The 72,089-nt window shown below is 41.4% G+C and overlaps 2 protein-coding genes across 3 annotated transcripts; one reads left to right on the top strand and one right to left on the bottom strand.

Annotated features, from left to right (window-relative positions):
* Positions 1 to 28,972: 28,972 nt before the first annotated feature.
* LOC124134373 lies at positions 28,973 to 60,888 on the bottom strand. 2 transcript variants are annotated; one of them, XM_046499146.2, is made up of 4 exons: positions 60,678 to 60,888; positions 34,991 to 35,191; positions 34,366 to 34,491; positions 28,973 to 32,508 (listed from the first exon to the last, which is right to left on the bottom strand). In XM_046499146.2, exons 1-4 carry the CDS (start codon positions 60,847 to 60,849, stop codon positions 32,306 to 32,308), a joined length of 702 nt encoding a protein of 233 aa, XP_046355102.2. In that variant the 5' UTR covers positions 60,850 to 60,888; the 3' UTR covers positions 28,973 to 32,305. The 2 variants fall into 2 exon arrangements, with proteins under 2 accessions (XP_046355102.2, XP_046355103.2); XM_046499147.2 differs by lacking the exon at positions 60,678 to 60,888 and adding an exon at positions 40,732 to 41,204.
* Positions 60,889 to 61,036: 148 nt separating this feature from the next.
* LOC124134372 (ubiquitin-fold modifier 1) lies at positions 61,037 to 68,341 on the top strand. The gene is made up of 5 exons (XM_046499144.2): positions 61,037 to 61,152; positions 61,236 to 61,292; positions 62,453 to 62,510; positions 63,463 to 63,535; positions 66,023 to 68,341. Coding segments are annotated over exons 1-5 (258 nt in total). The 5' UTR covers positions 61,037 to 61,150; the 3' UTR covers positions 66,091 to 68,341.
* Positions 68,342 to 72,089: the final 3,748 nt, after the last annotated feature.

Raw genomic sequence — 72,089 nt, 5'->3', positions numbered from 1 at the left:
ATGTTAAAGCATGGGAGTTACGATCGTCTTAGCGCTACGACTGTCGTAGGTCGATGTTAAAGCATGGGAGTTACGATCGTCTTAGCGCTACGACTGTCGTAGGTCGATGTTAAAGCATGGGAGTTACGATCGTCTTAGCGCTACGACTGTCGTAGGTCGATGTTAAAGCATGGGAGTTACGATCGTCTTAGCGCTACGACTGTCGTAGGTCGATGTTAAAGCATGGGAGTTACGATCGTCTTAGCGCTACGACTGTCGTAGGTCGATGTTAAAGCATGGGAGTTACGATCGTCTTAGCGCTACGACTGTCGTAGGTCGATGTTAAAGCATGGGAGTTACGATCGTCTTAGCGCTACGACTGTCGTAGGTCGATGTTAAAGCATGGGAGTTACGATCGTCTTAGCGCTCGACTGTCGTAGGTCGATGTTAAAGCATGGGAGTTACGATCGTCTTAGCGCTTCGACTGTCGTAGGTCGATGTTAAAGCATGGGAGTTACGATCGTCTTAGCGCTCGACTGTCGTAGGTCGATGTTAAAGCATGGGAGTTACGATCGTCTTAGCGCTCGACTGTCGTAGGTCGATGTTAAAGCATGGGAGTTACGATCGTCTTTGCGCTACGACTGTCGTAGGTCGATGTTAAAGCATGGGAGTTACGATCGTCTTGGTGCTACGACTGTCGTAGGTCGATGTAAAAGCATGGGAGTTACGATCGTCTTAGCCCTAAGATCGCTTTATGGAGCGACCCCAGGTTCTTGTTGTGAAGTTCTTTTAATGCTTTAATATCGGTAAAAGGTACAAGTGTCTCGTCGACATCATTGCCCTAAGATCAAATGTATGTTGCAGTTATATATTGCACGTGTTCATCTCTGATTTGTTATAATCGACTTTTCTGAAACAATTTGCATTGGTTACACATATTTCATGTCACGAGTTGATCGCAGCATCTGATTAAATATCTGGCTAATAATGTCGGTATCTAAGAACACCATTTGCCATTATTTTGTTATAATGGCTCTCATATCTTGTAATCGGAGAGAGTCCTAGAATCGAAACAATGGAATTGAACCAGGAGACCCATGGTGCCCCTAACTGGCCATGTAACATGCCGACCTGTGGAATTTCCTGCCAATGGATATGAAGTGTGCTTCATCAAACGCATATAATTTTGACTAAGGACTGTGCATCAACATCATCATCATCATCATCATCATCATCATCATCATCATCATCATTATTTATTATTATTATTATTATTATTATTATTATTATTATTAATATTATTATTATTATTATTAAATTGAATCAGTTTAATCAAAGGCAAGCATATTGTTCATTTCGAATATATTATATTGACACGGGCGTTAAAGGAAGGAGGCATACATATACTTCTCCAATATGTGTACAAAGTTGCAAACACACGAAGACTCAGCATGCCGCATACAGAACATCGAAAACACTAACGATATCCTTAGAACATCGAAAATAACAAATCACGGCAAAACACGGCTCAGAAACACTAAAGATATCCTTAGAATATCGAAAATCATAGATTACAGAAACAAACTGACACAGAAACACAAAGGGTTATCTTAGGATATCGAAAATCACACATTACGGCAAAAAAAAGGCATAGAAACAATAATGGTATTCGTAGATTATCTATAATCACATATTACAGCAAAAAGACCGGCATAGAAACACAAAGGGTATCTTTTAACGGTAAAATGTAGACACAATTCTCAAAAAGCAGCTCGGAGACATGGTCCCAGGAGTTTCTGGTAGGCGTGTTCCATACATCCATCCATAGCCACTCCCCCTCGCGTCTAGCCCGGGGGAAGAGGCTGAGGGGGATATGATGGGGATGACGGTGAGGACATACCAGCCAAAGTCAACAGATGCCAGGTATGCAACAATTCTCCCATGCTGTCGCTAAATACCTCCCGGTCAGCCCCGGGTTTAGAACTGTTTTGAAAAGTGGTTTGGGTCGCGGTAGTACGGAGTTAATTATTTGAAGGGGCGTTTACCTTAATTCTCCATTGTTTTCTGGGGTCTTCGCTCCAATGTGAAGAAGTGCTATTTTAAGCTGCGCTTGGATTGATTAATACCCACTGCGGTTCCGTATCGCGTTATGTGTAGCTGCATTTTGTCCACATGAGTTTTACGCCCTTTTTGTATTTTTAAGTGTTCGATCATCATGAAATGGTCATCATTTTATTCAATGGTATTATTTTAAAATTTTTAAATTGGTTTCGTGATTTATTATCCCCCAGGAATATAATGGCATCTTCTGATGTGTGAACACGATATCAATACACAGAGCTGAAAAGAAATGTACACGAAAGAAACTGAGTGTGTATGTGTGTGTGTGTGTGTGTGTGTGTGTGTGCGCGTGTGTGTGTGTGTGTGTGTGTGTGTGTGTGTGTGTGTGTGTGTGTGTGTGTGTGTGTGTGTGTGAGTGTTTGTGTGTGAGGCTGCTTGTACTAGTCCACATTTCTACTGGTTTTATTGTGCCAGCCCACTGATATACCATGTCGCACATCAACATGGACAACCTACTCTGACACATACTGACTCCGAGCAGACCAGTCCTGGTTTTATCCCCTTTATGCCAGGCAGGGTAACAACAAGTACTTCCGTTAGTTTCTTCTGGTAAGACGCTGTCTGGGATGGAACCACCGACCTTCCGCTCTCCGGGCAGACTATCCTCTAGACCAGGGGTCTTACAATTTGAGTGAAAAAACATGTTTCAACAACATGAATCAATCTTGTGGGACTGACTATTGGTCCGGGTGTAGAGCCCCTTTAACTCAGTTAACTCAGCCTTAAGTTGTCCGACTCCTGTGGCTATGCTCTGCCTCTGTGGCCACGTATTGATTTCAGCGATGTAACATGAATAATCACTTGTTGGAACTTAATTCCCCAGTTTTCGCCAAGCCATATTATCCACTACCGCTCTTCAAACGAAATATTTATCCTAAATACCCTCTCTCGGCGATGCTTGCTGTGAAACCTTTCTTGCAGAGGAGGAATTCAATCACCGTATCATCCGTTCATATATCAGCCTCATTGATAATTGCTACAGCGCTGGAAGGTCACGTTTCACAAGTCCTATATTCAAGTGTCTATTATCACAATCATAAAAAAACTTTCCAAATGAATGCCAAGACTGACACCGTGAGTATTCTCAGTCAAACTGGTTTGTTGCTGCTACGCGCAGCCATCTTTGCGCTACAGTAGTTTGTAGACGGGTACCCAGTCAAGTTCTCAGCATCCGTCATTTCATTCTGAATCAGTGACATGCCCAGGCGGAGAGTGTTGATGACGGAATCAGATTGAACCGACATCCTATCGAGTAACTGTGTGATTTTAACTTAAGGGATTATACCTCCTTTAAATAGATACGCATTTCCATAAATCTATCACATTTTAATAATCGAATAAGCCTAGAGCCTTTTACGCGAAAGCCTCGTGAGTGTTTCAGATTAGATTGTCTGGCAGGTTTATCGTTCAGTATTCACATTTGTGTCTTAATCTTTCACAAATTATCTACCCCAGACATTAACGCGTCACCGGCCATTTAAATATGAAATATTGCTGTCAAAGGTGTCTTTATCTACGACTATTGATCAAAGACTCGTTTAGGAATGATTTATTTACTCAAGAGTGACATGTATTTCACTCTGTGGCGTTCCGCCCGTCACCATCACGAGGCAGTTTCCACTATAAAAACGTGTACATTTCAATATTGCTGAAATTGACAACCCTCAGTAGACAAATTTGAACAAAACGTGAAGTTTGACGCGTTGTTATCTTTGACCAGATGGATCCTGGTCCACGTGCGCCAAATTATGAGTTGGTGGTTGTTGATATCATCACACTAGCCTCGTTCTGGATCCTGAATCAGCTGTTTTCAAGCCCTGGTCTGACTTTGACGCTTTTTGTGAGACATCCATGGTCTGATATTGTTTGTGTGTTTCAATGATAAACCATTCTCTCATTTCACTAATCAGCACAGTACGGAAATCTGTGTTGATAAGGACTCTATACTGCGCATGTACAATTTAAGCAGATGCCATGTTTTGTGCAGATTAGATCACGCCCCTATTGATAGTTTACCTCCAAATCACAGCCTTTCAATTGCTGGTTTATGTCCACATCACTGTTAAAGTAATACTTTTTAAAGTATCACGATGTGAACCGTTATTTGCTTTGTAGCGTAAGCTGTCATTTTTGTATTATCAGTTTAACAGATTTATAATGTTAGCAAAAATAATCACGTCAGAGCAAGTAATCACAGCGTTACATTAGCAAGAGAGAAACTTTCACACATGACCTTCACCTTAATACTTATAATCAAATATGAATTTTGATTAAACGTATCTAACTTCCAGAATCTGAACGATAGCGTATCTCTTTTCTTCAAACGTTCATTAATGACAATCTCGCTGGTGTTGAGTTGACTCTCCATAACCTCATTTGGAGTGCTAACAGAAACTTTCATTTCAAAAGATACTTTAAGACAGCACGTATTTCTTAATGAAAGTGTAGAGAACTTGACCTTCGCCTCGAGCGATAACCCAGGCGCAGATAACTCCACGTACCCCAGTGAGGGTGTGAGTGAGTGAGTGAGTTGGGTTTAGCACAGTACATCACTATTCCTGTTAGTTATATGAGTGCGTGTAAATGGATCAGTTTGTGGACATCTACCCCGGGCCTTTAGTGTTTCCTGCTTGGTGTGGACAGACCGAGGACCATGAAGAATAACAATAAACGTATTCGTGTACGTTAGCTCAAACGAACATACTCAAACTGGTATCCTCCCCAGGGAGCTGAGAATTGAATTCGAGAGATCACTGATCCTTTGACCAGGGTAATAATAGTGTAGCGCTTTGAGCATCCACTTGGTGAATGGAATCTGGCGCATTATAATTGCACTTATTATTATTTACAAATTAAAATAAAAAATGCAGCAAAGAGGGTTTTGGTGTTCCTGGCACAGTCAGGCTGGTTAGGCTTATCATCAGCTCAGGGCCCTTGCCCCCTCTACACGCAGCCCCGACAGCGAATGGTACTTCTCCCAGGAAGCGCTGCCTAGTCAAACCTACCCAGAACTTTTCGGAGAATGTGAAGACTCCCCATCACTGCAGCCTTCTGCATTACCCAGATTGTCAGAAGGGCTGTATTCCTGGTAGCAAACCCGGGTACTCTCCAAATATCAGTCAACAAATTGGGAGGTATCAAACCTAAAGCACCGTGAACAATGGGGAGTCGGACAACTAGGTACTTGCAAGCGTATTCACATTTTGATGCAAAATCACACATTGACGGTTTCGAGTGGGAAGTGACTGGTCCTGAGCAGCAAACAGAAACCCTTCATTTTCACTTTTCAGGCCAGGCGACTTCATCGAAGCGCAGGACTCTGCAGGATTGCTGATCTTCTCAACCCACTGCACAACTCGATGCAGCGGTCGTTCAGAAACGCCTCTCCTTGAGTCTGGGCCGATTTGATATGGCACTTCGCTTGGTTGACATTCATTTCTATACCGACCAGCAGTATAGAACCATCAACAAAACCAACACCGACATTGAGATTATGTCCCACATCCTTGTTCGTTTTAGAAAACTGTGGAATGCCTTGTTTTCATCATGAGTCTTGACATGCTTCACAAGAGGATCATCAGACAAATAAATGTGTGCAAAAGTGCACAAAACTATTCTATCATGAAGAGGCTCCACGTTAATCAAACCACGTCCTCCCATCATAATTGGTAAATATAAGCGATAGAGGGAAGAGCGAGGGTGGTGGGATCTGTTGTCTGACATGATTCTTCGTGTGAGGGTGTCAATACTCTGAATTTCTTGTTTCGTCCAATCAACAACACCAAAAGAATACGAAAGGACGGGTACAGCATAAGTATTTGTGGCTTTAACTTTATTGCGAGCTTTCAGCTCTGAACTCCAGATTTTCTTTAGTCTACATTATTATTATTGTTGTTGTTGTTGTTGTTGTTGTTGTTGTTGTTGTTGTTATTGTTGTTGTTGTGTCAACGTTCCGCGACGGCGTGGATCGTTCATCATAATATCCATCACTGGATTATCTGGTCCAGACTCTTTAACTTTCCGTTGTCGTATAGCTAGAATATTACTAAGTTCGGCGTTAAGTGCAAAGGTAGGTTTAATTGAGGGCCCCGGAGAGAAGATATGAAGTCACCATACAATACAACAGTAACGATACGAAGCTAAGAATGTGCGAGTATTGTTTAACATGAGAATATTCCAAGTGTTATATACGAAAGTGAGATTAGAAAGGACAAATGCATGAGACAAAATATGACAAAATATTTTTTCCATCTATTAAAACGATTTGATTTTATATTACTATTTTAAGGGGCCGAAAGGTCGAACATGAATGGTTGTATTAATAATAATTATGATAAAATAATTTGCATTTTCCAGTGTAAAGAGTAACATGATATTAAGAATTTATTATGACTGAAAATAGTCAATGTGATGATATGAAGGGGCAATGGAGTAACCAAGTGGTTAAAGCGTTAGCAGGACCCGTCGAAGACCCGTGTTCGTTTCCCTTGTTTACAATGTGAGAAAGCGTCCCTCCCTGATATTGCTGTAATGTGAAAAGGACGTAAAACAATATAACTCACGTGAGAATCTCAACATTCCGGATAATCTTTATTATACAACTTATAATAATTATTATCACATCGCACAGAGTCTCTGGTATTGTGAGCCTATCCGCAAAATACCTAGAAAATAGCTGCGTTTTTTTTCTGTTTGTATAAGCGACCCAACATAAAACAACAAATATCGGCTTGGCGCCTAAATCTAACATTTCTGCAACGGCGGCATGTATCTCACAATTGTGTTTTATTTGTAAAAGAAATGCTGCATCCCAACAGAGACAAGCGGTGTCTAATGAGATGTCAGGGGTCATCAGAGGTCGCGACAAGACAATTGACTCAACATCCCATTCAACAGAGCTGCACGATGTTTAATGCATGAAGCAGTTTCTTCAAAGCTTTGAGGCGACGACCTTTGAATAAGAATGGGAGGTTTGCTTATGTGGGATCCAGTGGCTCGTCATATGGCATTAACAGGACGCTAATTCGCGGAGAACAAACGTTCGGAGCCGGAAACCAATACGATATCTCCAACTGCAAACCATTTCCGGAATTCCGTCGTCATTCACACTTCACGCGCATCTGTCTCGCGCATCGTCTGCTTGCTGTCCGCCATATTTGCTGCACATGCTTAGACTCTCATTTTGATTGAAACATGTCAAATTGTTTGTTCTCTTTTGTTAGCGATGACCATTCAGTTTGGAAACAGCTGTGCATGGACAGTGGTCAGTGTTTGGCCAGGCTCGATTGGTCATCTGTATTGTTCCCGCCTCGCTTACCCGTAACCCCTGACCTTTGAGTCACTGGCGCCGAAGTAAATGCACTTGTATCAAGTGTTTACCCTCTAAGTGTTCATGCCCCTGTCTGTCTGCATCTCACTAACAGCTAAGTGCATCTCTTGGCTTTTTCCCCGACATGCAACTTGTTCAGCTAATCTGTATTGATACATTCAAATCACAGACATGTCTATTTTTTTGTTAATTAAGATAAATAAGTCAGCGAGAAACGACGTTTTAAACAATTAAAATAAATCCGAACTTTATGACATCCGGTGAAAAGTGGACCGCAGATTATGACCGGCACGTGTCAAACGTAGTCCGATACATCCGCTAAAACAAATAGTTCCATGGTCAGTTAATATGCTTGGCCATCAGACACGCATTCTTAAAGTGCCGGACAATATTCCGCACAAACCGATGCCTGAGATAATGGGGACTGGTGGCTGATTTATGAGTCAGGCGATGAGCAACATAAACATTAATGATTCCTGTTTCCCTAGAGGACCGGACACATGCCTCAAACAAAAGGGAAACGTATCGTCTCAAAAAGCCTACAGCTATGTAATATACAGAACCGCTTGTGTGGAGGACAGGAGGCCTGACTATAAGTAGATTCAGAGTCCGAATCAGAGTCATATGGGAGACCCCAAGACGAACACCTAGTCTCTGAATATATATATATTCTTTAGAAACAAATAACCCCATTCAATTTGGAAAGGGGCCCCTGGAAATGGGAGATTCAGAACCTGAGAAAACATACATTTGCTTCATTTAGGGCTTTTGCATTACAGAAAGGGCTTGGTGGAGAGGAAAATAATATGGTTCAGGGACTGTGAGACAGACGAGGAGACTCCCCATTAGACTGAAACCCCTTGTCCTACACAATGACTACATCTGCGTTTAATTTAATAAAGGCAAGTCCCAATTAAAAGCAAATAGGCAAATCCAGCTAAATATGAAATCAGCATTTAAAAAAATGTTTTTTAAAATAGACATTTTTTGTGTAATAAAATATTTCAGACGAATGTAAGTTTATGAAACCCCTGGTCTTTGTTACCCCTAGGTATGACATAAATATAATTGCCTTTGTTTCTGAGATGCGTACGTCGTATGTGACATTGGTGTCTGTTTATTTAATGTAATGCTATCGGCTATGTTGGCACGGCGTCCTCTGCAGTAGCATCTACGGGCAGAGCTGATCTGTTTTCTCCACGCTCGCCGCGAGATGACCCATGATAAAACATTACTGTGTGTCAGTTCTCCTCTGAAAAAAATTCAGAGAGCAACACTATTATTATTACAGCAATGCTATTACGTTGGCCATTCTGTCAAATGTGTCATGAAGACTTATCGTTTGATTCTCAAGAGATCAGAGATCAAATGTTACAGTCAGCTTGTAGTGTATACACAGAGGAACGGCTATGTCGTTACAGACGCCACAATTCCTTGTCCTGAGTCCATTTCATGCGTAAGATCTGCTGACCTGGGATCGAATTCCAGATTTCGTCGATTATGACATTTGGTCTGTCTGCACCAAACCGGTTATCGTGAGTAACACCCAAGTTTGTTTGTTTGTTGTTTAACGCCGCACTCAGAAATATTCCAGCTATGTGACGGCGGTCTGTAAATACTCTAGTTTGGAACAGACAATCCAGTGATTGACATACGCAGTTGGGATACGATGACATGCATCAACCAAGTCAACAAGCCTGACCACCCTGTCCCGTTAGTCGCCTCTTACGACAAGCATAGTCACCTTTAACGTCAAGCATGGGTTGCTGAAGATCAATTCTAACCCTGATCTTCACGGGTCTCATTTCAGTGAGTATGCATCGTACCGTGACGAAATACTGATCGATGCAGCATGACATCTAACTCACTCACTCACCGTCGATGAGTGTGTATATATACCAGTACAAACTATGCTATTTCTTTAACAATGTTATATGCATGAGAAAGAACATACACTCACATTGGATTTTAATATTGGTTAATATCTGTAATATTGCTAAAAACGTCGTAAAAGCCGATTTCACTCACTCACTCACTGAAGTTCCTAACAGAGGACTCGGGCGTTAATCTTAAAACGAGAACACGGTTGTACAAAATATATCATCTTCATCTTATAGTGTATACACCATGAAACGATGGCTCTGTCGTTACAGACGCTGCAATTCAGAACCATATATCCGTTCTCGTGGTTGCATCAAAATGGTCCACGACTAGGTACTATTCAATGCAGCATAAAGTGTAACTCACTCACTCACTCACTCACCTACTCACTCACTCACTCACTCACTCACTCACTAACTCACTCACTCAACGCCTACGGTAATGTGAGTTAGTGGCTCATGCTGTGTCCTGTATGTTTCTTGTAATAATCCAATCAATGTATGTTTGTCGGTCGGGTAGCCTAGTGGTTAAAGCGTTCGCTCGTCTCGCCGAAGGCCGATTCGATTCCCCGCATGAGTACGCTGTGCGAAGTCCATTTTGGCAGTCTCCCCCTTCGTGATATTGCTGGAATATTGCTAAAGCGGCGTATGTCTGCCACAGATGAAATAATACCTTTTCATTCTGAATCCACATGTACTGAGATTAAATATCACTGTGATGAAGATGTGAGCAATTGTTTTTTCCACCAAAACGGAGCTTCAGTAAACGCTTACTAAAATATCATACATTTGTTCAAATACACACTTAAGTCACGGGTGCGTTCGGGTAGCCTAGTGGTTAAAGCGTTCGCTCGTCACGCCGAAGATTCCCAACATGGGTACAATGTGTGAAGCCCATTCTGGTGTCCCCCGCCGTGATATTGCTGGAATATTGCTAACAACGGCGTAAAACCATACTCACTCACTCACTCACTCACTCACTCACTCACTTAAGGCACAATTTACAACGCAGTCCCCCTTTCCATGTACAAACATGAACTCTGTAAGGCGCCATTTGCTCCGAAGAATGAAGTCCCTTGGTTAAATCCTAGTGTCGCCACCAGTATAAAGCTTAGTTTGTCGGCGCCCGTGTCTGTGTGGCCTTATGCGGTGATGCCGGCATCAATTTTGACTTTCTTCCCGAATCAAACCAACACAAACAAATGCACAAAAGTAATCTTAGCGCTACAATTATGGTAAAATCATAGAGATTGCAGAATAAGATCATTGTGAGCTAAGAAGTCCGGGTAGCCTAGTGGTTAAAGTGTTCGCTCTTCACATCGAAGACGCGGGTTCGATTCAAATATAGGTGCATATTTTTTGTGTCCCCAACCTCGCACTCATCATATGCTGAAACTCGTGTGAAACAACATACATTCGGCTTAGTCTGCGGGTATGTTAGTATAGAATATTAGTTATATACGATGGTTTTTTTGTAGACACCGTAGAGGGCACGGGTGGCCCAGTCGTCTCTGCGATTCGCTGTGCAGAGTTGCGTCCCTTGGGCACGCCAGAAACCTATGATTGTGGGTTCGAATCCCGGTTCGCCCCGATTATGTTTCTAGGTTTGTCAGCACCATACCCGTGCTCGTGGGTTTCACCGAAGTGGTAAACGTCTGAGACCTGCATCACTTCGGGCTTTCCTCCTACATTAAGCTGACACGCCGCGATATAACTGGAATACTGTTAAAAGCGGCGTTAAACCCAACTCACTCACTCACTCACTCACTGTAGACACCATACATGTGCGTTTTTTATCATCCAAAACTGGCTCCAATAGGAGATATGGCTCGGGTGAGATCAAACAATATCTACATTGTAGATATCGCTGCAATGAAATTGCACCACAATGCTTTGGAGACCACACTCGTTGATATATTTGATATCAAAAGGCACACAGGTGAGATTCTCTATATCCTAAAGTAAGTTATTTATTCTAGTTATGTTACTCATGAATATGCAGTAGCCTATGTGTGAATGCCTGTGCAAGTAACGGTAAATAACCGTGTTCCCTCACTTGTAATGGTAACGGGGGCACGGGCAGAGTTGCGTCCCTTGGGCACGCCAGAAACTATGATTGTGGGTTCGAATCCCAATTATGTTTCTAGGTTTGTCAGCACCATACCCGTCAGCATATCACCCAAGTGGTAAACGTCTGAGACCCGCATCACTTCGGGCTTTCCTCCCACATTAAGCACGCCGCGATACAACTGGAATACTGTTAAAAGCGGCGTTAAACCCAACTCACTCACTGTAATGGTAAACTACAACAGTACACCTTTAATTGTGACAGAATTATGAAAATGATATTGAGTACGCATACATTGCACTAACGCCATGATGTGTGCCTGTGGGAGACTTTGACTTAACGATCCTCACAAAACTATCTACCTGAGCAATAAATGATTAGAGACAGATTTGTGAGTTCCGGTAAGGGTTATCTCCCTTGTCTACATGTAAACGGCCTTTAAAATGACATGCTTTCCGAGATCTGCGTACAAACGCAAGCTCTTGTAACTCGCTGACAGGTTAAGATAATTACGATAGGAAAGCTTCCCCCAAGTCAGCGAAATTGATTACTACATATTTAGCGATTGCAGTACAGTTGCAAATTGCACATCCGTCATCTTTAACATTCAAACTGTTTTCACAGTATTTTTAACCAGATCTGCGATAAGTTACTCGACAAGTGAAACTATTATCCAGAAAACATATAATTAGTTTACACAACGGGTAAACAGTCTGTTGTCGAACATATAGGAACCTCCTAGTCAGAGATGTACATTTCATCACGTGATAGTTGTATATATCTACATGACTTGAAATCGACACGCCGTAAAGCATGTGAGAGCTGCTGACGGGATTGTTACGCATGTGGCTGTGAGTGTTAGACATGACTGTCAATTGCGTTTTGATTACATACGTGGGAAAGACATGTTGTTTATGTTGTCTTCATGTCAAAAAGTTATTTCAAGTACGCTGCGTCTCTGGTGTACAAGATTTAAGTTAATTAAACAGTTAATTCTTTCTCCGACGCTGCTGGTGATTAATGACATACACCTTGCATTTAAACAACTGGTGAAAATACACACGGGAAAGACATTATCTGATGTAAGAAGATAGATATAAAAATATATCAAAACATTTTAAGTATTTACATTTGAGCAAAACACTTCGCTTAATGACAATTAGGCAGTGGAAACTTCAAAATGTCATTGCACAAGTCAACAACGAGAGGCGCGCCCAGCTTTTTGAAGCATACTTAACATTGAGACATTTGGAAATTTTATAGGTGAACGGGTATGCGAAGTGTAAACTTGTTACAGCAGTGTAACGAACTCATATCGTGATGAAGAAATCACGACTACCGAACGCGATGCGTTTCGCGGATTATTCACGTTCGTACAGCATTCATCTTGTGACATTAAAACGCACCCCTTCCATCTGTTACAGTGTACTGTATTAGCGCTCAACGTGAACATTCCTAGAACTTTTTACCCCAACTAAACTCGACCAATCTTTAAAGTAACAGTCCTTACCTTTTCGATATGTCGAACGACTATGTAACCTTGTGTGTGTGTGGCCGTGCGTGCGCATGTGTGTGTTTGCGTGTGAGTGATTGTGAGGGTTGATTTTGGGAGGTTTGTTTGTGTGATACAGAATATGCTCATGTAACTGCTGTTAGACACGCTACAGGATGTCTTCACTTGAAATGTGTTTTTCTAAATCTAAGCCAAATTATTTTTCAAATGTTGCCTTATTTATAAAAAGAAATTACCCCAACTGCCATGTTGATGGATCAGCAAAAATCAGTGGATCGTCAGATACAAAACGGAAATTGCTGTAAAAAAAACAGTTTCAAATTTAAACGTAGTAAATCGAGCAGTACACGAAGACCTATACAGTAAACTACGTTTGTAACGAACACGCTTATAACGAACTGACGGATATTACGAACTTATTTTTTTGTCAGGCCACTGCTGTATATATGCTATACATACGCTTATAACGAACTACGGTTATAACGAACTAAAATTCGTGGCCCCTTTGAGTTCGTTATAACCGTAGTTGACTGTAATATTGTAATCTGATACCTCTGACTCACTGTTATCTTGTACCATTCAAACTAGAATTATGTACCATTTCTTTTTAAAATTTTATCAGATATCTCAAACTATGCCACGTATTTTACATGCAATGTTCGCCTATACGCATCGTCCCTGACTTTGTATCATATCACAAGATGTTTCTTCCGTAATCGAAACATAAATCCTACCACGTCTCTAATTAAATCGTCAAGTCTGAAAAGAAGGCAGACACTTAAACAGACATATCAGACACCAGACACTGAATACAGACCTGGGGTATTCGCACCGACACGATAAGATGCCTGCCTCTATCTTTAAACATCTTCTGATATACAATCAAGTTTGCGTTAAATTAAAAAAAAGAAATTTTTAAACATGTCCTCTGTTCTAACCCCATCCCGTGAGATTCAGCACGTTCCACGGGCCTGCATCTCTGCATTTCAGGTTTTTCTTGGTCATTGTTTACTCTCCATCTCGCTGTGGCAAACACATGCTGTATATACAGGTATATTCCTGGCAGGTTTGGCTTTATTCACAACTAAACGTTCGGTGCTGAGAAATGCCATATTTTAATGAAAGAGTGGTAGCATGTCGGTCACCGACCTGTCGTCGTAACAACGTTGTTCGTGAGAGAGTCGTCGCTCTAATTGGTTTCTGGTTATAGACGATATGTTTCAAGAACAACTGCAGTTCGGTCAGTGAATTATTTGTTTGTTGTTTAACGCCACACTCAGTAATATTCCAGATATATAACGTCGGTCTGTATTAATCGAGTCCGGACCAGACAAGCCTGTGTTAGATTTTGTGAGCAACGGCCCGCGCGTTGGGGTACAACGACACGCTACCCATGAAGATCTGGGTTAGAATAGGTCTTCAGCAGCCCATGCTTGTCGTAAGAGGCGACTAACGGAATCGGTTGGTCAGGCTCGTTCAGGTTGGTGCATGTCATCGTATCCCAATTGTCTAGATCGATGCTCATGATGTCAATCACTTGATTGTCTGGTCCCAGATTCGATTATTAACAGACCTCCGTCATATAGCTGTAATGTTGCTGCGTTAAACAACAAACAAAAGACACGCTATCAACCAAATCACAGAGCCTGGCTACCCGATCCATTGAGTCGCCTCTTGCGACAAACACGTACTGCTGGGGACCAGTTCTAAGCCTGAATATCTCAGGAGTATCAGCACTGGCACGGGCGGGCACGGACTGTCAAACGTGCGACTATCTAATTGCAAATTACAGACTACGAAACTACTTCGGATTAGGGACAAATGGAGTGCCGATACGTGGAACTAGTCCCGAAGGCGAGGAAATTGGCCTTTTAGGGTCCAGTTGACATCTCCCTTCAATATATTTCAAGCAACGGAGTCAAGACAAGAAACCATTACGTAGCTCCCACAAGTAAGTTCTAAAAAAAAGTCTGTTATTTCGATGTCGTTAGTCTTAATGCATATTTCAAATTTTGGAAGTAAATGGATACAACTTTTTTTGTCAGAATGACATTGCGTCTACAGTAAACTACGGTTCTAACGAACTCTAAGGGAACACTTATTTTAGTTCGTTATAACAGTAGTTTGTTATAACTAAGCATATATAGAGCATATATACAGCAAATGGCCGGAACCAAAAAACAGTTCGTTATATCCGTCAGTTCGTTATAAGCGTGTTCGTTATAAACATATTTTACTGTAATTAGGTGTTGATTGTAATTATTGTAATTACTTTCGCCAACATATTTGACAAGTAAATAATTAATTGCCATTCTCATTAGTACTTATCACTTCACAGTTATCCCATGCTAACCCCGGACCAGCGCAATTGATCCAACTCAGCCCATGCTCCTACCACTGGTGTATGTCTGGTCCAGACTCGATTATTAACAGACCACAGTGATATAGCCGACATGTCACTGACTTACACAACACTCACTCACTCACTCCATAATATGGAATGGAGCAGTATCCACATGTAAGGAGTGTCTCACATAACGCTAAACAAGCAAATAAACAAAATGCAACAACAAAATAAAATAATTGAGACATTGTGAAAACACATTTGTAAGCAGGGGTTCTGTTTGCACTCGAGACACATCAGAGATGAAGAATAAAATTGATGTCAGATTTTTTGTATATTTGAAAAAATATCATTTTGGAAACTGTATCAAGTTTATTCATAATTCAAAATTTAACATCTCCTTCATAATGAAATTTTACATTTACTAAAATGTTTCTTTAGTAATATGTGCAACAGAAAGCCACACGTCTTCATGTCAATATCGTGTCAACGAATGCCCAGACAAATATAACTCTTGAGCTTTACCTCTCCACAAAATTCTACGAGAATGGTAAAAACGTTTTTATCTTTACAAGAAGCATATCAGCCACTCAAAGCAAACATCTCTTCTTGTCCAAATTGCCAGAAGCATTAAGCATTCCATCCTCGAAACCAGTTGGACGGAGTTCTCATGAAATTCAATTCTTAAAATCGTACACGACATCAACTGGATCATTTCAATAGCTGGTAATTAAAATCCGATTAACAGCGGAAATCCGGACGCTGAGAAAACTAAATCGGTTGAGAACTTAAAAAATAATACCCAAATTCCGTGCGCTTGAGCTTCTTCCGAGCAGATTTTGACCGACATATTGCTCCCGCGGAGCAAGCCAAGCAGTACTGCCCATCAACGTGATAGTGAACATGTCGAATATCCTTATCTCCGGTGATGAAATAATTGTCTAAACATTTGCGGTTAAGTTCAAACAATTTTCATATGTAGGCTACGCTGTTATAAAAAAATGTCTGTGATGCTTACACAATAAAAGGAGTCAACATAAATCATAAGTTAATGCTGCGATGACGGAGCGCATCACAGGGGAAAAGTAGCCACACTGAAGGGCATATTTCAAGTACAGGGATCCCTCTTTTTATTTTAAATGTTAAAGAACTGTGTTTCATTTCAACAAGATTGAAGATCTTAGGTTACGGATTTTGAAAACAAGAAGATAACCTTTTCCAAACAAACATTACATAAAAAATATTAATGTCTAAACGAACGTCCCCAAAACGTGGTAAGTGAAGTATGTTTGAAAGATTATTACAGTTTTGACAGAATTGGCTTGGCAAGAATGTGGAGGTGAGTTATGATACATTGGAAGATACATGGATGTCACACGGGATTCACACACCACCGACAATACATACGTCATCCTGACCACACACACCGGTATAGGACAACACTATTCTTGAAATACCACACCCAATAATTTTAGAAATCAGTAAAAAAATAAACTTTCAAAAAATCTAAGTTGAAAGTTTTTGTATGTTTGTGATATGTTTTGTGTTTATACGTATTTCATGCAGGTCCGTTCTTTTTCTAAACTCGCTGTGGACACGTCCTGTTCGTTGTCTTGCGTGGGCACGGGTGGCCCAGTCGTCCACGGCGCCGCGATAAGCTGTGCAGAGTTGCGTCCCTTGGGCACGCCAGAAACCTATGATTGTGGGTTCGAATCCCGGTTCGCCCCGATTATGTTTCTAGGTTTGTCAGCACCATACTCATGGGTTTCACCGAAGTGGTAAACGCCTGATGCCTACATCACCTCGGGCTTTCCTCCCACATCAAGCTGACACGCCGTGATATAACTGGAATAATGTTAAAAGCGGCGTTGAAACCCAACTCACTCACTCTTAGCTTGCGTACTACACCATAATGTGATGCGTACTGCACCATAATGTGTTGCGTCATACATCATAATGTGCTGCGTCCTACACCATAATGTGATGCGTACTGCACCATAATGTGATGCGTCCTACACCATAATGTGCTGCGTCCTACACCATAATGTGCTGCGCCCTACACCATAATGTGCTGCGTACTGCACCATAATGTGCTGCGTCCTACATCATAATGTGCTGCGTACTGCACCATAATCTGCTGCGTAATGTGATGCGGACCAACGGTCTATTTATCTATCATTGGAGATTTAACGTGCGCTTTCCGCGTGTAATAATTACAATATAGCGTATTTCGCACACGGTCCAACGGTCGACCAAGATGGCTCATTTAGATATGCGAGTTTAGCGGAATGTTAAAAGTCCTGACGAAACGAACAAGCAAGTGACGCAACCTGCAGTCGGGGTGATACGCAGCACACCCATCCACTGAACCACGACAGCGTTTCCCAGACGCAGTTACACCGACACTCAACATAAGTACCCATTACGCGAGACGAAGTTGTTTCAATGCACAGAGAGACGTTAATGTTACTTCCCCGCCTTTATCGCCGACAACTAGCAGGTTGTAATACGACGTCCCCCATGTTACTCCGAGCTTTGCTTTCATCTTATCTTTTCCTAAACGTGCGCCAAACTGTACAACGCATATTCCCGCCATTCAGTTGCAACGTTCATGTTACGCGATAGACTTCGCGTCAGACTACACAGATGGGACGATAGCTGGTAGTACACAGGGAAGCCGATATGAAATGTTTAATTACAAACACGGGAACAATTATTGTTAACCTGCTTCTCCCAATTCAGGGGTCAAGGACGAACCGAAACCTCGCCAGGCAGTCGTACTTGAATAAAGAACCTGTTCATCATACAAACTTACTTTTTAACCTTCGAAATGGTAAATGGTTAAGTTAATTTGAAATGAAACATTTGAGTCGGAATCGTGGATGCCGCCTTTATTCGAAGTCGGGGGCGTTTGAAGTCGCCTCATTTTGGAGGCAAAGCGGCGTCAGGATAATACTACAGGGGGTGCTTTATAAAAATTAAATTTGTATTTCCATGTTAATATCACACGTTACATCTGTCTTGGATACTGCATATCGTATAAAGGGAGGGCGTGAGCGAGTATGGTTTTACACCCTTTAAAGCAATATTCCAGGAATATCACGACGTTGGACACAAGAAATGAGCTTCACATATTGTACCCATGTAGGGAATCGAACCCGGGCCTTCGGCGTGACGAGCGAACGCTTTAACCGCTAGGTTACCCGACCGCCCCTTTTGACAATAAAGAGATATTGAGCTCCGTTCCATTAAATCCTAATTTAGCTATGTTTTAACGTTGTAGCCAAGTAGTAAAAATATAATCAACAGAACAGTTTTTACTGGAGGCCGAACAGTGTGTTGGTCAGGACATACATTTCCACAGATGCCAAGCTTTTCAGCCACAACGTCAGCACCGTATTTCAAGACAACCAGAGATTAGTACGTTTTGGAGTACCGACGGGGGCAAAATTATTTTTTTCGGGTATTTTCTTAAAAAGAATATTGTTGTGTTAAATAAAACTGGCGTTCGATTGGTGTTGTAATGTAACACAATAACATAATATTCACATCATGACATATGCAATTAAGCTTTTTAATATTTTGTTTAGATCGACCGGAGTTGAAAACTCGAATCAAATATTAAATAAATATATTATTTTAATTGCTCGGTCGTTTTCTCTTTAGAGGATAAGAAATAAAACAGAAATTGATCAAATGCACAACAAACCAGACAGTCCAGTGATTGACATCAAAAGCATCGATCCACGCAACCCAGAAGTAAATACGTATACAGATGTACACGTGACTGTAAACAAAGATCCTACACTTTAAACATGAACATTTATTTTTTACGTTTATTCTAAACAAAATAAAACAAAATTGAACTGGCAAATGTATCTGTATTATTGTTTGGCCCTACCCTTGCTGATTGGATAACAAAACATCCGACAGCCATTACATGGATCAAATAGGGTTTTGGTGCTACACTAGTCTGTCTTACAGACCCTGATACATTTATATCAACTACAGCCCATGCAAGTCTATAATGTTTGGCAAGTCTAGATTACTGCAGTATCTGAAAATGAAGAGAATCACTGGGCTCCCTTTTTATTAGATTTTTATTAAGATAACTGAACAAATGTTTTTTTCTGTACGATATGTTCATTTCAGAGATTAGATGTTAGTCTAGTGCTACACCAACTGGCCCTCACACATCCCATGTTCTCCCACGAAGCTGCAGGCTGCAGGTCTTCAGAAACTACCAGAAAACACAAGGCAATTTAAGCACCCCTTATGCGGTGCTTAAAATAATCTGACACCCAGAAATTAAGAAAATTCATCAATTCTTGAATAAACGCAGGGTTGTAACGTTGTTTGCGTTGCGGAACGCTGTTAGTTTATTTAAAAGTTGAATCCAGTTTAGAAGTTTTTTTGCATGCCAGATGGAGGAAGTGTTTTTTTCTTTTATTTTTCCCGCGGAAAAGAATGCTGAGCCTTGTGTTTCTGATCACGTAACAAGATCGTCGGAACAATGAATATAAGGATCTCTCGAGGGTCTGTTGAGTGAGGCGTCAGGTTTTAGCACGTACGCCATAGAGTGTTGTAACACACTGAATGTAGACAACGAGTATTGCAAAATATGAAGATACAAGTCTGAATGAATGAATGAAGAAATAAATGAATGAACGAATGAATGTGTTGATACAATCAAAGTCTTAATAATGTATGTGTGTGTACGTTCGTGCGTGCGTGCCTGCGTGTGTGTCTGTGCGTGTATGTATGTAGCTAATTAGGTATTTTGTATGCATACATGTATGCATGTATTTCTGTATCCGAGGTAGGCAGGTGAATGTATGCATGTTGGTTCGTGTGTCTGTGCATGTAGGTGACTATATATGTATTGCTATGACATAGTGGCAGTGCAGATTGTTATAAGCGTATATGTTGTGATTGTCAGTGGCAGTAAATGACTGAAACGTCCGTACAATGCAGCAGTGGCAAGATTGTAAAAAAAGTGTGAGTTAGAGTAACTTCCCTTTGGTGGTTGACAAACACATGGCAGACGTGATCGATCGAGAGGTTTCAGAATGGACAGTTTCTAGAGTGATGGCTGTACCTACATTGTATATAAGTGTGACACAAGACCCTTTTCGTGTATTTTCGTGCATGTGTGGGTAGGAGCCTAGGAGGTAGGAGGGTGTTGGGTGGATAGATAGGTAAGTAGTAGGATGTGGGTAGATAGATAGATAGAAGGGGGTGGGTAGATAGATAGGTAAGTAGTAGGATGTGGGTAGATAGATAGGAGGGTGTGGGTAGATAGATAGGTAGGAGGATGTGTATATAGATAGGTAGGAGGGTGTGGGTAGATAGGTAGGAGGGTGTGGGTAGATAGATAGGTAGGAGGGTGGGTAGATAGATAGGTAGGAGGGTGTGTGGGTAGATAGATAGGTAGGAGGGTGTGGGTAGATAGATAGGTAGGATGGTGGGTAGATAGATAGGTAGGAGGGTGGGTAGATAGATAGGTAGGAGGGTGGGTAGATAGATAGGTAGGAGGGTGTGGGTAGATAGATAGGTAGGAGGGTGTGGGTAGATAGATAGGTAGGAGGGTGTGGGTAGATAGATAGGTAGGAGGGTGGGTAGATAGATAGGTAGGAGGGTGTGTGGGTAGATAGATAGGTAGGAGGGTGTGGGTAGATAGATAGGTAGGATGGTGGGTAGATAGATAGGTAGGAGGATGTGTAGATACATAGGTAGGAGGGTGGGTAGATAGGTAGGTAGGGGGGTGGGTAGATAGCTAGGTAGGAGGGTGGGTAGATAGATAAGTAGGAGGGTGTGGGTAGATAGATAGATAGATAGGAGGGTGTGGGTACATAGATAGGTAGGATGGTGGGTAGATAGATATGTAGGAGGGTGTAGGGTAGATAGATAGGTAGGAGGGTGTGTGGATAGATAGATAGGTATGGGGTATGGGGTAGATAGATAGGTAGGAGGATGTGAGGTAGATAGAAAGGTACGAGGGTGTGGATAGATAGATAGGTAGGAGGGTGGGTAGATGGATAGGTAGGAGCGTGTTGGTAGATAGATAGGTAGGATGGTGTGTGGGTAGATAGAAAGGGAGGAGGGGGTGGGTAGATAGATAGATAGGAGAGTGTGTGGGTAGATAGATCGGTAGGATGGTGGGTAGATAGATAGGTAGGAGGGTGTAGGGTAGATAGATAGGTAGGAGGGTGTGTGGGTAGATAGAAAGGTAGGAGGGTATGGGTAGATAAATAGGTAGCAGGGTGTGGGTAGATAGATAGGTAGGAGGGTGGGTAGATAGATAGGTAGGAGGGTGGGTAGATAGATAGGTAGGAGAGTGTTTGGGTAGATAGATAGGTAGGAGGATGTGGGTAGATAGAAAGGTAGGATGGTGGGTAGATAGATAGGTAGGAGATGTGGGGTAGATAGATAGGTAGGATGGTGTGTAGATAGATAAGTAGGAGGGTGTGGGGTGGATAGATAGGTAGGAGGGTGTGTTGGTAGATATATAGGTAGGAGCGTGTGGGTAGATAGATAGGTAGGAGCGTGTGTGGGTAGATATATAGGTAGGTGAGTGTGTGGGGTAGATAGATAGGTAGGAGAGTGTGTGGGTAGATAGATAGGTAGGATGGTGTGTGGGTAGATAGATACGTAGGTGAGTGTGTGGGTTGGTAGATAGGTAGGAGGGTGGGTAGATAGATTGGTAGGAGGTTGTGTGGGTAGATAGATAGGTAGGAGGGTGTGGGGTAGATGTGTGCGTGCGTGTGTGCGTGCTTGCATGTATGTGGCTGCTTGTACTAGTCCGGACTGATGCCAGTCCACTCACGTACCATGCCACAGTTTTACATGACTACCCACTCAGACACAGTATAGTGACTCCGAGCGTTATACCAAGTCCTTGTTTTAGCCCCGTAGGAAGGAGTGAGGGTAGATGGTAGGTAGGAGAGAGGGTAGATGGTAGGTAGGAGAGAGGGTAGATGGTAGGTAGGAGAGAGGGTAGATGGTAGGTAGGAAGTGTTCAGTAGGTAGGCCGGTAGGGAGGTTTGTTTGTTTGTTGTTTAACGCGGCACTCAGCAATATTCCAGCTATATGGCGTCGGTCTGTAAGTAATCGAGTCTGGACAAGACAATCCAGTGATTGACAACATGAGCATCGATCCACGCAATTGGGATCGAGACATGCATCAACCAAGTAAGCGAGTCTGACCACCCGATCCCGTTAGTCGCCTCTTACGACAAGCATAGTCGCCTCTTACGGCAAGCATGGGTTGCTGAAGACCTATTCTACCCCGGATCTTCACGGGCCGACAGGGAGGTAGCAGGGTGGGTGGTGATGGGTGGCAGGCAGGTAGATGGGAGGGGGAGGGGAGTGTATAGGTGGTTGAATTGGTAATTGGTTGGAGGAGTATAATTCTTCACTTTAAGATAGATTTCCACATACAAGGGTTGTCTCAAGTGGTCATCAAAAGTTTTGTCAAAGATTAACTTGCACGTGTTTTTATGTAGTGTGAAAATTATGCTCCACTTCGCTACTTATCGCTATAATGAGCCTTCTGTGAGATACGCCCACCGATTCCACACAGCCCATAAATCCATTAGATAAACAAACGTAAACAAAAGCGATTTAGAGCCTGATTATATCCAGAAGTAACAGCCTCGCCAATAACCACAGGCGACGAAGCAGCAGATCTGGCTGTGGTGCACTGTCCAAGTTTAATGGATGTTTAAGTCCCTGGTTACCTCCCCTGGTGAGATACATTCGCTCACTTCCCGTAAGTCTCCGATAAATATCGACGATGTCCGAGCACTGGTAGTTCGGATGTTCGGTAAATGAGTGAATGAGTGAATGAATGGGTGGATGGGTGGATGTGGTGGCGTGTGGTTCTGTATACCTCGCAGAGGTCATTAGTCAGGCAAAGTTGAGCAATGGATTGTTGAATTAAAATGGGTATATGCATGGGTTGTTGATCGAGTGAATAGTGTGGGTGAATGCATTTGTGGGTAAATGAGTACACGATTAGGTGGATGAGAGTGTGAATGGGTTGTTGAGTGTGTGAATGGGGTGGATGTGGGTAAATGGAGAGTGAATGAGTGTATGTGTGTGAGTGTATGTGTGGGTAAATGAGTGAGTGAATGGGATGGGTGTGGGTAAATGAGTGAGTGAATGTATGTGTTTGAGCGTATGCGTTGATAAATGAGTGAGTGAATGTATGTGTTTGAGCGTATGTGTGGGTAAATGAGTGAGTGAATGGGATGGGTGTGGGTAAATGAGTAAGTGAATGTATGTGTTTGAGTGTATGAGTGGGTAAATGAGTGAGTGAATGGGATGGGTGTGGGTAAATGAGTGAGTGAATGTATGTGTTTGAGTGTATGTGTGGGTAAATGAGTGAGTGAATGGGATGGGTGTGGGTAAATAGGTGAGTGAATGGGATGGGTGTGGGTAAATGAGTGAGTGAATGGGATGGGTGTGGGTAAATGAGTGAGTGAATGGGATATGGGTGTGGGTACGTGAGTGAGTGAATGTATGTGTTTGAGCGTATGCGTGGGTAAATGAGTGAGTGTATGTATGTGTTTGAATGTATGTGTGGGTAAATGAGTGAGTGAATGGGATGGGTGTGGGTAAATGAGTGAGTGAATGGGATGGGTGTTGGTAAATGAGTGAGTGAATGTATGTGTTTGAGCGTATGTGTGGGTAATGAGTGAGTGAATGGGATGGGTGTGGGTAAATGAGTGAGTGAATGTATGTGTTTGAATGTATGTGTGGGTAAATGAGTGAGTGAATGGGATGGGTGTGGGTAAATGAGTGAGTGAATGTATGTGTTTGAGTGTATGTGTGGGTAAATTAGTGAGTGTATGGGATGGGTGTGGGTAAATGAGTGAGTGAATGTATGTGTTTGAATGTATGTGTGGGTAAATGAGTGAGTGAATGGGATGGGTGTGGGTAAATGAGTGAGTGAATGTATGTGTTTGAATGTATGTGTGGGTAAATGAGTGAGTGAATGGGATGGGTGTGGGAAAATGAGTGAGTGAATGTATGTGTTTGAGTGTATGTGTGGGTAAATTAGTGAGTGTATGGGATGGGTGTGGGTAAATGAGTGAGTGAATGTATGTGTTTGAATGTATGTGTGGGTAAATGAGTGAGTGAATGGGATGGGTGTTGGTAAATGAGTGAGTGAATGTATGTGTTTGAGCGTATGTGTGGGTAATGAGTGAGTGAATGGGATGGGTGTGGGTAAATGAGTGAGTGAATGTATGTGTTTGAATGTATGTGTGGGTAAATGAGTGAGTGAATGGGATGGGTGTGGGTAAATGAGTGAGTGAATGGGATGGGTGTGGGTAAATGAGTGAGTGAATGTATGTGTTTGAATGTATGTGTGGGTAAATGAGTGAGTGAATGGGATGGGTGTGGGTAAATGACTGAGTGAATGTATGTGTTTGAATGTATGTGTGGGTAAATTAGTGAGTGTATGGGATGGGTGTGGGTAAATGAGTGAGTGAATGTATGTGTTTGAATGTATGTGTGGGTAAATTAGTGAGTGTATGGGATGGGTGTTGGTAAATGAGTGAGTGAATGGGATGGGTGTGGGTAAATGAGTGAGTGAATGGGATGGGTGTGGGTAAATGAGTGAGTGAATGGGATATGGGTGTGGGTAAATGAGTGAGTGAATGTATGTGTTTGAGTGTATGTGTGGGTAAATGAGTGAGTGAATGGGATGGGTGTGGGTAAATAGGTGAGTGAATGGGTAGGGTGTGGGTAAATGAGTGAGTGAATGGGATGGGTGTGGGTAAATGAGTGAGTGAATGTATGTGTTTGAGTGTATATGTGGGTAAATGAGTGAGTGAATGGGATGGGTGTGGGTAAATAGGTGAGTGAATGGGTAGGGTGTGGGTAAATGAGTGAGTGAATGGGATGGGTGTGGGTAAATGAGTGAGTGAATGTATGTGTTTGAGTGTATATGTGGGTAAATGAGTGAGTGAATGGGATGGGTGTGGGTAAATGAGTGAGTGAATGGGATGGGTGTTGGTACATGAGTGAGTGAATAGGATGGTGTTGGTAAATGAGTGGGTGAATGGGATGGGTGTGGGTAAATGAGTGAGTGAATGAGATGGGTGTGGGTAAAGGAGTGAGTGAATAGGATGGGTGTGGGTAAATGAGTGGGTGAATGGGATGGGTGTGAGTAAACGAGTGAGTGAATGGGATGGGTGTTGGTAAATGAGTGAGTGAATGGGATGGGTGTTGGTAAATGAGTGAGTGAATGAGATGGGTGTGGGTAAAGGAGTGAGTGAATAGGATGGGTGTGGGTAAATGAGTGGGTGAATGGGATGGGTGTGAGTAAACGAGTGAGTGAATGGGATGGGTGTTGGTAAATGAGTGAGTGAATGGGATGGGTGTGGGTACATGGGTGAGTGAATGGGATGGGTGTGGGTAAATGAATGAGTGAATTGGGTGGGTATGGGTAAATGAGTGAGTGAATAGGATGGGTGTATGTAAATGAGTGAGTGAATAGGATGGGTGTGCGTAAATGAGTGAGTGAATAGGATGGGTGTGTGTAAATGAGTGAGTGAATGGGATGGGTGTGGGTAAATGAGTGAGTGAATGGGATGGGTGTGGGTAAATGAGTGAGTGAATGGGATGGGTGTGGGTAAATGAGTGAGTGAATGGGTTGTTGAATGTGGGGTTGGATAGTGTATGTATGAGATAGTGTATGTGTGGGTGAGTTTAGGGGTGGGTAAATGAGTGAGTGGGTGGGTGAGTAAGTTGATGAGTAAGGAGTAGCGCATGCGCACTGGGCATGTCTAAGACGGCAGTTAAGTACCATTCTCAGTAATAAAGTTGTTTTCTTTGTTGTTTAACGACCTCTTTCAGGAATGGTTGAAAAATGTAAAAAAGACATACATAATGAGAAGGAAAAGGAGATACAGTCCCTACAAATAATTATCATGGCGTTACTCATTGTTTTACCGTGTATTATTTTTTCCAACGAACAATTCCAGCCTAATGGCTAAAACTCGTACCACTATGAACTAACCCTTGTCACTGCGCATCTCCGAGTTATTCGTTCTCCAGTTGCAGCAAGTTTTATTTCAACACACGTGTAGTTGGTTGTGTTTGTGCGTTGACTCCTCGTCAGCGATCTCAAAAGCTTGTATTTGTAAAAAATTCCGAGCCTTCGTGTTTTTTGTTTGGCGAATATACGATTTCTCGTTTGTTTTTTTATGACGGAATAATGTACCCCGTAGTGTAAATGTACTGACAGTTAGTGGAAGAATTATTGTAGCAAGTATATGACGTCAGCTGATGTGTAAACGTGAGAAGGCTGTTACGCCTACCAACGTTCAATCTGAGCCCCTATGTTCGACCCAGAAAGACCTCGAGCTCCGTGTTAGTTATGAACACCAAACCTCACTCAACATTACAATTGCATCAAAACCTGGGCCGGCGTGTAGGTCCATTTGAAGCGCCAGTAAAATACACTCTGCCAGGGCGTATCTGGCTAGGTTCGGTTTTCAGCGAAGCAAAATGTGCAGTTTGTATACCACACAGACCTGGTATTCTGACGTATGAATAGTATATTGTCTCAAATGGAAAAATGGATCGGAAAAGATAAAATATGTCGCAATTCGGTTACAAACCTATATTTCAAATTTACCGCAATAAGTACATTCAAGGATGAAATTGTTATGGCTAAATTGGATAAAACAAGAAATTATCATTCAAATAGACCGCTAATTCATTGAAATTGATATTGCGTGGTGTATATAAGACACTTATCAACAGTAGTCTACTGGGGTTGTTTTGTATCATCTCTTTCAACAAAAACAATTGGTTTATTACATTATTTGTTTATATCTAAATCGGTCGCAGATAGCTGAAGCTATAAAGGATTCAAAGAGGTCTTTACTCGTGGAGATCCGGGTTAGACATGATCTTCAGCAACCCATGCTTGTTGTAAGAGGCGACTAACGGGATCGGGTGGTCAGGCTCGGTGACTTGGTTGATGCATGTCATTGTATCCCAAATGCGTGGATGTCAATCACTGGATTGTCTGGTCAAGACTCGATATTTACAGACTTCATATAGTTGGAATATTGCTGAGTGCGGCGTTAAACAACAAACAAACAAACAAAGAGGGCTTCGGTACGACTGGTACGACTCATCGGAGCGGCATATTTCTATCGTGAAGAAGGTTATAATCATTTGACATTTGAGGGTGATGCAAGCCTCAGACGTGTACCACTTGGATGAAACCCATGAGCACGGGTATGGCGCTGACAAACCTAGAAACGGGGTGAACCGGGATTCCAACCCACGATCATAGGTTTCTGGCGTGTCCAAGGGAAGCACCTCTGCGCAGCGAATTGCGACACTTTAAATGACTGGATCACTCGTGCTCCCAGTGTAGATAAAAGATGTTCCCAGCTGGAATCGTCCTGAACACGTGGTTCACAGACTAGCATGTCTTCGCTGTATTACTACACGCGTTCGTTCGTTTGTTCGTTTGTTGTTTAACGCCGCACTCAGCAGTATTCCAGCTATATGAGGGCGGTCTGTAAATAATCGAGGCTGGACCAGACAATCCAATGATGGACACCATGAGCATCGATCCACGCAAGTGGGATACGATGACATGCATCAACCAAGTCAGCGCGCCTGACCTCCCGATCCCGTTAGTCGCCTCTTACGACAAGCACAGTCGCCTTTTAAGGCAAGCATGGGTTGCTGAAGACCTATTCTACCCTGGATGTATTACAACACTCAATGTCCTGGTGGAAACCGGACCTCCCGGATCCACGCGATTATATCGCATGTTTAACTGTATTGTCGAATGTGTGTGTTGGGTGACGCCGCAATATTCCATCTATATCACCGCAGCATGTAATAATCGAATCTGGACCAGACAAGCCAATGACTGCAAACACGAGGACAAACTCCGACACGGAGTGTTACACGCCCACCAGATCACATGTAGTCGCCCCCAACGACTAGCAATATAGTTCTAGTGACCTAGACCTTGTGACCTTGACCAATTACAAGTGGTATGTAATAATCCACTCCTTACACATTTCACATGTGAAGTGGAATCGTTTCAATTATATGTTTGCATCAAGCAAGCTTTGGTATGACTACATAACGACAACGTCGAAAATATATTCCAATGTGCTTCAATTATCACTGTCATATACTGTGAATACAGACAGTAAGGAAGTGATCAGTCAGCAATCTCATTCGTCCTTGTAATCGTGTGAGAAGTCCAGCGCAGATTAAATCCACTGTATCTCATTGGGCTAACATTGTGTGTCATTGTGTCCTGACCAAGTAGATAGTTGATCTTGCAACCTGCAACTGATTCCACTATTTAAAAGCTTACACGATAAAGCTGTAATATTGCCGACAACGGTGTAAAACCACATTCATTCACTCACACTCATATTCATGAAAATCATATACAGTGGATGTTTAATATTGTTTTGTTAACTGATATCTCTAGATCTGGAGTTAGATTGAATGAAGCGTCAATGTAAATCACTCGCTGTATTATGACTTACGTTTGTTTTGCTTGTTTGTTGTTTAACGCCGCACTCGGCAATATTCCAGGTATTTGATGGCGGTCTGTAAATAATCGAGTCTGGACCAGACAAGCCAGTGACTGACATCATGAGCATCGATCTACGCAATTGGGACATGCATCAACCAAGTCATGACGTATAAGAGTTAATATATGAGATACACGTTCGAGTAACATTATGACTTTATTTCAATAAAATGAGAAGATGTAATTTTGCAGCGACACATCATATAATTAAATAATATTTTGATATTCATCTGTACATAAACAATGACATATAGACAATGTACACTTACAGGCGATGAATACACAACGTATACACAATGGTCACGAGTAATCAAATATACATCAATGTACATACTTTGGCACCATGGAAATATTGGATAACATTATTGCATTTTGATTTCGGAGATAACACTTATATCTATTTACACGCAGAACTTATAAGATAGCTTATTATAACATTCATATTTCGACATTCGGGGTAAATGCTGAAACCGCATGTCATCTTAAACCTTTCAACAGCAGCAACGCACAGAAACCAGCACAGGAGTGTGAGGCGTTCAACGTGTGAAATGACTATCCATACCATTCTATCATTCTGGGCATAACACAATATCATTTCATATACTAGTATGTAAGAAACATTGTTATCTAAATACCATAATACACGTCCATCACTGAATAGCAGTAATACATATTTACGAAGTGCATAAGGAACTTTATTATTTCAGGTTGAATAATCATTTATCATCCAATACTGGTTTCCACAGGAAATATTCAAAGTCGGGTATGTTTGCATATCTTCACTAGGAGATACATATTTATACCACCGTTATGATACTGTCATTAACAGTTCATTTGTCATAAAAACTGTTTGATGATAATTAGGATCTCCACTCGTGTCATTTGATATCAACCATATCAGCACACGGCAAAACAATTAATAGAATCCTAGCCTTAGCTATGTGGGCTGACTTATTTAATATGAGGCAGTTATAGCTGAACGACCCTCTACAAACTACCCTAACAGGGGTCACCACGAATAGGCGTCACACGGTGTACCCACGGGGAAAATCAAACCCGGGTCTTCGACGTGACGAGCCAACGCCTTAACCTTAAAGCTAACCAACCCCCTCCCTTGAAAGACGTGAAAGACACAGGGGGAGATCCTATATATGATCGTAAAGTTGTTTTCCATGATGGCTTGTAACGTGACAACACGGGGACAAGGGTGGACGTGACGGTAACGGGCCTGATGTTTCACATGTGACCAGTCAGCTCAACACCTTAGAAACTGACGTCATCACTGACAATTACTCCCACCACAACCACTACACGATGTTCTGATACAAAATACAATTTTGCAATGACTACGAATATTTTGCGTTTAGTTCAATATATGGTTGAGAATAGTATGATAAAATGATAGATTACAAGAAATTAAATACATAATAGCTACTTGCTATCTACAATTCAAATACATTTTATGCATATTAAAAGACAACACAGTTATGAGAACAGGTCAGCAGTAAGGTCTTCGTAATACAGAGGCTGAACGAGGATGATCAGATTAATTCAATTACAGTAAACCACGGTTATAACGAACACGCTTATAACGAACTGACGGATATAACGAACTTACTTTTTTGGTCCCGACTATTTGCTCTAGTTATGCTGTATATATGCTTATAACGAACTACGGTTATAACGAACTAAAATAAGTAGTCCCTTTGAGTTCGTTATAACCGTAGTTTACTGTATATGGCAATGGATCGATCAAAATGTTCTTGACATAGAAGTGTATTGGAAATAATATTTATCTGCGTTTCGCCTATGTGATTAATGGACTGGGAACAAACTAATAATAGATGAGAAAAAAAGTTTGTACATTAAATTGGTTCAATATGTTTCCAGAAAAACATTGAGGCCAATAAATCATAGTCTGAAATAAAATTACTTTTAAACATGGACCCACACGATAGATAGCTCGCCTCTAGTCACACGACTGCCCTCTTGAACAACGTCATGGAAAGCAATTCTTTTCTTGACTGCTGGTATACACGCTAGATAAGCCATAACGATAAGCGACTTCCACTCATCTCGACATCTTGTATCTCGAAATATCTGGAATTAACCACTGTGTACCAACTGGATCTTCATAAAATTCCTCTGCCTAGGACTCCGATTATGTCGAAGACTCGTGTGGATCTCAAGATCGCTTCTGTGTAGCTTAATCTGCCTTGTCAACGTTCTCGGTCAGCGACAATTTGACGCTGGTCCAGACATCGCCCTGTTGTGAGCACATCGTGAAGACGAGTCTGCTTAAAGTGACCACACAATACACGTGGCAGTGACGGCCCATCACAACTACTACAGCATCATACGTCAATATTATGGCCTGTGTTACAAACCCGTGTCTTACAAACGGCTCTTATATACATTCACCATTCACACACAAGCTCCATGGCAAACACTATGTGAATACAAAAAGGGTTAAACGTTGAAACCGTCATTTCCCATAGCATTACAAATGCATTTCTCCTATTGCAGTAAGCAAGACCCAGGTGTCGGATTTGAGCAAATATGCCTTTTCCGTCTTGATTTGATTCTGTGATAGATAAACGCTGATAGCGGTTGTTTGCCAACATAAAAGACTTGTGTAACGGTCCTAATTACCAGAAGGATGAATGATCACAATCTTGTTAACATCAGGTCTTCGTGATCACTACCGCTTTCATCCTTTGTTTAGAGGTAGCGAGAACTAAGATTTGATTTTAATGAGATTGGCATAATCACGAATCTACACAGAATGTCCGGAAATGCGTAAGGAATAGAATGCACATGTATAGTATATCTGTTGTAACAATGACGCACAGGTTTGGGGGCTGTCTGAAACGTTTTCATGTGTTTGAGTGAAATATTTGGTAGTTAATAGTTTATGATCTGCGTATATTTGTTTATTGTTCAACGCCGCACTCAGCAATATTTCAGCAATAGGACGTAGACCTGTCAATAATCGAATCTAGGCCAGACAAGCCAGTGATTGGTACTAGGAGCAACTATCCAATCATCAAGCTTGTTTGTTGAACGCCACATTCAGCAATATTCCAGTTATATGACGGCGGGATCCATTAAGATGCCTCTTACGCCAACAACAGTTGCCGGGGCACATAATAACCTAGAATCCTCTGAGGATCTGCTTATGTCGCTGTGAACATATCAGCTTACGGAAAATATGGAAACAGTCTTCAGACAGCCTCCATGTACACAACAAAATGAAAGGACACGTCCATATCCATTCTCACATCACAGAATTTGCATGCACATTTACGTCACAACACGTATGACGTCATCGTACACGTGATGACCATATATCGAAATTGCACGTGTGACTGCACGTGAGTGCATGAATACATTATCACCCGATTCTAAACCATTACTTATTCAAATAATGTCTCTTTGGTATAACTGGTCGTATTATCACCTGTGGAAGTTATAGGCCTATGCGTTATTTACTGAACAATAACGCTGGCATTCTTCGAAAGTTTTGAAATTGTTGCTGTTTCCATCACAGCCGCCATAAATGAACCTGCCACACTCCATCGTCTCCACATTGAAATAATACCTCGGAAATGCAGCTCGGCATGTTCCGACAATCTTCGGTAATGTACACCGCTCGTCTAAACCTTCAGGACCATGTGTAACTGAAAACACAAGGAGCGGTGTGAAAGAATATATCATAACTGTTCAGTCATACGGAACATGATCACGGCCATGTTTGTTTAGAACACTCAACATAGACAGCGTATGCCTTGACATTCAAATCTACTCAACTGACTTCTCTGTTGTGAAGCTAATACGACTGAATAAATGACTTGTTTTGTGGGGGAGGTGGGGTAGCCTAGTGGCTAAAGCGTCTGCTCGTCACGCCATGGCCCTGGTTCGATTCCCCACATAGGTATAGGGTGTCCATTTAGGGTGTCGCCCGTCATGATATTTCTGGAATATTGCTAGAAGCGGCGCAAAACCATACTCATTCACTTGTTGTTTTGTCAGCATTATTCAAGCTTTACTCGGCGTCATGAAAACAATCGAGTGACCGAAATCCTGCGCGACGATCCAAACCGTTGGGGGTCCGATGTCATGCAATCTGCCAAGTCACAGAGCGTGACCCCATGATCCACATTAATTACTTGACTTATGTGACAAGCATAGGGACATTTCTACCTAGCGATCGCAATGGTCATGTCTCTATCACGATATATATGCGAAAAAGCGCAAAGAACAATGAAGTAGTGATAGCTTACTTGTAAATAGTGAGTGTGTTTGGTTTAACGCCGCTTTTAACAGTATTGCAGTTATATCGCGGTATGTCAGGTTAATGTAGGTCTCAGACGTTTACCACTTTCGTGAAACCCAGGAGCACGGGTATGGTGCTGACAAACCTAGACACATATTCGGAGCGAACCGGGATTCGAATCCCCAATCATAGGTTTCCATGTGCCCAAGAGACGCAACTCTGCACAGCGAATCGCGGCGCCTTCGACGACTGGGCCCCCCTTGCCCCTTACTTGTAATGCTACTATTCCACACAGACCACGAAACCCACGAATTGATAAATTTCAGGATTCGTAGTTGAATCGTAATCAGTTCATGAAATTCTTAACTGATTCGCATATATTCGTAGTTAGTTCTTACAATTCTTGAGCTATCGGGAATTCGTGGCAAGAGTTTTGAGCTGTTCAAAGTTTTCGCCACGAACTCCCGATTCAAAAATATCGTAGTTAATTCGTAACAAATTCGTAATGCATTCTTAGGCATCGTAACTGAATAGTAATCGATTCGTAAGCATTCGTAGGTATTCTTAACTCATTCGGGGATTCGTGAATTCGTGGCTTTACGACGAATCGGCTACGAATCTGTCACGAATCCCACGAATACACGCCGAAGCTATCTTGAGGGAAAACCCCCAAAATTGTCAAGAATAGTCACGAATTCATTTTTATTCGTACCTGATTCGTACATGCATTCGGCGTATTCTTAACTGATTCCTAACTTTCGTGCAGTATTCGTAATAGCTTCTTGTAAATCGTAGTAAATTCTTGACAATATTCATGCGAATCCAGCCGAATCCCACGAATATTCATAACTCTATCGTACCTGTATCGTAACTAGATCGTAGAGCGTCACGAATTGAATCAGGATATTTGCTAAATTCCACGAATCCTAAAATTTACAAATCGTGGCGATTCGTGGTCTGTGTGGAATAGTAGCATAAATAAATACCATCGATAAATGTACACATGGGCTACCTATTAGTCTGTCATACAGAACCTCAAACAAATATATCCAATACAGCCCATGCGAGTCTATGATGTTTGGCAAGTCTAGATTACTGCAGTATCATCGGAAAATGAAGAAGGTCTCTCGACTCCTTTTTATTATATTTTGAATTTAATTTAACAACTGTTTTTTTCAGTAAAATATGTTCATTTCAGAGACTAGATGTTAGTCTAGCTGCCTACATGTCAGCAGCGATAGGTCTGTCATGAATGTCTCACCTTTTGTGTCACTATAAGGACCGGATCCGAGCTGACCATATTTTGGTTCATAGTCATCGAGGGCGACAGCTTGCTCGGGAATAAATTTATACTGTAATTCGTTCTCACTCTCCATTCGTTTCCTCGCTGAAACATCACAGTGTAAAATATCCATTGGTGTATATTCCGCCTTCTTAGTCTTATCTCTTCACAACATGACACAAAAAACACACAACAACCCAAATGTACAAATGTCGGATGAAATGTTTACAGGTGGAGAAAATTATTTACATATCAGCAGATATAAATGCGAATCCTAGTTACACATCTTATCTAATTTTTTTCCAGACCAAAGTCTTAATGAATCGCCATAATAATTTAAATATGATAGACGGCTCCTGTCAAAGTAACAGTACCTATTGAAAGAATAACCAACGAGCTATTAAAAAATTATGAATATCCGTCCCACGTGAAAGGTTAGTGTGATCCCTGATTGTATTTCTGAGTTTCCGGTTGGTTATCACATATCTCACATTTTTCATGTCGCTTCAATTGACCAATCAACATTGAGAATATCTAAAATGCACATGTTCAAATAAAGGAAAGTTATTCCATTCCTTTCTTTCCTCAAAGGAAAATTGCTTACGTTGGCATTCCCGTTGTCCTATGGGGTCCCACTGCACTTGTTTATGAAAAGGGTCCGGTACAGCCACACACGTGATCACCGACGCACCAACCAAATAGTAGCCCCCATCACATCGCACGTGCACAGTGGCGCCGAGGCTGAAGTCAGTGCCGTCAATGAAGCCGTGGTCAGGTGGTTTTGGAGCCTCGCACTTCCATGTATCTGAAACAAAATGCGCCCACTTAATGAACACATATCAACTGGAACGGACTTTCCACGAGTTTTACCCAAAACAAATCGTTCACTGGTCATGCTCGGATGTTCTGAAATACATGTATTCTGTCCTTTCAAAGAAACCACAATCTGAGTGATACAACATTCTGCCTCGAACATAATTGCCAGCACCCCGCCCCAAACTATATTACAAGGTCGCCCAATAAGAGGAGACGAGTTAGTCTCGAGATGTAAAAAATGAAGCACAATCCCTTATGAATCTTCAGGAGTATTGCTGGTACAAAAGCTAAAACAACGCTCATTTAATATAGACTAATAACTTTAGCAACCGGTTAAACACACATGCAGGAAATCAAGATAATTATTTTCATCCTTAGTTTTTGGTATCACCCAATAACCGTCCTTGCATCAGCGGTAATACATGTACCGCATCGCCATTGAACATTATTGGTAACTACCGGGGTGCGCCACCACCCCTCTCCGTAATACTGCACTTTAATTGCTGGCGGCAAGCTCCGCCAGGGTGAGAGATGTATGCAGGGTCGAAGGTCATGTCTCCAGCAGGTGTCTGAGTAAATACATAACGACCACACTACGCAAACACGAAATCGCGATGGGAAGAACCAACGACAAGCGCCACGAGTGGAGAAAGTGGCAAAATGTTGTCTGAACTGGCTTGTTAAAATTGACAGCACGTAACTCATTTGGGGGTTTGTTGTTGGAGAGTTTGTAATCCCGTCAGTCACGATGTATTAGCATCAGCGACGAACAGACGGTGTGACGTCACGCCAAGGTAACGTCAAGGTCACGGCGTGACACAAGTCTGTGCTACTAGGACTTGGCAGGGCCGTGTTAAGTGACCTTTGCGGACTTCTCTGCACTGTCTCCGGTTGGCCACAATGGACGGCCAACACAGCTGTGCTGAGTCCCGAAGCAACGACGCATGTTGCAGTCACTCCGGCATCCCTTCCTCAGCGGAAATGCCCTGGACATTTCAATTCCGATAACATACAAAATATTCACACGAAACATTTGTCCCTAACCACCTCGAGACACTATCACGTTAACAGACTGCGCTACTTCCTGAAAAATAACGACCGACGTTTAAAGGGTTAAATAAAGTAAAACGTTTTCCCTGCTTGTCTAAAATGATATAAGATTTTGATGCAGTCACTGCTGAGACGTGCGTTGTTCCTTCCCCTGATTGGCTTAAACAATCTATTATTAACCCATGTTGGGGGCGATATTTCACATGGGTACAATGAGCGAAGCCCATTTCTGGTGTGTCCCCGACGTGATGTTGCTGGGATATTTCTAAAAGCGCTGAAAAACCATACTCAGTCACTTCCAACGGTACATTAATCTGCTGTATCTGTATAATTATATAGAAATACCCTGCCCCATACTGTCACTTCCAACGGTAGATTAATCTGCTGTGTCTGTGTATATAGAAATGCCCTGCCCCTCAGGCTCGAACCCGAATATATAGCGATTCTGTTTCCGGCCTCGAACCCGCAAATATATCATTGCCAGGACTGGAACCCGAATATATAGCCATAGACTTTCCCGCTAATATATCATTGCTCTGTCCCCTGGACTGAAACCCGAATATATAGCAATGCTCTGCCCCAAGGATTCGAACCCACATGCCACAGTGCAATTTGGTACCCACTATAGAATAGCCTACAGTTCGGCCACTATAGATACTTCTACAACGTGTGACATGTTTGGAAAGTCAAGCTTCGGAACGCAACAAAATATAATTAGGATTATAAAAATAATATGTCTTTAACTTTGTTAGAAATTAGTACAATGTGCAATAGCTTTTGAATTTTTCAAACGATACAAATCAGGCGCCGGTCGAGTAAACTCGTATGTGGAACGAACAACATACTTGATATGTGACATGTTTCACAAACAAATATTACTCCCGATATTTCAACCGTCAGAAAGAGAGCTTGTGTACGTATGTGACACGAAAACAAGATGGAACTTTGTTACTGATATAAATATATGTATACCACTAATTGTTAGTTATAAGTTAGGAGTGAAGCAAACATCATCTCTCGGTGCTCTAACGGTGTTTTAACAGTTGCAACAATCTAGAATTGACGCACTTTGATCGGAGGAGCTGCCAGCATGCCCGGAATGTGCTGTGTGTACGGAAGTGTCTACCTCCGTCCCTGTCCCCTCAAAATAGAGCAGCATGTTGCGTTGATGAGACGCTTGTTTGGCCCGTGTCTCTGATTGTGTTCGTGATGTATTTTGTTTTTGTTCTTCAAAGACTTCCTACAAATCCACAAATAACGCTGTAAACACCTAGAAAGAAAAATGTGTCTGCAGGTGACGAGTGTGAAAGAACTTGCACTTTCTCCTGGCACACAAAGCCTTTCAGTATAGTACATGACGAGGCTCGCAAAACTCGGTCGGAGTGATTTGATTTTACAATCAATTCTCATGGGTTTCTCATCAAGATATGTCGAAGTGAGTGTGTGAGTGTGTATGGTTTCACGCCTATTTTAGCAACATTCCAGCAATATCATGGCGGGGATAGCAGAAAACACGCTCAGCGTGACGAACAAACGCTGTAATTACTGGACCTCCCCATCGCACCATATCCCCATTGAAGCATCTTCCCGAGGCAAGGGAGTTAACTGACAGTAAGAGACCAGTTTCCAACCTTGCCGAACTAGGTTGGAATTTCCAGGCTCGATTATTTACAGACCGCCGTTATATAGCTTGAATATTGCTGAGTGCGGCGTTAAACAACAAACCAACCAACCAGGCTCGATTGAAGCGTCACAAGTGGTTATTACCAGTTTTGTCCCTTCTACATCTCGCCTATTGACCAATCAGATTCCACCTCTCGTATCACCTACATCGTAATAAAACGAGTCTTACTTCTCGAAGTGCATCTAATCACGTGAGCACTTTGATTTAAAACATAGATTTGGTAAATAGCTGTTGACGCCGAGTAGGTGGTATACATGTCTTACAAATCCTGCAATCGACCGAAATCTGCACGGACCTGATGTCGATTTCGTTACGTGATTTTTATTGGACTATGCAAAGACTCGTTAGTCCAGCCAAAAAATAACTCCATAATTCCAACTTAGTTCGGCAAGTTAGGAAACTGGACTTTAATAGTCGGAGAACTCCCTTGCCTCGGGAAGATGCATAAACGTGTCTGTTGTTCATCTCATATGTGGTATAGGAAGAGAATAGTTTCTAACCTACGCTGGCTGTGTGAGAGAATAACGACGGCAGAACGTATGTTTACATTATCGTGGTCATCGCTGGAAATTGATAATAATCCTTCCTTACAATATCAATGAATGGAGTTTTATGCTATTGAAATGTTGCATATAAGTCGTGACCGAAAATCACTGGTTAAGAAACTATGGACATGGCACGTTTAGGATGCAACACAACCAGTGAGTCCTTGTACAAACATATACCAAAACTGAGGTACATATAACGTGTGATGGAGTTCTTTGATATATACTTATGTACTAGGGAGTGTCGATGAAAGCACAAACTGAGTTTGTCCAACTCTTGTGAAAGTAGTAAGGTATACAGAGCAGGTGCGTGAGTGTGTGGTCAGATGTAAAAACGCAAGCCGCATTAGAGGCCATTTGTCATCCACTCTAAACGTCAGTAAATTACACACTAAAAAGCATTACATGAAAACCCCAGTACAACAGCAAGTGGTGACGGCGTTCATTATCAATACCCCTGAGTGTGTGACACAGTTGTAATGCGTATCAAATGGCCCTTCACATTCACGTTACCCGTGAACCAATAGGTGACAGGATCCCATTGTTCCCGCAGATCGGGAGATATGCAAAATAATGCATATGTTCCCATAGTGCTTTTTAAAGTATACTTTGTATGAATTCATTTACAATAGAAGGTATTTCATGAACCATCCTTTCTAGTTTAGTCATAGAAAAGGAAGCCAATATGAAGAAAGCATTGATTGCATCATAATAACTATCTATGGTACCCTAATGTTGAATACACCTGACGTAGATAACGGGACAATTAACAAGGAAATACTACCCCATGAAGAAAACCACCTTGCGGTAGATCACATATCCCGGACCATATGGTGAGGGAACGCCAGTATCTGACTTTCTAAATTGTTGTCTATAAGGGCAATTGAGTGCGCTGGGTGTTAATACGACATCGTCAATGTCGGGGTGTACAAGTGAGTAAGTGAGTGAGTGAGTTTGGCTTTACGCTGCCCTTAGCAATATTCCAGCAATATCAAGGCGGGGGACACCACAAATGGGCTTCACACACTGTACCCATGTCGGGAATCGAACCCTGGTCCTCGGCGTGTACAAGTGAGTAAACGAGGGAGTGACTGAAAGAATGATATTTAACGTCGCAGTCAGTAACAATCCCAACTATGTTACTGCGGTCTGTGTCATTCAAAACAGGTTTTTTTTTATGACATGAGCAACGATAATTCACAAGTCAGGTGACTTACATTCGACTTACTCAAATAACCGCCTGTAAATAACGGCGTCTGGACCAGGCAAACCAGTGACTAAAAGGATGTTCCACGCAAGACTGGGATATAAACACTGTACCAAAGTGGAATCGACCCCGGATTGTTAAGAGGCAAAAAAGGCCACTAACCACTAGTTTATGTGTGCACTGCTTTCATCGACCATTTCCAAAAGTTGGGCTGTTCTTGCCACATGTGTGAAATGAAGTACACTTATCTAATAGTCAGCGCCACAAATCCCAACGAACTCTAGGATGACTTCACTTCTGTCAGGGGGACGAAGGGACGGGTTCAATTCCCCAAATGTGTGAGGCCCATTAATGGTGTCCCATTGTGATATTTCTGGTAAATCGATAAAAGTGGTTTCAAACTCACGACTCGCCTCCGTTTCATGTTTGTTCAGAGATTGGACGTACTAAACATGACATAAATACTTTTACTCTGCTTTTAGACCCTGAATTTGAAAAAAAGGCGCACGTTTTCAAAGACAATGTGGCATTTAAAATTGCGTTGTAATGGCAAGTGTGGGTGGAATATTTGAATTTTTCAGATAAAGGGCCCCATGTCAGAAAATGCCTGGAGTGAACCCTGTGTATATATATATATATACATGTATATATAATGACGTCCAAGGACAGTTAAACAATGTGTCTCATATACCCGATGTGTGTCTACTAAAGTGATATATATTGATTAAAAGGACCTAAAACGTGTGCGTGACAAGTAGCTAATGGATTTGCCGACCCCATTTGTCGCGGAATTACGTGAAGTTGTCCAATTTTAGAACGTGTCAAATGGACCAAAATAAGCAGTCTTCATATACAAAATCAAAACAGTAACCCAGCATTGTCGATATCCATACCGTCTATCATTTCAAATATGCCAAGTAGGCAAAATTCACAAAGTAAATACGATGGGTAGGAGGCAGCATAACTAAACAGAGACTACTGGGTGTAATAGCCGTGTCAACACGTTTACCTGAGCGTAATCAGCACAGCCGTGTCAAACTTACGTATTGGCGTCGGCGAAGCCATACACACCATCAACATGGCACACATATAGGTAAGGTCTCGCATGGTTCTTCTCTATCAGATCTCAGTGTGGGTCACGATTTCACAACTCTTCTCCAGATTGCCTGCCAATACTGCGTCCCCTCGTCTTAGTTGAGAATTTTCACCTCTTTATAATTGAATATATCCTAAACGCGCACAGATGAAAGGTGTTTTTTTCTTACACGAATTAAACTTGTAACTATCTGTTGAAATAGTTCCAGTTCTAAATAAACCCGGTGCGGTTTTAGCAGTTGGAATATCCACGCAGAAATTCCGCACTAGTGTATACAAGACTGTCCGATGATGATGCCAAGCTGTCTCTCAATGAGGATGGTTTACAAGGTTCGAACAAGGCGGAGTTTTGTTCGGTGACAACTTGCAGTGGTCCCGCCAGCTGCTACGTTCACTGTTAACTGTAAGGTAGAATGGGTGTGTATAGATAGTGCTGATAATGTCTTATCTGCATTCAGGTGATAGTATGAGAAACCACAGGTTGCTTCAACCACGTGATATCGGCCGACCAGACTATCATAACCCCACATTTAGTCACCTGGGATTTCTCAATAACCGTTGGGGCGGTCGGGTAGCCTAGTGGTTTAAGCGTTCGCGCGTCACGTTGAAGACCCGGGTTCGATTCCCGACATGGGTACAATGTGTGAAGCCCATTTGTGGTTTCCCCCCCGCCGTGATATTGCTGGAATATTGCTAAAAGCGGCGTAAAACCATGCTCACTCACTCACTCACTCATTGACCGTTAACATATGCCATTATCAAGGTATACATCCTGTTCGGCGGTTCGACGACAACACCGTCGATTCTTTCGGACCGATTTCAAGACATCAGTATATCCACCAACAATGTTAATTGTGTTTTTCAAGTTTTCTTTCACAATTTATAATCGTTTTACAAATTCCAGACGCTTGTAACGTATCCAACAGTCGGCCCTTGTTAACGCGGTAGCATCATCTGACCAGCACAGTACCCCGAAGGAGTCCCATCTGGGGAATCCCGTCACCAGCAAACTAAGCTGGTCGTAAGAGGCGATTAAAGGAATCGGGTGGGCCGGCCCGGAGACTTATTTTTTTGCGTGTCAGATCCGGGGAAGAATTGGTCGTCAGCAACCCATGCTTGACGTAGAAGGCGACCAACAGGACCGGGGGTCAGGCTCGCTGACTTGGTTGATGCATATCATCATAACCCAACTGCGTGGATCGATGCTCATGATGTCAATCACCGGACGGCCTGGTCCAGAGTCGATTATTTACAGACCGCTGTTATATAGCTGGAATATTGCTGAGAGCGACGTTACACAACAAACAAACATACACATCACAAATGTATATCGCACTTATTCTGCTGTCCACAGGGCGGCCGGGTAGCCTAGTGGTTAAAGCGTTCGCTCGTCACGCCGAAGACCCGGGTTCGATTCCCGACATGGGTACAAGTGTGAAGCCCATTTCTGGTGTCCCCGCCTTGATATTGCTGGAATATTGCTAAAAGCGGCGTAAAATCCAACTCACTCACTGCTGTCCGTAAGGTGAGGCAAGGGAGGGCAAGGAAAAGTAGGTTGATAACACGGGCGACTCTGGACAAGATCACAGCTACCTTTGGACTGTCGGGCAATATATCACATGTGATATCAGTGCATTACATTCAACAGATCATAACGTGCTTTAGTGTTGTTGCATATTACCTACACGCATCACTGACATGTATGTTCAGTAAAGTACAGATCTATCCTACTTGATACATTTAGCAAGAGTTTGAAAGTCTGTTACATGTAATGGTACATATGGTTATTTATCTATACAATTCGCATGGACTGGATAAGCGACCACTCCTTGCAGTGTGGTATATTCAGGTGGGATTTAATACGTATGGTCAGATGACCCACTACCTGTGAAAACGTGAGGCCTGAATTGAGAACTTTAAGACCAGGGGGCCATATTTTCAGAAGTTGAGTGTCATATTTGTGTTCACGGATCACTGATGAGGACCCGCTTAGCAATGCATTTATCATTAAAACACATCATGTAGAGTGGGTATCGACGGAACTCTTCACTGGGCACAAATATGTGTATCTTTTTGAAATAGGTTGTACGGAACAGACGTATCTGTCATCATAATTAAGTCAAGTGCTTCAGTATTAAATTACAGTTTGAGATCCTTTGTTGTGATAGCAAACACAATCCCGACACACTTTTAAAACCAATGTGCAGGTGCACAAATGATATTGTAGCCTAATATACAGGTGTGTAATTCAACCTTCGTATTTACCTTAAGCACATTATAACTTGCGATTGTTTGCATTGAACATACCGACGTACTTTCTTAAATAGAGTTGGGAAGAGCGCTTCCTTGACTTACGGTCAACTCAGCGACAGATTTGGTGTCGAACATGGTACAGAAAAAAACAGCTTTTACCGTACAGATAACATGTAAGCAATCCATCTTGCCCTTGATAGTCTATTTCAGCTTATAGTTGCTTTTTGACTATTGGTCTAAGGAGCGTGATTAAATCAGAACTTCCTAATTGTTAATCACATTACACCATTTCGGATCAGATTTAGGGTCAATAATCCGGCGAAATTATGAACCCGACACGTCATCGGCATTGTCCTGGCGCGGATTCCGACGACGGTGTACAATATCCCTCCAGTCTGCACAGAGTAAACAGAGAGGTAGCTGATATACCCCTGCGCTGATTAAACCCACATACCCAGCCTTGAAATATTCATAGGATACCTATTGGTACATGGAAACTCGCATTATGAATAGCGATGCGGTATTTAGGGTACTAAGGTGTGGCAAATGGAGCCCTTCGGGCACGGGTTGGGTAATATCCCTTTGCTCTAAGGATAATGCTGGTATGTGGCTTACCGAGATGGCGTTGACACCACCCTCTGCCCATGTCACGTCGAGGGCGTACACCGTGCGATACCTGTATGTAGCGGCGTTAGGCTCACGGTGAGCCATGGGTAAGCTCGGCCGCTGCGACATTGTAGACGTTGGGAATTTACAAATAAAAGTTGGACGAAATAAGTTGGCGAGAAAAGACAAAATTGTTATCTTATCTCGGAGTTCATAAGATCAAATTACATCGTAATCGACATCGTAAGACTTAAGTGGAAAGAGAATCGGTTACGTACAGGATAACATACTCGTTTAATTGTATACTCTGCAACGTGGCGTGGGTCTGTTGCCTAAACAAAATGGTGAACAAAATATTATTATTAAAAAAAAGTCTATAAAAATTGAGAAACAGGTGACGATGAATTTCGAGTCCGGGGAATACTCTGGCTAGTTGTGTGAGCCAGTTCTACTATTAAGCAAGTTTATTAGGAAACAACAAGCTGATGCCCCCAAACTGGTTCAACCGACCTTCCCCGATGCTAAGTCACACCCTTCATCTCGGTTAGAAACTGTAAATGTCCAATTCATATGCACCTGTACATCTTCGATTTTGTTCTGCTAAAGAATAGAATGGAGATATAACACACTGGATTATCGAGGATGATGCACACATAGCACACACTCAAACTGTTCGATGCTTTAATTGGAGTGAGGAATTAAGAGGGATCTGTTTGTCGTACGTTTTACATGTCCACCATGATGTGACATATATACACATTCCAACAATTAAAAAATCATTTGAACTAATAAACCAAAAAAATAAAAGTTTGATTATCAAACAAAAGTAAGTCGGCTATTAACTATACGAACATTCAAATTCAACAGACGTCCTTGGCCAAAGCTGACAATATTTAAACATTTTTATATCTTGAATCATTTACTGATAAGTTTCTTTATACACTGATAATTGGAATGTTTGGTTTGGTTGGTTTGTAGTTTAACGCCGCACTCAGCAATATTCCAGCTATATGACGGCGGTCTGTAAATAATCGAGTCTGGACCAGACAATCCAGTGATTAATATCATGAGCATCGATCCACGCAATTGGGATCGATGACATGCATCAACCAAGTCAGCGAGCCTGACCACTCGATCCCTTTAGTCATCTCTTACGACAAGCATAGTCACCTTTTACAGCGTTCATGGGTTGCTGAAGACCTATTCTACCCCGGAATCTTCACGGGTCTAATTGGAATGTACGGACTTGATATGTAACGATAGCTTGGACATGTTTCTTAATCCACCCCTAACTATTGAATACAGTCATGGGGAGTATACTGATTAAAGGAATGTATAGCGACCCAGTAAGTAACCACAAACTAGTATACAGTCATGGTTATCAGATAATTCAATGTATCAGTCAGTGCGTGGAGGTGTCTCCTACAGCCCGGCGGCCCTGTCTGATATGATTACCGCTACTCTACAGCGGTACACAGTCAGTGCCGGCACCCCCATCACCGCCATGCCGTCCCTCCACGGACCCCAACACACTATCACAATCCTACAGATTACACGGACTGTCTTGTGTTACACATCATATGCATTAATTGGATTCGTTTTTAATCTTTAGCTAAAATTAATTATTATTCTGATGGGACTGACTTATTCAAAATACACACAAACTCCGACACGATCCTAAGTCCGTTTTTTCCGAAACCTGTAAACCTCTTAAAGGATTATAGAAAACACTTGTTGGAAGTGAGCTGTGGACGAATTGGTAAAGTCACGGTGTCTATCCGGAAACAGTGAAAACCCGCCTTCCGAACCAATGGTGTTGGTATCCTTCATATAATGAACACTATTTCATTAACATGATTCGTTAATCTGGAAATTAGTCATTCAATATCGTTTTCAACAATATTCCAGCTTGTTAATAATCAAGTGAGTGAGTATGGTTTTACGCCGCTTTTAGCAATATTCCAGCAATATCACGGCGGGGGACACCAGAAATGGGCTTCACACATTGTACCCATGTCGGGAATCGAACCCGGGTCTTCGGCGTGAGGAACGAACGCTTTAACAACTAGGCTACCCGACCGCCCCGTTAATAATCAAGCCTGGAGCAGACAATCCTGTGATAGATATTATGATAAAAAATAACGATAGCACCACGACATCCCATTTAGGCGCCTCTTACGACAAGTATAATTGTAAGTTGTTGGGTCCCATTCTAACGCCGACTCCCCGTGGGGGTGTTGTCCTCTGTATGTAAGGGGGCAATTAAGTCTGAACATATAAAGGTAATTATAACAGACAATGATATACCTTTAATGTCCTAAACTGTGAGGGTCTTGATCAGTACTAATATCCCGAGACTAGCACGACTTACACCTCCGTTGTAAGTGGCTTACAGAATATAATAATAACAATAACAATAATAATAATAATCAGTCTGACTGTGCCAGGATAACCCAAACCCTCTTTGTGGCACTCATTTATTTTAATCTGAAAATAATAATAATAATAATATATAAAAAAATAATAATAAAAAGGCTTGATTCTCATTCGATTCAGTGCTCGACACTAGACCTACTCAACAGTGAAAGGGACAGACTTGATAATTAAAACTACTGTATGTTCCAGCGGTGTCAAACCATTTACATTTGACACAACTGAAAGGAGAGAATATTATAGAGTAGCCACAGAAAGTACATGACAACAAAGATATAATCTAAAAATATTCAAATAACATAAAATACTTAAAGGAAATTCAGCAAAATACAAGCCTCCATTTGATACATATAAAAAACACGTAGTTCTAAAGGGCATTCATCGCCATTCATTTTAAACGAATTATCCATATTAAATTCCTGTTCCTTTTTTTTAAATAATAATCTTTCACCTGTCGTAATTGTACAGTCATGCACTCCATGCGACCCAGTGGTAGTACTTGGTGCTTGAAAGGATATTCAGAAACTCGTATACAAATTGGATCTCATTTTGACGGCTGAAATTTAATTTAAAAACTGTTCCATAATATGAATAGCATAGCCTCACCTCGCACTGCTCATTCTGTTTTTCACACTATTAAAGTCCTTCTTCTCCCACAAGGCGAATGTTTGTTTAAAAACTTCTCATCAACGCCTTACGTGTTTTTCAACAGTAAAAATAAAACAAAAATATTTGCATAACCTCTTAAAAGCAGGATAGGATTTTTTTCATCCCGTGTTTGTTAGTTAAGTACTCTTGTCAAATCCGGCGATAAACCACTTAAAGGACATATGCTCGAAGACATTCTTCATTCTTAAACAGGGTTATATATTCATTGCCACAGCCAGATAATTCACACCGCCACGGAAGGACGTAGATAACTGATGTGAAACACGCCGACAACAGACGCCGTACATTCAATTGCTTAGTTCCTGAGAGCATACACATATTATACGTGTACCCCCGCTGTTTCTCTTCAAATAAATATAGTGATCACTCTAGACTGACTTGTTCAGTGACATAGAGTATGAGATTTGATCTGCAATACTGTGAGGACGATTTTCATTTGGATCCCCCCTGTTTATGTATGAAATGTGAACCTTATGATAATCAATAATTCGGGTCTCCGGTATACCGTACTTCCTCGATTAAACGCCGTGATGTTTATTTGTTTCAGTCAGTCTTTACGCTTCGCGTTTAATCGCAAAGATAAGAATGGGGAGAATTCCGAGCTTAAAACCTACCCGGCGTTTATTCAAGCCAATACGGTAATACCAATTAGATCCCGTATCACTGCACGGTGTTCTTCTCGGTAAGCTGGTATTCGGTGTCATTCGTGTCGTAAAATTCACCCATGGTTTCTGTAGCAGCCAATCAAAGAGCAATATATGTTTTCCAACATAAGTGTTGTTGTTCTGGGTCTTTCTCTTCCAATCAAAGGGGCGGTCGGGTAGCCCAGTGTTTAAGGCGTTCGCTCGCCAAGGTGAAGACCGGGTGCGATTCCCGACATGGGTACAATGTGTGAAGCCCATATCTGGTGTCCACCGCCGTGATATTGCTAAAGGCGGCGTAAAACCATACTCACTCACTCACTCTTCCAATCAAAACCACAATCTTTATCTCTATTTACCAGGCACATATCATGTTACACGTGGCGACTGGAGTACATCGAAATGCTCAAGGCGTGAAGAGTTCAACTGACAGTCATATTACTTAATAGAACGCCTTTGTTCTTGGCTGAGATTAATGTGGGACTAGTCCTGACCTGCAACACAATAGGCCCGTCCCATGTAATTATTCACCACCATTCCAGATATCAGTGTTCTAGGTTACCGTGTGTTTTTTTTTACCGGCTGTCAATCTTAACAAGGACATTCTGCCCGGCACATGTGACCTATCAGAGCTGTCCTTTTGATACTGGTGCTTTAATCCAGGTATTACGGCAGAGGAACGTCCATGATACGCGGCTGCATGGTCGACAATTACGACGACGTGTTTTCCGTTTCAAAAGACTCCGTGTTTTACATGTTACCTGTACGTATGCCCATTACATTCAGTTCCTGTGTAATTTGGTCATGTATCTCCAAATCTGTCAGTGTATTAATCTACGTACTACGGATATAATGCACGTTCCTGTTGATGCAAGGGAGGGATGTAGAAAGGCAAGGTCGATAAGGATCGGAGCCTGAAGTGGACAGATGTAACACTGCCTGACTCTAAGACCCGTTACTAATCACCGGATCGGATCAATGCCACAGGCCTTCCCCTAAATCTTGCCCAAGGGATCAAACTCTCAAGGGGTTTAGTAACTGGACGCGACTTTGAACGGTCAGCAAATAACCCGTCAATTTGGTAGCCAATACCCAGACGAATGGCTTCGTATCTTTGAGCCACAGTAAACGGACCGTCTTTTCGGCGTGGATTGTATAACTCGATCTCAAGGTCATCTCAGTGAACATTTTATCATATTATAAGAAATCATTGTTGTACTAAATAAATGAAACTAAAGTCGATGGGGTCGAGTGTGTTAAGATTTACTCGTTTGAGCTTGAATATTGAAACATAAAAATTCCCCATAAAATAACTGAACCTGTGATCCTGGTAATATTGTCACGAAAACTGTAATGTAATTGGTAGTTAAGATTGTTTTGTTTTGTCTGTTGTTTAACGCCGCACTCAGCAATATTCAAACTATATGACGGCGGTTTGTAAATAATCGAGTCAGGACCAGAAAATCCAGTGATTGACATCATGAGCTTCGATCCACGCAGTTGGGATACGATGACATGCATCAACCAAGACAGCGAGCCTGACCACCCGATCCCGTTAGTCGCCTCTTACAAGCAGAGTCTCCATTTGAGCAAGCATAGGTTGCTGAAGACCTATTCTACCACGGATATTCATGGGTCTGGTCGTAAAGAAAAGCCCGTGTAACAGTTTATGAAAATAGTTAAATTAGAGACAAATTGCAATTGGTGAGTGAATGTTGTGTGACGCTATTTTTTTTTTATCTGTAGGTTATCATATTATTGAATCCTAACTGCCCCCTGCTTATCATGGCTTATCATCGGATCAAGAAAACAAATCACCGTTGAAGCGACATTAATCAGACTTCCCATTATATCATGAATTAATTTGAAACGTAAACAGTCCGACAAAATACCTTAGCAAAACATCAGCTCGGATGTCACAAGACACGTGAAAGCACCCTCCCCATGGAAGACCCTGCCATTAATGTATGACTCAGAAGCACACTGGTCACTGTCGGTGCCGGGGTGTTGTGAATGGGTGGCGACTCGAGGCTGTTAAATGGAGAGTGGCATGTCAAGGTCTTTTGACCCCGGGGACAGGGGGTCGGTAAACTGATACCCTGGTATACAGACATGGGAGGTGTCACCTGAACGGGTAGACAACTGCTCGTCCCGTGCGTGGGAAATCAGTTCTCAATGAATACCTTATAAACAAGTACTTGAGCGAATAGAAATCATACTTGTGAAACGATTTTGGTGTTCAATTTGAAAATGTTGTTCGTTTAGAATAAGAAACAACTACCATTATTGTCTAGATGTTCAGTCAGTGATACTCAATAACAATACATGTCAATCATAATATGTGGTCCACATCTTTGTGGGAGCGTCTCCGTGGTCTACTGGTAGAGCGTCCTCCCGGGGGGCGGAAGGTCCGGGGCTCGACAGCCGGCCGCGTCCTGCCAAAATACGTTAAAAGATGGTACTTGTTGTTACCAACCCGTGAAGATCCGGGATAGGAATAGGTCTTCAGCAACCCGTGCTTGCCGAAAATGGCGACTATGCTCGTCGTGAGAGTAAGGGGCTACTAACGGGATCGAGTGGTGAGGCTCGCTGACATCGTATCCCAATTGCGTGGATCGATGCGCATGTTGTTAATCACTGGATTATGTGGTCCAGACTCGATTATTTACTTACCGCCGTCATATAGCTGGAATATTGCTGAGTGCGGCGTTAAACAACAAACAAACAAACTTCTTGTTATCCTGTCTGGCTCGGCATTATGGGGCTGAAATAACGACTGGTCGGCTCGGAGTCGGTGTACTGTGCCTGAGTGGAGTGTTCATGTTCAACTGCAGCGGGGGGCACGGGTGGCCCAGTCGTCTAAGGCGGCGCGATTCGCTGTGCAGAGTTGCGTCCCTTGGGCACGCCAGAAACCTATGATTGTGGGTTCGAATCCCGGTTCGCCCCGATTATGTTTCTAGGTTTGTCAGCACCATACCCGTGCTCGTGGGTTTCACGGAAGTGGTAAACGTCTAAGACCTGCATCACTTCGGGCTTTCCTCCCACATTAAGCTGACACGCCGTGATATAACTGGAATACTGTTAAAAGCGGCGTTAAACCCAACTCACTCACTCACTCAACTGCAGCAATGTATCTCAGTGGGCTAGCACTATAAAAATCGGCATTAGCCCGGACTAGTACAAGCAGACACACACGTGCATGCAGGTCGCTACATAAGTGCAATAATCTTAGACGCAATGTTAAAAACCCCATTTCACCTCACCTCACCACATCTTTTTGTGTGATGAATGAACTCCACGTAGATAGGAATAAGGTGTTGTCTTTTGGGATTTGGCTCTGGATGGGTTTCATTCACTGTAAGTACATTGGTTTGTCTGCACCCAAACAGTCTCAAGGATTTCACCAACATGGTAAACCTCTAAGAGCCGTGTTACTAGATTCTCTACGCAAATAGTGGCTGAATTGATATGATTGAAATACTTTGAAAAGCAGCGTAAAATTGATAATTTAAGATTAAGTTATTTCTCACGTACACTAATTGTTTTCAGATGTCACGGTTACGAACTAACATAAATGTACATTTTAGTCACACAAACAGAGGAAAGCAAATGAAACGCCTTTTAAAAATTAATTAGCAAATGTCAGTGTACTTGTGACAACATTACATTATCAGAATACATATTGGACGTGAAAGTATTTAACACCAAACGTGTGGACAAATGCCATTTATTAGATAGTCTGAAGAGGACAACTAATGTAATTGAGAACCTAATCCAAATTTGTATCAATATAATGAATTATCGATAAAGAAATATCGTATTGCCTACTGTTACCTCGTTGAACATCTGTTAAAGTTCTTCCAAAGACTAATGAACTCGATCTGTTTCCATGCATTTCCTTTGAGTTGAACAGCGGACTCTTAATGGAAATAACACACAATTGTGTTTCCCATCATATATGATTCTCCTTGACTTGCTCCTTGTAAAATCCGTTTGCACATTTGGCTTGTGCGTTTCTACATGGAGATCCAATAACGTATACCATCCGAGGTTTGACCATGTCTTCTGTGAACCAAGCAACCTTCATTCAAAATAGACCCAGTAGATCATGGTACATCTGAAGTGTTTGTGAAGTAAGCACTCGACGGTCAGGGTATCCTTCCATCACAGTCTCAATCCGTTATTTCGAGTGCCCATCTCTATGCACCAGTCACACCTGGGTCTATATTCTAACATGCAAAAACATAGTGTGGTGTTATATTTAGAGACAAGTCCACCTAGTACACATGTGTATGTAAATGATCTCTCTATTTAAGAATGCGATAGCAACGCTTGTTGTTGACCATATTGCACTGGGGTTATTGCGTACACACACTCACATTATATATATGGAAACACGCTTATCCTGGATATTCCTGTTCTTAGATGTTCACGAGTAAGTAATAGACAGTGAAGAAGAATGTTTTAACGCTGCTTTCAGCAATATTAAAGCTTTATCACAGCGACCTGTAAATAATCGAGCCTAGTCCATGGAAACCACTGAGTGAAAGCATGAGCATCATCCCACACATTCGGCGAACGATCTGCTAACCGGCCGAGCCAGACCAACCGTCCCACACATTCGGCGAACGATCTGCTAACCGGCCGAGCCAGACCAACCGTCCCACACATTCGGCGAACGATCTGCTAACCGACCGAGCCAGACCAACCGTCCCACACATTCGGCGAACGATCTGCTAACCGACCGAGCCAGACCAACCGTCCCACACATTCGGTGAACGATCTGCTAACCGGCCGAGCCAGACCAACCGTCCCACACATTCGGTGAACGATCTGCTAACCGACCGAGCCAGACCAACCGTCCCACACATTCGGTGAACGATCTGCTAACCGACCGAGCCAGACCAACCGTCCCACACATTCGGCGAACGATCTGCTAACCGACCGAGCCAGACCAACCGTCCCACACATTCGGTGAACGATCTGCTAACCGACCGAGCCAGACCAACCGTCCCACACATTCAGTGAACGATCTGCTAACCGACCGAGCCAGACCAACCGTCCCACACATTCGGCGAACGATCTGCTAACCGGCCGAGCCAGACCAACCGTCCCACACATTCGGTGAACGATCTGCTAACCGACCGAGCCAGACCAACCGTCCCACACATTCGGTGAACGATCTGCTAACCGGCCGAGCCTGATCAACCGCCCCACACATTCAGTAAACGATCTGCTAACTGACCGAGCCAGACCAACCGTCCCACACATTCGGTGAACGATCTGCTAACTGACCGAGCCAGACCAACCGTCCCACACATTCGGTGAACGATCTGCTAACCGGCCGAGCCAGACCAACCGTCCCACACATTCGGTGAACGATCTGCTAACCGACCGAGGCAGACCAACCGTCCCACACATTCGGTGAACGATCTGCTAACTGACCGAGCCTGATCAACCGTCCCACACATTTGGTGAACCATCTACCAACCGACCAAACCAGACCACGCAACCTTCACGACGTCAGAAACGTACATGTTCTAGAGTTCAATTCTGACCCGGAATCCTTACCGTAAAAGTATAATACGACAAGAAGGACTTTACGGCCACTGTTTCCGTAAATGATTTGATAATGTATTAAATACTATATTTATTAGTAACATAAACTACTGCAACGTTTAAGTGTAAATCTCAGATAACAGCAGGTCCAACAAAAACAACATCTGAGATTTGCCCCAAAAGATGAACATGTATCGTATTTGAACGTCAAAATACGCATTATAGCTGAAATAGAGTTCGCACACAAAAGTACTATCTATGTCCGTCATGAGACAACCAAACACTCTGGTGTGTCGAAAAAGATGCAAGTGTCTCTTTGCCGAATGCGTGGTCATCTAGTAACGGCATGTGTGCGATCTCCATGTTCATTTCAGCTATTCTGGTATTCATGTGTACAAATTCAACTAATGAAATATATCAGAGCTCCAGATAAGCTGCGTATCTGCGTAAAATACGCATCAGAAATATGCAGTAAAATAAAATCCAAGCGTATCAAATACGCAACGAACATTACAGATACGCTACACAAATAAAACTTATGCGTATCATCGAAATATTGTGAAGTAACCCTGCGTATTCGATTCGCAAATCAGCAACTTATTTTGAAATTATAAACGGGCATTCCGTCAACCTTGCCAAACTCCACGATGACAGTTACATCATGATCATTTGCCATCACACTTTCTTGTGGAAGTATCGTAGTATTTTTCAGTCCTACAAAGCTCTCGAACCCACACGACACCAGTTTGCAGGGACTAGATGAATAGTGTTTTTAAATATTTAACTTAAATACCCACATGTGTAAAAACTAGTGGGTAACAGAAATTTGAATACGCAGATAGAATTACTGATACCCAATGATTTTAAAATGCATGGGTAAAATACCCACAACACCAAAAGCTTATCTGGGGCTCTGTATATAAAGGTTTATATCCATGTTACCGTTTTTACACCGTTTCATTGGTAGACCTGATCGAATTGAATTGATGTGCATTACGTGGGAACATGTATACTTCAATACCAGGTTGTTAGTGTATGACACCCGTGAGGATCAGGGCTAGGATAGGTCTTCAGCAACCCATGATTGTCGTAAGAGGCGACTAACGGGATCGGGTGGTCAGTCTCGCTGACTAGGTTGATGTATGTCATCGTATCCAAATAGTCACCTTTTACGGAGAGCATGGGTTGCAGAAGACCTATTCTACCCCGGACCTTTACGGGTCTTATATGTATGTACGTACAAAAATATCAAATTTATTACCACGAAAGTGAGAAGGTATTCCCAAACCCAAATGTTCTTCAGATGAGATCGCGAACAGAATCAGTCCGTATGTGTTAAGGTTACGCAACGCAAGATAAGCGAAGAATCAGACTCTGTCAAAAGAACGTCATTGCTGGTCTGGCATACCTGTAACGATGCCTCTAAAAGAAACAAGTATGGCTGTTTTGAGATTGAATAAACATTTACACACAAAACAGTGACGTCGAGATTGGTGGCGCTCGTAAAGGAATGAAGAAAGTCAACAATGAGGATTGGATGGTTACTCTGTGTGGCATCGTATCGAATGGGTACTCTGCGTGTCATAGTATTCCAACAGATCATTGCTCATGCTATTAACCGCTGGTTGGCATGATCAAGACATTTTTGTACAAGACGTCCTGGTAGTGCTAACAATTGCGTATAACAACATTCACTCACACGCATTTTCTAAAATGTGAAAACAAAGTTTATTACATTGGTGAACGAACAGCTTGAAATCTGATCTCTGTAAACTGTCAGATAGTTTATATGTAGAATTTGTTGTATTTGTTGTATTTTGAGTCCGACACGGACGTGTGCCGATAAAACATATTTTAATCGAACAATGCAGAAAAGAAAACCATTGTTATAGTTTAAAATGTTGCTTCCAAAATCCTAAAGGCAATAAAAAGACTTAAGAAATTCAACTCCAATTACATTAATGCAATAGCAAAGCAAAAAATAAGAACGCACCTGTAATGACATACCTGGTCTACTAGTCCAAACCAAGGCCCTGTGAAATACTATTGGCTAATTTGGAATCAGGAATTCACATTTTTTAACATAATGCTCACAAACAAACAATTTTCCTGCTACATAATATCAAGTATTACTTCATTCCGTGCTTTATGTTAACACGTGGTGATACAGTGTTCTAAAAAAACGACAACAAAAAACAACACATTATTATACATTTGCCGTGTTCATAGATTGGGAAAATAACATTACCCTAAACAGTATCACTTATAAAAAATTGAGACCGCCTCCGTGGTCTAGTGGAAGAGCGTCCGCCCGGAGAGCGGAAGGTCCGGGGTTCGATCCCCGACCGCGTCATACCAAAAGACGTTAAAAGATGGTACTTGTTGTTACCCTGCCTGACGCTCTGCATTAAGGGGCTAAAACTGGTCGGCTCGGAATCAGTATACTGTGTCTGAGTGGGGTATCCATGTTAAACTGGTTTCTCAGTGAGCTAGCACTATAAATCGGCATCAGTCCGGACTAGTACAAGCAGCCACACAAACACACACACGTACATGCACGTCGCTATATAAGTCGCAATAATCTTGGACGCGACGTTAAACCCAATTTCACCTCACCTCACCTATAAAAAATTGAAGTTGGGATTGGATCATAATACAAAGTTTAAGGGTATGTCTGAACGGTGTCATCTCTCGATCGTGTACAGAATAGTTGGGCCACGAATTGTCTTTACACATCATGTGACTCAAACCCTACCTATAACTATGATCCTGGAAGATTTGGTTACTTGACATACCGTATTTCTAAAAGGTAATTCAATTAACAGCCTGTGACATAATAACATGTTTTCACATCTAGCATGAATTGCTACGTGTACGTTATATACTGTTGAGTACGCTGCCAGTCCGAGACAAAGGCATCTCAGTGATGCAACAGGTACCCCTGTATGTCTTTCCTCACCGAGAATACCAAATGCAGTCGGATCTTGAGCATACATGGTCATTACATTCGTAAGAACATAACATGTTTTAAACAAAGGAATCTGTTGAGGAAAACAAATTGAATGAAAACAGAAGTATAGAAGTATCGAGCCGTTTGTTATTGCATCACATGTAAATGCAAAGCATACAGAAAGATGGAACCGTTCGTTCAGCACCATCTTATACGGCGGTGCTATATATAGGTGGTACTATCCGACATGAGTCGACTGTATATGGTAGCATGTGCATCCATATATATTCACCCAACGTCGCTTCATTCGTGTCTTGTTTTCATTTTAACATTTGATCCGAGAGCAACTAAATTTAAAGGATTTTTAAATGAATATTAGATAGAAACAACATTGAACAAAAAGTAAAGCGAGCGGTACGTTAATACGGAATGTGTCGGACTTCACTTGCCTGATACTGCAGGGGCTTCAGTTTGCATGTCAGGATATAAATAAGAATATACAACACTCTGGTTAAAATCAATTGTATGTATAAATATACTGCCAAAAGCTTTTGCCTATACAAGTAAAACAATTGGGCTTGCAGAAAACGTAATATGCTTTTCCTCAAACACATAAGCAGGAAAAGTCCGTACATGTCAGTGGTCCACATTAATTTCTATATGCACACGATTTCTTTTCGTAGAATGCTTTATTTTAAAGAAAGGCTGCCTCAAAGATCATACGAATGGGCGTTCTTTCTTCTGGTTTTGCCTCTTATTTGTAATACCACGGACTTGTATAATAGGTTATATAGGTCCGTGGTATTACATTATGTACACAGTGATATGATTTTGACAATAATATCATTTTATATGGCATTACATTTCCGACTTGAGTTGTGATGTGTAAACATATATAGGTGTTGCAATAATTTAAAATGTTTATGATACTCTAGCCTAGTTGTGTATGTGTGCTATCACTGCACTCGTCGTCAGAAGTGGTCCAGTTTGATAGGGACCGATACTGCCTGCCTCTTACACGAGCAGTGGCTTGCTCTGCCTGGAACGATGCTGTTATCAGGCAAGCTGGATACGATTGTTATCATCGATTAGACAGATATACAACTTACATACGCTACCAAGAAAACTGGTGAGCCTAAAGTGCACCCTATAACTTGTGCTTGCTATGGGACACAGCCGGGATACAGATAAAATAAAGAAATTTGTCAATTAACATTACTACGTGAATATTTTACTGTTATACTAGTATGAATGGTTCATAAAAGATATACGGAGAATAGTTCAAGGGAGAGAATAGTTCGAGATTGGTGATATACTTTTGAAGAGTTGCCATTTTGTGCGATTTTATAAAGAAAATCTGCCGTATTTGCAAATCGATATCATTTGACAATTGTTTCAGGATTTGTGTCTTGAAAAAAAGATATTAACGAAGTGTAATTCCATGTTTCAAGGAGTGGTATTAAGTTCAGGTTTACGTTTTTAGCTCGTTATGCGACAATGCCGAGTCGTTGTATGTATCTTAATCCACTGAGTTAATATGTACAGAAAATAAGTAAATATATTCACTGTCAAATATAATGTAGTATCTTGAAGTCGTTTGTATAATGTTTAATAATCTTTGACAGGTATATAGAAATAGTTACACAAGAATCACGTTTTATGTATGACAATTATTTTAACAGGCACATAGCGTTTCAGAGTGTGTTCTTTTTACCTTTCCTCGAGTGCACGATTCCACTGATGAAGGAGTCATTCTGAAACACTGTGTGCCTATCAACAATCTTAAAAAGTTGACATCCATAATATTGGTTCTCAAAATGTTTAATGTTTTCAGGTTATAGTTCGCCCAACTAATAAGAATATGTTCATCAATATATACTCCGTGCATATATATCGCTGAATTTTGTTGGTGTTGAAATTGTAAAAAAAACCCCTTCTTTTTCAAATCTATGAAATTATGTCAAAATAAACCCGTCGCTATATTAACGTCTTCTTGACATCTGTGACCAGTGTACAAATGCAATACAAACTGAATCCACTTATTTAATGAACTATTTAAAATAACATATCCAGGAAACCTATAACCACTGATTAATGGTCATGGTCATGAAGTATTAGATTAGTGTTAGTTTCGTTACAATTTAGGCAACCCTTACGCATATCCACGCTCAATACATTACAATGTATACTTAAAAATGGTGTAAATAATTTCAGAACTAGGTTTTTATACTTTCGTGCTATTTACACACTATTCGTAAACTATTGAAATAGTTAACGAATACCACGAAGACGCTCAAGCCAACATAATCGAGTTGTGAGAGATCAACTGTGATATAAATCTTGTAACGTTTCGTCATCTTTAACAAATAACGTAGTGTATTCAACTGAAAACGGACGAAATTCAGTATAATGAAACATGATGACAAGCATAACTTATATTAAATGTCAATGTGTGGTGTAAAGATAAGGACCAACATCATTTGTCAAAATATTCAATCGGTATGAAAGGTCCTAGTCACCATTTATACCGCGCGTTTAATGAATATAACCTTTGAATATTATACCTATAACCCGTCAGTTTATTTTAAATTTCCTATTTTCTCTTTTGAATCTACGAGCGATATTTATGCATAGAATGTGTACGATTCATGCTACAGTGAATAGAGGGCTGAAACCAGTTCTTTGCTCTAGAAATATAACCTCGCTCTCGTTTGTTTTTTACATGTAACCTCCACTCTCAACTCCGAAGAGATTTATGAACGAAAAGTTTACTAACCTAGAAATAAATAATACCCATGTACTTCACTTATCCGTGTGTTGGTATAATATAGAATATGTACGTGCCCCGTCTATAACCATATCTTATAGAACGTAGTGTTCCCCAAGAGTGGAACGGGGTCTTTCATTGATGAATTCTCATCTCACTGTGAAACTGATGACAGGTGCAGTTTCGACATCCATGAATAAGGAAGGTATGAACAACTATATTTTTCTGTGGAGTTATGTGTATGAAGGCAACTGACGATATTGACGAGCCAGTTGCCTGTTTCATAAGCGTGAATAAGATATATATCAATATACACAAAAAGTCTTTTCAGTGTCTATATCCACAAGTAAATAGAAGAACTCATCAATTGCGGTGTGGGTATGAGAGCCGTGAACGCTGGACTAGTGACAGGCACGGAGTGGCTCAGGCGGAGTTAGGTTGTGGTACACACTGCTCCGATCCTTGTCAGAATAAACGGATAAATTAGTCGCTAATAAGAGGCATGTTGATCATGCTTGTTAGGATTTGGGGAGTGGGTAGGATTCACCCCAAGGGAATGAGAGAATGTTGATCCATGCGGTGCAGGTGAGCTACGCAATCATGTGAAGAAAATGAGAGCGTGGAATAGTGACATGCTCTCCGCGCGTTTAAGACCCCCCTCTTTTCATAGTCACCAACCGTCGCAAGGGAAAACTAACAGTACCCGGTACATGGCATTACCTGACTTACGAAGCCCGAAAAAACGAGAACACGAAAAAATGTGACGGGGACACCTGTGGGTATAGTTACAAACGGGGGCACCTGTGGATATAGTTTTAATCGTGGGAAATGAGCTTAATAGAAGCTATCATCATATCGCAAATGTAACATTATCAAGTCCCCGCAAATTTCTGTCTGCTCGTAACAATTATTTTAATACTCTTGCATCAGTAACAAGGGTTTTTTCCTATTATGAATAAGAAAGACAATCTGAACAATTCCATATCGGGGATTTCAGAACTAGAACACGAAATATGTTATAACACTTGTTTAAAAACAATAGCAAAACATGTACTTTCTGTTCAATTACCCATTAGTCCCAAATTAAATTACTAATAGACTTGTCAGAAACCTATTACAAGTAGACCAATAAATAATAAATAAATGATATACGGGAACAACACTTATATACTATATACGTGTGACAATAATTAGTCTTATGCAAAAGAGTGTTTCACCAATACGTCTAAAAGAGGGCTGCATGACATAAACAAAAGAAAGGGGACAGTTTCTAGAACTATATCCCTCCGTGAAAGAGGTTTGTGATATAGCATTGCTTTACACCTGATGGGATAAAACCAAATATTTACAATCGGCATGAGCGGGTTAGGCGGGACTAAGCGCGAGACGAGGATGTGAGAGATTTGTGCCCATTGAACACTGTTCGTCTCTCGCGGGCTGTCACCACCAATTCGACCCTGGCGCTCCGAGTATCTCTACCCAGGCCATTTATCAGAGCTTCTTAGATAGTACCTGCGGGTGTCATGCACAGGCGGTCAGTCCGTTGATAACAATCGAGAGAATCCTCTACGTGCATGACCCGAGACTTCTCGCGAGCGTGTGCCCGCAAACAAACTTTCGCGAATTGTCACTTACCGATATCGCAACTTCAACGCGCACCTGTCGATTACATTCAGCAAATATTTATCAACATAATGACAAGAAAATCGAACTTGGGACAGGGTTATACCGGATCTTAACTCAAGTATAACCTATGATCACATTTCTTATCTTTATTTGTTAACTTCAAAGGGTTTGATAAGAAAAGCCTCGTATTCGTAAACTGATTAGAATTGACACAAAGTTGAAGAAATTAGTAATGTTATTGTCTAAGTTGTAAAGTATGAACAGAAAATGTAAAACTTAAAAAAATGTTAAACAGTTCGACTGTCATGGTAAAAACATATTGCACATTAAAAACACACACACACACACACAATGACACATGTTGCTTGCAGACGACGTGGATTCACTTACCTGTTAATTTTGAAATATCCTTTTTGTAAAGTGGTTCTTCTGCATCTTGGGCTTTAATAATCTCCTCGCTTCGTTCTAATATATTCTGGTGATATTTTTCCTCCACTAATTGTGCAAAGGGAAGTAAACAAACGAGAAGAACTAAGACGGTGGGTACATCCCTTCTCGCCATTTTGAGATAGCAGACGGCTAGTGTGGTCACATGATCACTTGACAGGTGTTTGTGTAAACTTTCGTCGCCAGGTGGCGCTGTCACGTGACCTTTGATCTTCGGTCGAATGTTTCATTCTTTGTTTGCTTTTCAAAAATAGATTTTATTTTGTTTAAGTTAGTAAGAAATAGGTGGAAAGATATTACATAACACGTTTTTTTCTCAGTTTGTATATTGGGCAAGATTTGCCTCCGGGCTTCTTCCGGGTTAGACGACTACTTCCGGTATTGCATGGTGTCGTGTCCAGTCGGCTGCTGTCAAGATGTGAGTATGTTTGCAGTCTGTTTGTCCCCATGAGGTTATGAGACCGTGATATATTTTATGAATTCCATCTTTTGTTGTTTCAGGTCGAAAGTTACTTTCAAGATCACTCTAACATCGGATCCAAAATTGCCGTACAAAGTGTGAGTAGGCACCGCATGGGAAACAATGTTCACATCTGTCCGGTTTTCGATCACATAAAAAATAAAATTCTATGAGCATGATTAACTTTATTTCGCCGAAATATTCATTTACTATTCTTCTTCTAATGCATATCAGTCACTGATACATGATAAACAGTTGAATCATATTCTGATTGGATAATCAGTCCAACATGTTACAACATATGGCAATTTGTTTCTAAATAGGACAATTCCAACAGTAGACACGAAGGTAATTGTGATACTGTCCAGGCCATTCAGTGCCCCAGATTAGCTGCGAAGCTCCATGAAATGCACGAGTAACTTCCCCGTTACCTAATTACTATTGAGTTGCTCACTTACAAGGAGACATGAAAATTTGAGAAACCCACAGTGACAACACTATTGGTTGATTAAACGACAGAGGAACTTTTTCTAAAATTATTAGAATACCCAATAGAAAAATGATTAAGATACCCAATAGACTTAAACACCGTGAAAACGATTAGAGATGAATTGATTTGAATGTACTCATCCAGCAGAAGTTACTAGAACGAGTGTTTTTCATATGTTTGTTCACTTCTTTCTCGCTCTGCACATACTGCCACTGGTCGGTTCGGGCGGACAAGTCAATCTTTCGAGCATTGTAGTGTTTCTGCTGATTATATAATTCATTTAAAATTGTAAAGCCCAAATCGAAGGATTTTGAAACTTTGAGTGTATAAACCATGTAAATAGGACAGGCAGCAGTAACTTTCTATAGCTCAAGTCACTCTCAATTTCCGATTGCTGTGGACAAATATGATGATTCTTTGAGTGTTACCATGGTATCTGTTGCACTTTGATTCCACTTATATGAGCAAATGTTCCAGACAAACACCATTTAGCAGTGCCAGGGTCTTCCGTTCATTGATTCAATTCCCTGAGTCTCATAATTCTTTATTCTCTTGCGTCAGTGGTCTGTCACACTGTTTCACCAAAGTGGAAGTGTCATCATGGCTAACACTGGGCAAAACTGGCACTGACATACATTGCTTTCTTTCATGATCATGAGGATGATCTGTGGACCCAATCAATCCCTAATTCTGTTGACATATTATAACCTAGCAATATGAATTATGAAATGAATTTTTTGTTATTTATCCCATTGATTTCTGTTGCAGTTTGAGTGTACCAGAGGGGACACCGTTTACAGCAGTGTTGAAGTTTGCAGCAGAAGAGGTATGGCCATATATCTGTCCTACACAACCATTAAGGGAGGTACCCGTGAAGATCTAGGGTAGAATAGGTCTTCAGCAACCCATTCTTGCCGTAAAAGGTGACTACGCTTGTCGTAAGAGGCGACTAAAGGGATCGGGTGGTCAGGTTCGCTGACTTGGTTGATGCATGTCATCGTATCCCAACTGCGTGGGTCCGTGCTCATGATGTCAACCACTGGGTTGTCTGGTCCAGACTCGATTATTGACAGACTGCGGTCATAAAGCTGGAATATTGCTGAGTGCTGCGTTAAACACCAAACCAAAGCACAACAGAAGGACGTTTGCAGGGTTTTATTGGACAGAAAATATTACATCCCATACACATAGACTGTAATTGAAGGTGACTAATTTGTAGTGCCCCATGGAAAGACAGAGTACATCAACATGTACAAAATATAACTGGCATTTCTATTCTCAAATCATGTCAAGAATTCTGTTAGACATAACCGAAGATGTTTTTGAGTTTATTTCAGATCAATAATTAACATGATTATTACCTGTAATCATAATAACACTTATAACATGATCTGTGTAAATAGGCTTGTGGGTTTGTAACATATACAAGGTATGGATGTCAAGGATTTACCTTGGCCGTGCCGTTTGGGAGTCCTTGGGGCTCCCTGGCATGTAAACTGGGCCATAGTGTGACCAACGACAAATAATATGTCGAGTATCTACAAAGCCTTAAATTTGTGATCATTATTATGATGTACCTCACTGCACCCTGCCCATACTGCAGCATTAGAAATTGGCACTAGTCATGTAGTCCTTGCCAAACTGCCCAAAAGTTTAGGTATCATAAGGACCAGTAGAAATTTGCCATTTTTAAGGGTTTTGCTATATGTTATCATTATAAGGACTAGCGGATTAAAAATGTTAGTTTCTACCCCTGTACTGACACACGGATGTTTCAGTTCAAGGTTCCTGCTCCCACCAGTGCCATTATAACGAATGACGGAATAGGAATCAACCCAGCCCAGAGTGCAGGTAGGTGTCATGGCTGCATACCAGGAAACAGGAACTTGTTTTACTTGTCCTATCTCACTCTTTGCATTCCTCATTTTGCCTTCAATCATCTGCATGGAAACGTCCATGATCAAAGTTTCCAGCTTCCAAGCTTATTTGCCCAGCCACCCATGCATCACCATGACAACCACCCTAGTATCTAGGTCATGCACCCGGATCTCTTGCAGCACGCTGGCCTCGATCTGGTCCATTGACTGCCTAATCATTCTTTTCCTTTATGCCTCCCTGTGGAGACATATTTTTTTTAGAGAAAATTTATGTCTTTATTTTTCTCAGAAGTTTGGGGACACTATTTGCCTATAAATATAGGTAAGGACCCAGCCAAACATCCAGCCAATTTATTGTTAAAATTACAATTAGTCAAGTTTCCCTGCCTCTACATCCATGATGATCCAGTTTTTTGTATATTTCTATTCTATTATGATAAAGACCCTGGAGCAATTTGCCGCCATAACTTCACAAGTGACGTCACCACCTCAATCTCTCTAACCCAGGACAGAATTTTTCTCGTTCCTGATCTTTAAATCAACAACCAATCAGAAAACCTTGTCAGATCTACATAAAAAAAATCACTGTCTTGTACCACTGTTTTACAGACTCAAAATGAAGGTATGGTGCTGAAAGAGGCAAGGGTGCTGTTGTACAAAGCGATTGTAGCGCTAAGGTGATTGTAACTCCCATACCTTCATATAGACTTACGACGGTCATAGTGCTTCGGTTTGCGCAACAGCATCCTGGATGTACTATGAGAGAATGGAGAAACAATGGGTATGGAGGTAGCTGCTATTTTTAGAATTTAACTATACATCATTGGAGAAACTCAGAAAGCGTTTTGTGCAAATATAGGTTAATATCTTTTTATCCAAGGATTATGACAATTTCACATGGACTTGTGAAGGTTAATTCAAATTCAGCATTATGCTCTACTGGAACTTTACGGTTGGATGAACCATTGATATAAAGCTGTGCATTTATCGTATGAGTGATCATGGTGTAACCTAAAAATCAGGAGCAGTACGATTGCAGTTTCCCACTTAGAAGACGATAATGACATTGTACCAGTTCTTGGGCTTTGATATACCTGTTGAAAGGGGCACGTATGGCCCAGTCATCTCAGGCACTGCAGTGTCCTGTGCAGGGGGGGGCACGTATGGCCCAGTCATCTCAGGCACTGCAGTGTCCTGTGCAGGGGGGGGCACGGGTGGCCCAGTCGTCTAAGGCGTCGCGATTCGCTGTGCAGAGTTGCGTCCCTTGGGCACGCCAGAAACCTATGATTGTGGGTTCGAATCCCGGTTCGCCCCAATTATGTTTCTAGGTTTGTCAGCACCATACCCGTGCTCGTGGGTTTCACCGAAGTGGTAAACGTCTGAGACCTGCATCACTTCGGGCTTTCCTCCCACACGCTGCAATATAACTGGAATACTGTTAAAAGCGGCGTTAAACCCAACTCACTCACTCACTCACTCCTGTGCAGGGTTGTTTATCTTGGACAGACCAGAAACCTATGAACAGTGATTTGAATCCTTGTTCGCCCCAATAATGTTTCTGTTGTTGTCAGCACCATTCAAGTGCTCGTGAGTTTCACCAAAGTGGTAAGCGTCTATGACTTGTATCACTTCAGGCTTTCCTTCCACACTGAGCTTGCACACCGCAATATGGCTGTTGTTCCAAGCAGTGTTATACCCAACTGACTCACTCACTTATATACCTGTTGTCATCTGTGACGTGATTTGTGTTGTCTTCAAAACTCAGGATGCATATTGATACCAGTCGTAGTTGAGGTTCCAATCAATGAATTCCTGCTACCAAAATGGCAGCGATATGGCAGTCACTGTATTTGTTTGTTTTTTTGTTGAATGTTGTTGTAAGACTTCTGGTTTGGGCTTTGTTTCATGACTGATGTGTACTGCAATATATTTTTCAAAAGAAACATATTGCAATATTTTTTCTGTTTTGCTATATTTCCTTATTATTTGTATGCTTTTTTTCTAAAATCTACACTGACATTCATACACAAATGCTTCCCTTTAAAATTAATTGACAAAATGATGAAAACACACATTGTTATCTCCCTTGTATCCATGACTACAAAATGGTCTCGACTGACCATGCTGAGTAATATTAACTTAAGTATGTAGAAAATGGGATCTGTATGTACAATCAGTGTTACACTTTATCTCCCAACATATCACAATACAGATACCTGTATCACAATATATTGCCATACAATTCGTGTTTGCCAATACACAGCTCTATCAGACACTGCCAAGTTCCGATACACTGTTCACTGGCTGAATCGCCTTTGGATGTGTTGGAGAAACAATGCTATCAAAGAGTTAAGCATGTTTAAGTGTTGTCTCTGATTTAGACTTGTTTTGTTATATCTGAGGGAAGATATTTTATCTCATGTATACATACTTCCTTTTCATTTTATCCTTTATTCCCCAGGTAATGTGTTCCTGAAGCATGGCTCCGAGCTGCGATTGATACCCCGGGATCGTGTAGGTCATCAATGAACGGGCAACTCAACATAGTCTCAGAAAATCTCATTCTCATACAATAATCATCTTCTGCTCAGTGTCCATGGCAACACAGCATCTCAGTATCCACGGCAACCCAATATCTACATGGAGTCCTACACAACTGACACCATTGTTGGTCTTTCCATGTATTTCAGATTTTAAGTGTCGACCCAATCTGAACAAGTCTATAATGGTTCATTCCTTTGCCATGTTAATTTGCTATTGGATAGATGGTGCCTTCTGAAGGAAACATATTTTTTTTTCATTGCAAATGAAAGTAGGACAAGATGAATTGATGGTTGATGTGTTTCAAAATTGTTGTCGAGATGGGGCAGTGAAAGTGTTCTGTGGAAAAGTACATTATCTAGTCATTGGGCCAAACTAAAACTATCAAGAATTATTGTTAGCCTGCTTCCTCATGTACATATTTGTCTGAGGTTTCCTTAGGTTGTAGATTTAAGAAGTTGTAAGCTGGTGAAAACAGTTTAGGAACAGTGGTTATTGTTAAGTCTTATAAGCTCGAATTTGTTCTTTTCTGTTAAATATTACAATTATATATTTAGTTCACAGCACCTTCATTTATGGTGTTTGTTATATTGTTTATCACTATCAAACAGTGACAGATGCCCTTCACCTGTTGTTACTATAGTACACTTATGTGAAATGATATTTATGTGATCATGTCGCCTTGTTACACCAAACCACAGTGACACGATAACAAGGTGGCTTTCATTGTCAATTTGAAATCAATATTCTTGTAAATTTATGAATGTATGTTTAAAGATTAAGAGTTAAAGATGTATTACTATCACTATTTGTTTTCTAATTTTGGAAATGTGAGTTAAAGATCTAGGTTACAAGAAGTGTTTGTAACCATGGATACACTGCCAATACGTTTGTTTGTCACTGTTGCAGCGAATAATTCCATTTCCCTGTGTTGCATCATGGCGGTATCATGACGTAACATGATGGCAGTAGCATGACGTAACATCATGACGGTAGCATGACAGTAACATCATGGCGGTCAGTATGCCTGTCTGTCCAGAATCTTCCACCGAGCACATTGATCCGTTATGTCACTGTCTTTGTTTCTTCATAGTTTAAGTTGTGAAAAGCAGCCAATTGTTTTGTTACGCGGCACCAAGCATTTTTCACATGTTCACCATGGATGCTAACTTTAGATAAATGCAGGGTGTTGGTCACATTTCAGTATTCACTGTCTGTAGTTTACAAGTTACCAGCATTTTATTTCCAAAATATTTATTACAGTGCAGAGTAGGCGAATTTTAGAACATGGAGAAAACTGTAGTTTAATTCCTTTGCTCCATTCGATACTTTTCTGTGTTAGGATCTTAGGATACCGCCATAGGCCGTGTCGGAAAAGACTTTATCTGACGATAAGCACTGAGACATCTAAAATCTAGGTACAAGTGAGCAAAGCATTCAAACCAGCATATCTGATTTCTCTATCTCATAAATAAATATAATCCCGAGACAACGACTGCTCCCCAAAGGCCAGGCCAATATGATGCTGTGTCTCATGAGCGATTAGGGGCAGTGATTCGGACAGGTGGTTACAGCATCGACTCATCACTTTTAAACCAAGGTTCGATGCCCCTGATGGTTACTATGTGTTAAGCCCACTTCTGGGGAAACCTTGTGGTGAAAGGGCAGACACAATGAAGACCAGGTTGGAACTCTGTCATGAGTACAATGTGAGATGTCGTTTCTATTGCTAAAAGTAGCGTAACACTCACTCACCCATAGGGACGGCAGGGTGAGTTTAACACGAGGGACATTTCAAACACCATCTTCATCATGTGGGGGGGATAGATGGTGTCAATATTGAGGGATGAAAAAGTGGTGAGAGCACATAGTCAGACGTTGGAAGCAATCACTTGCCAGTGGCTTCAACCGCGAGAGATACTGTTGAAAAAGTCACATCATTTATGGAGGAATATTTTATCAAGTCTATACTGTGGCTAAAAATCAAATTAAATCTGAGATTAACATAAAGATTTAACAAAACGTAAACGTTAACAAATATGTACGGAAGAGAATATATGGATGTAAACACGTTTCGGAGTATGTGCTTACTCCATCAGATGAAACACATGTAAAATGAAGAATATTGAGCTGTTTCAGATGTTCTGTTGGTTTGTGATACAATCTTGCAATGTTATTTATTCAGGTAAATGTTCAAATAAATGTACATATAAAGAAATAAATGTCAATTTTAAATATTTCCTTGAAAGAGTTGTCATGATTACATCTCTTCTACATGATAGTGGAGCATGATTGGCTGAAGTAAGTTGACGTGAAATGGGGTTTAACATCGCGTCCAAGATTATTGCACTTACTTAGCGACATGAATGCATGTGTGTGTGTGTGTGTGGCTGCTTGTACTAGTCCGGACTGATGCCAATTTATAGTGCTAGCCCGCTGAGATACCATGCCGCAGTTTAGCATGAATACCTCACTCAGACACAGTATACCGACTCCGAACCGACCAGTCCTTGTTTTAGCCCCTTAATGCTGAGTGCCAGACAGGGTAACAAGTACCATCTTTTAATGTCCTTTGGTACGAGGCTGCTGGGGATCAAACCCAGGACCTTCCGCTCTCCAGGCGGGCGCTCTAACACTAGACCACTGTGTGGTGTCTCACTCGTAGGACTTAATTCGGGATAATGCTTACCGGTATACTACATTTGGATTAAAATGTTCCCCGACAGGATGGATCCGAACATGGCCAGGGGAAACACTTGATTATGTAATATTTTACGTGTTTATCTGTCTTCAGTGTACCAGATATTTTGGATTAGCTCTTACTATATCAGATTATCGTGTCAAAATGTTGCAAAAACATGTCACTCATTGGATATTTCCAATACAAAAACACATGAAAATCCTCCATATCCTCCCAGGTATTAATGTATCCATTAAGACTAAAAATGCACCATGAGTACAACACAACTTGCCAGAAAAACAAAAGTCAACAAAATGGTTTTGCAAGAAGTTTGTATTTCAAGATGAGTGAACTGTTAGTACATGTGTAGTGGGACTCGTAGCTAACAGACATTGTCCCAGAATTCATAGCTTCATCAGCCTTGTTCAGCGCTATTCTCATAAAGACCAAGAGTTATATATCGATGATATATATTAATGTATGACTTGTCTATCTTGGGAGCCCAGCTTAACAGCCGTATAATCTTGGTATCGTTTGGGATAAAGACAAGATGCCTCAGCAAGCCTGTGGTTCCTATTGCAGTGGTTTCTTATTGTTTTCCATCAGTGAATATATACTACTCAAAAGAACTAAAAGAACACCTGATTCTTTCATATTACTATCGATAATCTGTCATGCCAATGTTTTATTTTAGTTAATCTGTCATGCTATCACAGACCGTTTACTATCAGTAATGTTCAGCCATCTTGTATTTTCCAACACCCACTTCACATATTTCACATGAAAATTCTATTACAGAAATTTGTTATTCAACACTATTTTGTGATATTTTATCATTAATTTTTAATTGTTTGATAGGCATTACTATGAAGTTGACAGATGACAAAGTAGTCACAAGTTATGTAAAATAACTTCTTTAATACTGTAAAGGCAACGTTTTGGTATAAATCCTTATACCGCTGTCAAGCAAGGCTTGTAAGGAACAATACTGAAGCGTTGCCTTTATACTATTAAAGAAGTTGCTATCCAGAAATTGTGTCTACTTTAGCATTAATTATGACGTGCAAGGTGTTTAATCTTTATTAATCTTTTTACAGTTTAAATTGTCAACAAGGTTTGGCCTCTAAGGTTTGAAGAGTAGTCTCCCTTTGACCCTTAATGTCAGGTACTCAGAATAGTGTGATGTGTATACCACACAGTGTAAACGTTTTGGCATAATAACTTCGGTATGGTGTCTTTAGTTGCCGTATTCAGTGTCATATATAGTTGGCACAAAAATGTTTTTCTGCTAACCTAATATGACAACGTATACAGCAACTAAAGACACCATAACTAATAATATCCAACTGGTCTTGAGTTCATTTCTGACTTGTGGTTATGTGAAATAACTAGATTTGGGGAAAAAACAAGAAGTCCATCCTGATTTTCTCTTTTCTTGGATTACCAGACTAGTGGCCATGTCTATCCCTTCAGAATAGGTCCCATGCTTGTTGTAAGAGTTGACTAAATGAGGATCGGGTGGCCCGATCGAACCCCCATGTAATGGAACACTGACCATTCAATCCACCACTGGTTTGCCAGTCTAAATGTTGATTATATACAGGACTATATACTGGACTATTGACCACTGCAGCATAACAAGCAAACATCATATGCATTTATATAAACCATACTCTCCTTAAATGGACAGAGGGGATGCTTATTAAAACCAGACATAATTTGTTTTCAGAGTGCCTGTGAGTGAAACAAGCTCAGACATCGATGAAACTAAACTTTTTCAGCAATAGTTACCAGGCAATTTACGAAATCCTTCTACACAGCTGTTTTCTGTAAAAATATCTGTAATATACACTAGTAATATAGACCATCATATACATTTTTGACTAAGCAGGGCATCATATGGCGAATTCGGTATTAAACATTATACAGATTGTAGACACAAAGTGTCGGTGAAACCTGTAAAGGTTAATATGCCACCAGACCATGAATCATAAGACCAGCTCACCTTGATTCCAAACCCAAACCAGTGCACCTTGGCACTGCTAAGGGAGGCAACTCTGTACAGCAAACCCAATACCATTGCACCTTGGCACAAGCTCCTCACAGCGATAGCCCGTTCGGGGAGCTCGAGAGTGTCACGAAGGTGTCACGCACTGGGAAGGAGCTTGACCTTGGCACTGCTTAGGGAAGCAACTCTGTACAGCAAACCCTTGACCAGCACACCATGGCACAAGCTCCTTCCTAGTGTGTAACACCTCTGTTACACTCTCGGTATAGAGAGCTCCGCAAACAGGATTTGGCTGTGAGGAGCTTGACCATGGCACTGCTAAGGGAGGCAACTCTGTACAACAAACCCAATACCATTGAACCTTGGCACAAGCTCCTCACAGCGACAGCCTGTCCGGGGAGCTCGAGAGTGTCGCGAAGGTGTCACGCACTGGGAAGGAGCTTGACCTTGGCACTGCTAAGGGAAGCAACTCTGTACAGCAAACCCTTGACCAGCACACCATGGCACAAGCTCCTTCCTAGTGCGTGACATGTCCATTACACTTTCGGTATAGAGAGCTCCGAGATAAGGATATCGCTGTGAGGAGCTTGACCATGGCACTGGTAAGGGAGGCAACTCTGTACAGCAAACTGAGGCACACTGGACAACTGGGCAGACTATAGCCCCAGGAGGTTACAACAGAAACAAAGCCAATGAACTAACATAAAATGATTACGAACATAAAGATACTTGTCTTGATTTCTATAAATATTTAAAATCAAAACTAGTAAAGTGAAGGAGGTTAACACAAATATACTTGAGAACAACAACACAGCATTCATTTCATTGAGTGAATTTGGTTTAATGCCGCTTTGAACCATATTTCAGATATTTACTGTGTGTCAACTTAATGTGGGAGAAAAGCCAGAAGGGTTGCAAGCAGGACTAAGGCGCTTAGCACTTCGGTGAATACTATTATCACAGACATAGTCCTGACAAACCAAGAAACTTAACCAGGGAGAATATGGGATTCAAACCATGATCACAGGTTTCTGAAACGCCTAAGGGAAGCAACTCTGCAGAGCGAATACAGTGTGGAAGAAAACTGGGTAGATTAACATAAGTGTAACAGGATTAACGGCAAGCGGGATCACTGTATACTGAGCAGTTGTTTATAAATCAAAGACAAAATGAAAACAATGTCACGTCACATGAAAACAACAACCACATATAAAATTGAGTGCAGATGAATGAATGAGTGTCAACAGAAAATATGAAGGTTTCTTAAAATATCTGAATGTGTACAAAAATATAATAATA

This window comes from Haliotis rufescens, unplaced genomic scaffold, assembly GCF_023055435.1.
Source record: "Haliotis rufescens isolate VD_foot unplaced genomic scaffold, xgHalRufe1.0.p SCAF_35, whole genome shotgun sequence".
Taxonomy (NCBI): Eukaryota; Metazoa; Mollusca; class Gastropoda; order Lepetellida; family Haliotidae; genus Haliotis; species Haliotis rufescens.
Note: the sequence above shows the minus strand (reverse complement) of the source record. Positions and strands in the feature narration are given on the sequence as shown.

Bases quoted from the DNA above. Each gene is read 5' to 3' on its own strand.
- LOC124134373 (XM_046499146.2), bottom strand. From the start codon at position 60,849: ATGGCGAGAAGGGATGTACCCACCGTCTTAGTTCTTCTCGTTTGTTTA. The intron at 35,192-60,677 runs GTAAGTGAATCC...ATTTTGTTTCAG, and splicing joins GGATATTTCAAAATTAACAG to ATACATGGAAGTGCGAGGCT. The intron at 34,492-34,990 runs GTAAGCAATTTT...GTGATGTTTCAG, and splicing joins AGGACAACGGGAATGCCAAC to CGAGGAAACGAATGGAGAGT.
- LOC124134372 (XM_046499144.2), top strand. The intron at 62,511-63,462 runs GTATGGCCATAT...CGGATGTTTCAG, and splicing joins TGAAGTTTGCAGCAGAAGAG to TTCAAGGTTCCTGCTCCCAC. The intron at 63,536-66,022 runs GTAGGTGTCATG...TTTATTCCCCAG, and splicing joins CAACCCAGCCCAGAGTGCAG to GTAATGTGTTCCTGAAGCAT.